This window comes from Osmerus eperlanus, chromosome 1, assembly GCF_963692335.1.
Source record: "Osmerus eperlanus chromosome 1, fOsmEpe2.1, whole genome shotgun sequence".
NCBI classification, from domain to species: Eukaryota; Metazoa; Chordata; class Actinopteri; order Osmeriformes; family Osmeridae; genus Osmerus; species Osmerus eperlanus.
Window position 1 is genome coordinate 4,107,442 of NC_085018.1, and position 60,948 is coordinate 4,168,389.

At 39.6% G+C, this 60,948-nt stretch overlaps 2 protein-coding genes across 8 annotated transcripts; both read left to right on the plus strand.

Annotated features, from left to right (window-relative positions):
• The first annotated feature begins 944 nt into the window (after window positions 1-944).
• On the plus strand, window positions 945-37,179 carry ddhd2 (DDHD domain containing 2). Of its 2 annotated transcripts, none has more exons than XM_062451526.1 (17): window positions 945-1,117; window positions 1,971-2,120; window positions 13,199-13,410; window positions 13,637-13,726; window positions 24,464-24,587; window positions 24,896-24,985; window positions 25,479-25,614; window positions 25,759-25,967; window positions 26,210-26,271; window positions 27,537-27,656; window positions 27,767-27,862; window positions 28,664-28,819; window positions 33,566-33,721; window positions 35,437-35,542; window positions 35,934-36,089; window positions 36,780-36,945; window positions 37,036-37,179. In XM_062451526.1, exons 2-17 carry the CDS (start codon window positions 1,988-1,990, stop codon window positions 37,124-37,126), a joined length of 2,103 nt encoding a protein of 700 aa, XP_062307510.1. In that variant the 5' UTR covers window positions 945-1,117; window positions 1,971-1,987; the 3' UTR covers window positions 37,127-37,179. The 2 variants fall into 2 exon arrangements, with proteins under 2 accessions (XP_062307510.1, XP_062307591.1); XM_062451607.1 differs by having other exon boundaries at window positions 28,667-28,819.
• Window positions 37,180-44,806: 7,627 nt separating this feature from the next.
• tacc1 (transforming, acidic coiled-coil containing protein 1) lies at window positions 44,807-60,722 on the plus strand. Of its 6 annotated transcripts, XM_062451818.1 has the most exons (14): window positions 48,276-48,605; window positions 48,699-49,006; window positions 50,656-50,756; window positions 52,290-53,664; window positions 54,585-54,645; window positions 55,157-55,328; window positions 56,349-56,425; window positions 56,937-57,071; window positions 57,180-57,256; window positions 57,341-57,384; window positions 57,496-57,656; window positions 58,179-58,285; window positions 58,689-58,809; window positions 59,104-60,722. In XM_062451818.1, exons 2-14 carry the CDS (start codon window positions 48,846-48,848, stop codon window positions 59,170-59,172), a joined length of 2,661 nt encoding a protein of 886 aa, XP_062307802.1. In that variant the 5' UTR covers window positions 48,276-48,605; window positions 48,699-48,845; the 3' UTR covers window positions 59,173-60,722. The 6 variants fall into 6 exon arrangements, with proteins under 6 accessions (XP_062307961.1, XP_062308042.1, XP_062308115.1 ...); XM_062451977.1 differs by lacking the exons at window positions 48,276-48,605; window positions 48,699-49,006 and adding an exon at window positions 44,807-45,005; XM_062452058.1 differs by lacking the exons at window positions 48,276-48,605; window positions 48,699-49,006 and adding an exon at window positions 44,807-45,005 and having other exon boundaries at window positions 52,296-53,664.
• Window positions 60,723-60,948: the final 226 nt, after the last annotated feature.

Sequence of the window (60,948 nt, forward strand, 5' to 3'; positions counted from 1 at the left end):
ACATTGACGGCCTTCAAATTCTTCTTCTTAGAAGAACATGTTGTACAATTACAGTATTTTGTTCTGTATTCGGTCAGTCAATTTGTGTCACCTTATATCATTATGACACTGTTGTCAGTTCAGTCTAATACAGTGTAGTGGGGCTGAAGACGTCCATACTCATAATACTTAAGTGAACAAAGTGCCCCAGCACTTTGGACCTCACCTAATCAAATCAAATGTATTTGTATAGCCCTTTTTACAAGCATTGTCACAGAGGGCTTCACATACGTCTATAGAAATGCCCCTCAACCAACCTAAACCCCCCAAGGTTCAGGTTGGTTGGTTGTCTAAGATGGTGCAAAGGACAATAAGAAAGACAAAAAGGGGTAAAGGGGTATCCGTGTACTGAGTCTTTCTTTACATTGTCTATATGACCTGTTAAACATTTATTTAAATTATGTTTGTTGACCAGGGAACTTTGCCCATGAAATCTATGTAGGGTAAGCTATCTTTTAGTGGTTCATGTTGTACAACAGTGTGTTTCAGGATTGCAACACTGTGTGCTAAAGGACAAGAACATTTGTAAGAAAATCTGCCAATTGCCATGCACATTCAATACTGTACATATGGATATAAAATATGTAATAGTTATAAGGCCTACTTAACTTGTAAAACTGTCATAAAATGTTAAATCTTCAGCCTTTCAACCAAAGCTTTTTACAGTAGAATATTGCAGGTTATTGTGGATCCATTTTGCTGGTAGTAGTATAGGTTTTTGCTACACTGCTTTCATTATATATATGTTTTTTGTCTTGTCAAATATCTGTTTGTTATCAAAATCTAATGTCAGTGTTGTTATGTACTGTAGGTATTTCCCCACAACTTTGTGGCTGTGGAAACTGACCGTTGACCCTGATGATGTCATTGGCATGAGACCATAAAATTGAAAACATCACAATGGTTGAGATAAGCTCTTAGCACCATAAATGGAAAGTAACTTGGATGCAATGTCATGAAACTATGTTTCGTTACCATTTCAAGATCCTATTTGAAACATTTTTGGATTAATTCTCTGTCATTTTAACAACTGATTTTGTGACAGGCACACTAATTTTATGCCTAAAGCTGTGTAAAGGTAATTACGTTTCATAAATATATCTGAATCCTACTTCCTACTGAATCTTACATTGTTTGTGCTGTTTAATATACAAAGATACAGCCTACTGTATACTCCCAGTGTCGGTTTGATGCCTCAGCACTAGCAGTATTTTGCTCTTCTTAACACTCTTCTGCTGTTTGGTGAACATGTGCCCAATCTGTTATTCTACCCATGAAAGGTTTTTATTGTCACCCTCTCATTGATACTCTTTAACTGCATCTACCCTGGGACTATGTTCATGAATAAACAGCTTCAACTATACAAAAATGTCTTATTTTTACACAGCAACAGCCACATAATTTGGGCATATAAAGTGGAAAAGAATAGCATATCGTGGAAACAAAAGTAGCCAAATAGTCTGACTCAATTTTCATGAGTTGAATAAATAAAGTTAGCTGTGCTGTCTGAAGGACAATGAAATAGGGCATCACTCAAACATGAACCTTGTTGACGTGTAATCACTTTTGAGGTAATATTTAACAAAAGTAAAGGGGTCCTAAGGAACATCTGAGAGCAACTGATCACTGGGTCGCTCGTGCTGGCAAGTCTCTACAACATCTTCAGAAAGGGTACTGTAGTTAGAAGTTAAGTGAACTACTACCACTACCAACATACTGTATTTCTTAAAAGTACATACTCGTGAGTTGTGAGTCATATTAAGTTCTTTCAGTATGATTCCTTAAAATGCATTATGTCATTAAACGTAGACCGTATGTCATTACCAATGAAGTTCCTTTAGGAAAAATATAACCTTAACCATTCAGATGACTACATCTACAATACTCAACCTAATTCCACTGTAATTCCAACCCTTTCTACCCTTTTCTAGTTTATTGCTTTGTTGCCATGGATGGTGCAGCATTAATCTATGAGCCAGTGCAACACCATTGGTTCTACTGCCAGCAGGCAGACTCTAAGGACTCATGGATACCATTCAGTGTGGTGGACTCCCAGAGACTCGAAGAAGCATTTTGTCACGGTAGGTGCAGGATTCTTGCAATGCATCGTGGTGCACTGTACCTAATTAAGCAGGATAAATGGAAATATATTTACTAATCCCAAAGGTCGCCAACTCCACAATCATGCATTGAAACAGCAGCAACCTCTAAACTCGTTGCCTCATCTGTTGGAATTTGGAATTTGGCACAAGGTGGTTTATTTTGTATTTGAAAATGGATGTAGGGAAGACTTGTCTGGTCACTGGTCTCTACTGTTATTGTGTTAATAGTTTGACAACATCAAAACAATCCTAAAATAAAAAATGGGGAAAGGGGTGGAGTAAAATAAAAGCGATCATATGGAATTTTAAATATAACTACAGAGGATACAATTTCTGGGGGAAAGGTGAGGTGCAGCTGGGGCAGTTTTCTTTCCTTTTTTACTATACCTCCAAACCAATTGTTAAAAACTAATATCAAACATCCAAACATTTTCATGGGTGTACTTAACTGATATTTCTGTATATTTCAAATAAGTACTCATTCTTATGTAGGAAGATTGCATAGATTAAAAAGCATACATTTGTTGCTGCTCATTTACACTTAAAAATACGTTGTCGTCGTCATCTGCCGCTTGTCCGGGGGTTGGGTCGCGGGGGCAGCAACCTAAGCAGGGAGGCCCAGACTTCCCTCTCCCCGGCCACTTAAAAATACTACATTTACATTTATTCATTTAGCAGATGCTTTTATCCAAAGCGACTTCCAAGAGAGCATTACAAAAGTGAATCAAAAAGGTCAATGATCATAAACAATGAGACCCCAAAAACATTGCGGGCAGCCAAAACATGAAGCATACATTGTGAAAACCAAATAAGTCCCAAAGGGAAGAACCATAAGAGCATGTTGTTAAACAAGTTACAATTAAACAACATGAACCTCAAAAAGTGCAATGGTGTACCTGTGGAAAAAAGCAAGCAACAAAAATATATTTCACAGCGAGTACATTAAGTCAGTTACAATTAACCAATAAGAGTTATTGTGATCCAGGAGGAAACATCAGGTCCAGCCAATCATTCCTAAGTAGCGTTGTACTCCCGGAATAAGTGCGTCTTAAGCCTTTTCTTGAAGGTGGGGAGACAGTCAGTGTCTCTGATGGAGGTGGGGAGTTGATTCCACCATTGGAGGGCCAGACAGGAGAAGAGCTTGTGTTGGGACCGGGCGCTCTTGAGTGGTGGGACCACCAGACGGTTGTCAGAAGAAGACCGTAGGTGGCGGGTGGGGGTGTAAGGCTGGAGCATAGACTTGATGTAGTCGGGTGCAGTACTGATCGGAAGGTCAGTACCAGGGTCTTGAATCTGATACGGGCCGTGATGGGAAGCCAGTGGAGGGAGATGAGGAGCGGGGTAACATGGGAGCGTCTGGGTAGATTGAAGACCAGACGGGCTTCTGAATCCTCTGGAGAGGGCGGGTTGTGCATGCTGGGAGACCGGCGAGCAGCGAGTTTCAGTAGTCCAACTTTGAGAGGACAAGTGCTTGGACTAGCAGCTGGGTGGAATGCTCAGACAGGTATCTCCTGATCTTCCGGATGTTGTAGAGGGTGAATCTACACGACCGGGAGACCGCAGCAATGTGGGCTGTGAGGGAGAGCTCATCATCCATGGTCACCCCGAGGTTCCTGGCAGAGGATGAAGGGGTCACCGTCGCAGATCCCAGGGTGATTGAGAGATCATGAGAGATGGAGGGTTTGGCCGGGATGATGAGGAGTTCTGTTTTGGCGAGGTTCAGCTGGAGGTGGTGCTTGGTCATCCAGGCGGAGATGTCTGTGAGGCAGGCCTCGATCCTAGCTGAGATCCCCGGATCAGTCGGGGGGAACGACAGGTAAAGCTGCGTGTCGTCAGCGTAGCAGTGGTAGGAGAAGCCATGGGAGGTGATGATTGGTCCAAGCAAGGTGGTGTACAGGGAGACAGTAAATAATGAATCAAGACTGCCAGTGAAAGAGCCTGACTGAGGCGAATGGCAATACAGTACTGTCCAACTGAGCTCACATTATCAATAAACTATTTCTGCAAGAAATCTGACGATCCTAGACGTTTTTGGTGTAGTATTGAGTGATATTAAATTGTAAAGAGACTGTTAGTAGGGGGGTCATGTGACACTCTCCACATTGGGAAAACCACCTCACGGGTATCCTTCAATTATTCACTGAGTCGGTCTCCACTAACTCACTTATAACTAAAAAAGTAAAATTTTCTGAAGAATATTTGTGTGTTTGCTGAAAGCAGTTGAAACTATTTAGTTTTGATATCTTGAATTCACATACGCCTATAACTTGAAGATTTGCTTCAAATGTAAAGTGCATTACAAATAAAATATATTATTATTAGTAGAAAATAAGGGTGATGAAGAGTAAATGCAATTGACTTCCATTGATTTTAAAGCATGCAACATTTAAAATATAGTTTTACAGCAGTAAACAGATGGACAGCTTGAACATAATTGATGTATGAATGGAATTGGTAGCTTAGAAATGTAGCTTGCAGCAGGTAAGTAAGTACATTTGTGCCTTTAAACCCATTTCCGTTTTTTTTCTCCCAAAAAGCATGTCAGTTTATTCGGGGTGGAACAATATATCGTGGGGTCATGGCGATACTCTTTTAGATATGCCATCCGTTTTATCCTACTGGTTGAGCTACCAACACGTAACCTCTTGCACATGTGTCACACGTGCACAGCACGCAACCTCTTCCACATACGCACGCCGGTAAATCAGGGAATGAACTTGCGCTCCCGGGGGCGGTTCAGCGAAAAGAGGAGGCTAGTTCCGGGCGCAAACATTCCCTGGTGCATGCTTGTCCATAATGTAGCGTGTGCATAACACGGATTCACTTTGCTTCTCTCATCTACACAGACGCAGCAGTTCCCATTTTTGCAAACCATACATAATTACAAGGCCAAATATTACCACATAAGGGAAATCATTGTCATCGTGAAGATGTGAAAAAAAGGCCTAAATCTAGCGTACACTCAGCGGTGTAACAATGACTTGGCGGGCCCGAGTGCAGATCTCACCAACGGGCCCCTTACCGACCTATCGTCAGGCGAAATTATTGAGTGTTGAGCTTAGCGATGCGCAGGGAAATGTACTTATGATGTAGGCTACAATTAAGGGTTGCTACAATATGTTTTAATGACAACACCAATGAACACAGTATTTCATCGATCAAACTTATTTCGGAGAAACAGTATTTAATGAGCAGATAGACAAACACATGGGAAAACATTAATACATCTTCTTCAGGGGGTAATCAAACTAATTGTGAATTACTAACATTTGCATGGATTTATGGGAACAGACACTCGACAGCAGATCCACAGTCAGCGCCTCATCTGCTGCAACCAATAACAAAAAAACTTCCTCCAACAATATTAGGCTTATGCGCAAAGTTACTTATTCTTATTACAATATTGAAGCGAAAAAATACATTTCAAGTAGGCTAGCATTATTCGTATGAAATAAACATAAAATGCCGTTTAGAATGGCATCCTACGAGCCTTGCGTTGAGCAAATTCCTCAATAATTTCAGAAATGTTCAACTCCCTGGCTCGGATGCTTTCGATGGAGAGGGTAGCTAATCCACTCAGTCTCTCCTGCCCCATGCTGCTCCTTAAGTAGGTCTTAATCATCTTTAGTTTAGAAAATGATCTCTCTGCTGTGGCTACGGTCACAGGTACTGTAAGAAACAATACCAGAGCTGTGCACACCTCATTTTTGCTATCTGTTGCCCTGATGACTGCTGAGAGATCGCTACTTTAAAGCAGGACCTGAATGATAGGAGTTGCCCTGGAAACGTGGGCGCAATATCCCTGTCATAGTGGACAGACAAAACTTTTGCCTTTCCAAACAGCTCATCATCTCCTGCGAGTTGAAGGGTACTGGGGTGTAAAGCATCAAAGACATGACAGGTTGCTCGCATACTACTGAATTGTTGGGAAAGCTGGCTGATTATGATGTCAAGATTAGCATTGAAAATGTGCACTCTGAAATATGTTTCTGCATCCGACAAACGCATATCTTCTGAGAGCTCGTCAAAGTGACGCTTCACCTTCTTTATTCGTAAATTTTCAAATATACTGTATCTTTAGCCCCCCATTTGTTTGCGAGTGTCTGTGCTGTAGCCTTGACCTGGTCAAAAGCACCCCGGTAGTCAGATAAGATCTGAATAATATTATCCAGCAATTCCACTGCTTTATGCAAGTCTACATCTGTTTTTTTGAGTACTTTGGACATTTTTTCTGCTAAATGCCTCCAGTCTCTAACCCCCTTCACCCACGTGTTGTTATAATGAGGTGAACTGCGATCCCCAAACAGCCAGCACGGTTCACAGTAGGCACAATCCAATTTTGTTGAGTAGCAAAGCCAACCATGGGGCAGTTTGATACCGGTCTTTGTTGTGATGTGATAAAATGACTCTGAAAAGCAACGATTGAATTGATTCCTAGGGAAAGGACCTTTAGGTTTGCAAGAGCCAGTAGTAAGTATATATCTTTTTAATGGAGCATCCAAGATATTTTCATCAAAACTCCCCCTGTCTGTGGGGTAACAAGACAGTCCTCCTGCTCTTGCTCTGGTCTGATCCTGTTCTGCACTGACTGGCATCTCCTCAACATGGTCCTCCTGATCACTGGCAACTCCTGCTTCGGTTTGACGATCACTGACCACAACTGACTCACTGCAATCCTCTCTGTCCGACTCATTAGGCCTGCAACCGGAAATTGCTAGTGAATACCAAGATAGCACACGTCTTGCCGACGTCGGCTATATATGCTAGCTTACGTTTAGTCTATCTAGCTTTAGCTATTTTGCGACTACATCCTCCTGCACATAGTTTACAATATCTAACCTGGCTGCTGCCTTAGCCTAGGCCTATATGTGCATTTTATGACGTTTAATAGCCATGTCTAAATGCATTCAATTAGGCTATACCAGACAGTAAACAATATGTAATTAGCCTACCCTGGTGGCTGAGTTTCACACTCATTGCTGTTGCCGGACTGGGGGTCAGACGTAGCGTCCTCTTCAACACGCTTCGCCACAAATCCAAATGAGGATAGTTTTGACAGCTTTGCCACCCTTACATTTAGCTCTTTTCGTTCCTGATGCTTTTTGGTTGAAGGGCATGGGTTGCCTACTTCGCTTCAAAACGCAAATGCAACACAACTGTAGTATCCCAACAACAACTGTGGTATTCCAACAACAGGATGGGAACAATCGTGTGTGTCTGGGCGGGAATCTTTGACAACAATATTACCCAGACATTCTTGCTATTTTTCGATGGCAATATTACTTAATAAAAACGAGATTTGTTTAATTCAGAAAATGAGGAAAAATGAATTATTTGCTGTTGTTAAGACTGACTGTTTGTTGGGCACCTGCCCAATGTTTATTAGGCAGGTGATAGTTCATAATTATGAATAACTGACACCATAATTGAGAAATGTTTGCGAATTGATGGGACTGGATCATATGTAGGCTACTACTTACGGTGTTTAGAGCGGAGCAAGGGGCCCGGTCAGGTTGTCTCACTTTTACGATGAGATCGAGGACGGGACCCCTTTCGCCACGGGCCCTAGTGCAGCTGCACTCCCTATAGTTACGCCACTGCGTACACTTTTACCCAAATTATTCAGGCTAATTGCAGTAATGACGGATCAAACCGGTTTGACCAATAGTGGCAAGACACATGTAGGGCCTATATAAGGACAAAGCAAATTTGGGTGGGTTTCTCCCATCCCCATACAATGTCACTTCTCTGTCTTTTACGGCCCTGACGAGTACGTCGGTCTCCTCGGCTGTGAACCACTCATGGCGTGCGCCTGGCAAATTCACCATGGAACAAGCGTGCCTACTTTTAAAGGGAATGTGAGATGACGCCCTGATTGGTTTATTGCACGTTACGCCCAAACCACACCTATGAGTAATGTAGCTACTTCAGACCAACCCATTTTAGATTTGTGTCGGGCGCAAGAGTCATTTGTCCTGCCGGTATAATAGCAACAGCGCCGGAGTTCTACCCACAAAGTTACTTGCGTTTCGCGTTTTATACTTGCGTTTCAGATCGTTTAAATAGGGCCCTTGCGTTTCAGATCGTTTAAATAGGGCCCTAAGTGTTTGACGTTGTGTGTGCCAGAGTTTTTTTATTACAGTAACATTTTAGCGCAAATTTCAATAGAATTCACAAATATGTGGTTTCGAACATTCCAATTGAATATTTTCCGATAGACAAAAACGAATTAATAATTAATTAACTAAAAAATAACTAACACTGTGGGTACTGTTGGAAATATTTAGAACTCACGCAGCTAAAGGTTGAAGTTCTGTCTTCTAATTTCATGTAAAACATCATTTTTGTTGTTCAGTGACAAACAAATTAACACACAAACTTAACAAACAGAAGTAAAAATAAAATCCAGAAATATTGCACATTCTTGAATTTTTGGAGGGGGTTCAACATATCTCGATACGTATCCTATCGTGAACCCAGTATTGTGATATGTATCAAATCGTGAGCTGAGTGAATTGTTACACCCCTACAGTTTATCAATTAAATTAGGGAAGTAATTTTTTGCTTAAACAGTGTGACAGTGTGTAGGTGAGAAAAAGTTATGCAAGTACTTAATGATATGCAATAAGGTTTGAACAGTGTTTATAGGTCTATAGCTTGAAAAGGTTAGACATATGGTGATGAAAAGAAAATCTTTCATTGATCAAGAGTTTGACAGCTGTCAACAGCTGATCAGGTTGAACACATTGATGTTTGAATGGATTTGAGAGCTTAGCTTTTTTTTGCTTAACCAGTGTGAAAGTATGTAGGTGAGAAAAGTGATGAAAGTATTTAAAGGTCCCATGGCATGCTGTTTTTGGATGTTTTAATCTAGAACTTAGTGGTCCCCTAATACTCTATCTGAAGTCTCTTTCCCCAAATTCAGCCTTGGTGCAGAATTACAGCCACTACAAGCAGTCCCACAATGAGCTTTCCTGAGGATGTGCCGTTTCTGTGTCTGTAGCTTTAAATGCTATGAGGAGGAGAGAGACGGGGCTAACTGCCATGCTTCGGTCGTTTGCAAGCCATGATGTCTCTCGAGGAAAAAACTATAGGTGCGTTCAACATCGACTGTGGCTGCATGAAACGACCGGTGAAAGTTGCCGCTTGCAGTCGGGGAGGAGTTAAAAACGGCTCCTGTAATGGAAAATTCTAGCGGTCCTGTGTAATTCGATCAGTCAAGAATGCCGGTGTCAATACAATTTATTTAGTTTGTACAAATATAGAATTAACAAAGTACTTTGTGATCAGTCATTACGAAGGACGTGCTACCTAAGTCACAGATCGTTCGCAAGAGTGATAGAGAAAATCAGATATGTACTGCCTTATATGAACTGAGAACAGATGGTCTTTATTCAGTTTTCAGTCACGTGACATCCGCGGTGACCTGGAGGGCAGAAAGCTGCTGGCTATAGCAGCTCACACCGTTGAGACGCAGCAAAAGCCGGCAAATTTACCTTCCCACGTTTCTTTGGATCACCTCTGCCGTATTTCTGCCCCTAAAAACCGCAAGGTTTTTATATATGACTGTGATATCATTAGCTACTAACTAGCTAACCCCTCTCTCTCTTAAACAACTGCTAACTATTCAAACGGAAAGTCAACTTTTCCTTTAATTTTTACTTATTACAATCTCAATTCCAAAAAAGTTGGGATGGTCTGAAAAACGTAAATAAAAACAAAGGACCAAATGAGTATGAAAAAGGCTTAACACAAGCCTCACACATTGTCTTTGTTTTACATTCAGATGAATATCGGTGTAAAGGGATTTCCAAATCATCTAACTCCAAATGCATTTTGAGTTTAGTTGTGTCTAACACAAAAACCCTATTAACCCTAAAAACCCTAACTATTTAGCTAACTTTAACTCACTACGACCACTGTAGTTGTTCTCCTCGATACACAACAAACTATGTCAAACCATCCGATTACATAAAGATGTGTTTTATGGAAAAAAATACCATAATTCATATACCTGTATATTCTTGTGTTTAACTTTACTTGAGCTTGATGAAGTGTTAGCTGCAAATACGTGTATATTTGGACGGCTGGCATTGTTTGCCCTCCCCGGAGACAGGTAACGTTAGATTTAATGGCACAAATCCACAATCTCCTCCTCTCTGGGTTTTCTTTATCGGACGGAATTCTAAAGAAACACAGCCGAGGCTTGTCTCCTCTTCGATTACTGCATCTGATAGAACAACAACTATCCGGCATTTTGGCAACACAAAAGCAACAGACTCAAAGAAAAGGTATGACTTTATAATGTGTGGCGGGCAGCGGAAAGTCTTTTTTGCCCTCCAAGGGGGCGTGCCCCTTGGAATGTGACGTCAAGTGAAAACTATGAATAGATGGTCAATCCATCAATGCAGTGGTCTCTGTGATTGGCTAGCACTGGTCAGTGACAGTTAAGACAATAGGTGCGTTCGACATCAACTGCGGCTGCATGAAACGACCGTTGAGAGTAGCCGCTTGCAGTCAGGGAGGAATTAAAAACGGCTCTGTGAAGGCGGACATTCCAGCTTCTCGTGGTTGGCAAGCGCTGTTTGCTTACTTTACTTTATTTATAATTAAACTTTGTCTTTCCGTTAGTGAAGAGGCGGACTAAAACCCTTTATTCAACACATTTTTAATTCAATTAAACAGTTTAGTCCGGATTTGAGCATTGGCAAAACTGAAGGTGTCAGAATAATTACAAAACACGCGTCAAAGTTGTAGTGTGTGAGTCTGGCCAATCATGAAATAGCTGTGTCGTCATTAGAACCCGTGCAGTTGCTCTTGAGAAAATGCGCTCGGCTACACAGCCGGCAGTTCTCGAATCGATCTCACGGTACTTTGATGGCTACGTCACAGTGACCTAGCCTCGGGGCCGTCTCAAGTCGGACAAAAAGTCTAACCAGAATTCACTGTTTCAAGTCAGCCGCCTGCAGCCAGCTGCGGCGCTGCATGAAGTCAGTCCATGTCGAACACACCTAATATAACCCCCCAGGCCAAATGACCAATCCTTTGATGTAGCACAACCTCTGTAAGTCAGAAGATAATTAATGAAAAACAAACAGGATGTCTGACTTGGCCATCTCCTTGGCCAAGAGGTCAGGTCAACTGAGCTCACGAGAACGCAACAATCTCCCACAACCCCCAGACCTCTGGCTCTTAGTTAGGTATCATAAAACAACATTGTAAATACCTTAAGACAATCTGCTACATCCATTCTACAGAGTGAACCATTCCACAAAGCCTCAGTTTCCTACATTCACTGTCTATAACAAAGAAACTCATAGATCACTGCTTATAAAACACATACATTGTAACTATATTCCTATAAGTACTAAAATTCTATAACACTCCGTAAAGTCGGACATTCCTACTTCTCGTGGTTTGCTGCGTTGACGTCAGTCATGGCCGATCAAGCGCTGTTTGCTTCCTTTATCGCTAACGAACTGCATGGTCAGGAATTTAATCGTTTTTGCATTAGAACTTGTACGAACCAGTGCACTGAAATATCAGTCATTTTATGTATTGGGTTATGTTAAACTCTCTCTCCAATCTGCAGATTGATAATACAACCAGAACTCAACTAAACGTAATCTTTCTGTTAGTGAAGAGGCGGACTAAAACCCTTTCTTCAACAATAGTAGGCTATCGCAATCTGTCAAAGGCCAATATTTAAGTAAATTGTACTGTTTGTTCCGGATTTGAGCATTGGCGAAACTGAAGGTGTCAAAATAAATACAAAGTTGTCGTGTGTGAGTCTGGCCAGTCATGAAATAGCTGTGTTGTCATTAGAAACCGTGCAGTTGCTCTTAAGAAAATGAGCTCGGCTACACAGCCGGCAGTTCTCGAATCGATCTCACGGTACTTTGATGGATACGTCACAGTGACCTAGCCTCGGCGCCGTCTCAAGTCGGACAAAAAGTCTCACCAGAATTCAAGGCTTCAAGTCAGAAAAAGTAATTAAAGTACTTAATGACAACACAATAGGAAAATATTTTCTAGTCTCAGTATTTGAACATGAACATTCTGAACCATTCCATTATTTTTTGGGGCACTTTGGGCTGCAGCAACATTAAAACTGTTAAGAGTTATCAGTGTCAAAAGTCATAGCACACTAGAGCATGTCAGTCTCTATCAAATAAAGTTTGAACAGTGTTTCTAGCTTAAACGGTGTGAAAGTAGTTAGGTGGAAAAAAAAGTGGACGGAAGAGGAATAATAAAAAGTATGCAGTATAATAGTAGTGTCTTTGCTTTCAGCAAACACACTAATAAATAATAATATATATGAGAGAGAATATAGGTTGTGCCTTACCAAAGAGGCAAGCACACCCAATAATATATATTATAATGACAATTTATAAATAATTAGATTCTAAAATTACACTGACCAACTGTCACCATTGCCATTTTCATTAACATTGGGATATTATATAATGTGGAAAATATGGAAGTGGTTGTAGGACTTTTAAAAAACGTTGTTAAAAAGCTTTTTAATAAAACATTAAAACATTTTGCAACTAAATTGAAGGCAAGTGCTCTAATTTGATCAGTTCTGACTAGCCACTGGATCTAGCAATCCAGTCATACTTCCTGAGCAATCTCCCTTTACCCAAATCTGCGTCTTCTGAGAATTGTAACCAACAGGGGCGTAAGTTTCTTTGTGAAAACTGCAAATTCGACCCACCCACATTATATTGAACGGCAGCATCCTCAGTTATTAAAAAATATGTCCCATCCACATTTGAAAACAAACCTATCCCCTTGGCAAGGTTGGACTCCCAAAACCATATTTTAATCGGATTTGAATGTGTACACCTAGTAAACCAGTAAAGGCTAAGACAAAACATGGCTACTTTACATAGTGCTAACATGTAAAATGTATTTTATGTACTGTTTAACCCTGTAAGAATGAAATACTATCTGATTAAAAAGGGAATCGGTATTTACACGTTATGTCTACAAAAAAAGTTTGTACTGTGTGTTATTAGACCCAGTGTGTTAAAATGACAAATATAATGTTTCAGTTAAGGAGAATAGTGTGGATGAAGGGGAGCAGGAGGAGGTTATTGTAGCCACAGAGGGCAGGCGTTTTGATGTCCGTCTGAAAGAGAGGAGGCGCCACGCGGCCTACTGGGAGCAGCCACCCTTGGAGGTACGACGATGCTCCTGGTTCCATAAGGGCGACAAAGAGACTACCTACGTACCTTACCCAGAGGACATCAGCCTTATCCTGGAGGTACATGTACAAAAAAGTGTTCAAATAGACAGCAATTCATGCACTTGTAGAACATGTTACATGTAGTGTAACTTTAACAAAAAGTAAGTTACTTGTGTGACCCCAGTGTCAGATTCTGCTATCTATAAAAATACAGTTCTCAAAGCTACTGTATGTTGGTAATCACAGACATATTGCAAAAGCACTAGGGATTTTCCAAAATGTCGAAATGTGTCTGTATTGACAGGATGCCTACATGATATCAGCAACATTGAATGACTGGCAGAGAAGATTACAGTTCCCCACTGGAGAAACGGTGGTATTACATGACCCAAAGGTATGGAAAGTTACTATTTACTTGTAAACACCTTAAGTAGTCTAAATTGTGTTTATTGGAGTCCTGCAATGCCCACAGATATCGGATTTATTTCATTTTACTGTCAAACCTTTAGATGTATTGGTTGCTATCAGGATGTGAAGTTTATCTCAGAAAATATGTCAAAAAGTTCTTCTCAACAACATTACCTAGCCTGCCTTTAAACAGCTTTGATACTTGGTCTACTTAATAAACAGACAGCCCCCAATTTCCGTAGATTAATGCAAGAAAAACCTTTCTATTGAGAAACTTTACTCGGATACAGTCAGTTTAGTCAAGGTCAGACTTTTTAGGTAAGATAAACATAAGCGGAAAAAAAGTTTTGAGTAGGGGCCCTTTAATTTGCTTAGATAATATATGAAATATAACACTGTCTGTACATAAAACATAAGACAAAGTATTTTCACAAAAATAAATACAGAAATCAAATTTTTATCAAATGTTAAGAGTGTTTATTCAGTGTTTATTCAGCATAGCCAATGTGACAACGCTGTTTCAGATTAAGTCTGTGGATTGCATGCTACGGTATATGGTGGTTCTTTCAATGTCATATTTGTGGAAGAATTTTTGTGATAATATGTTCTTTGCAACATGACACACCTGTTAGAAGTATCCATGTGATGAAGGTAAACTGTAGCCATGAAGCAACAGTGTTCTGATAAGCAGTGCATTCAAGCGCTGTTCAGTTGATATCTAATCACGAATGGGTAGTGTACCCATAAACAGACTGCTGAGTCTGTAGTGTAAAATTCGGACAGCAACTAGACATCACAAATGTCTTTTTTTTACCACACATCTCTTATGTTATTTTGCTTTCTGTCTAACTCTACTTTTGTGTGTGACATCAATGATTAGCTGTGGGTAATATAGGGTAACATTCCAGCAGCTAGGTAGGAAGGTACTGAGTGTTTTACATCATTCTAATTCCAGGCTTTGAACCGGTTCAAGGAACAATAATTTTATGACATTTTTGTTAGGAACAAAAACAAAACCTTTTAGTGTTTATGTTCTGGAACACAAACATTTATTTGAATAATGGTAACCGGTTAATGACATAATTTGTTATTTTATTTAGTACAAGCAATTAAAATATGTTCTGCTTGCCATAACTTTGGTGAGGAGTTTACTTCCGGTCTTCCTCTAAACTTAAATAACTTATTTGGATAGCGGACTTAAACTTGGCGGCGGCAGGCAGTGATATTGCTAGCAAGTGAAAAGTGGTGTGGTCTCTCAAACCTTCTGCAACTAGATGAGGGGAATGTTAAGCTATGTACCTCAGCCTCATAAAAGTTTGATAGATATGCTCTGATGTAAAGAGAAATTCTTGGAAATAGCTGGCTCCAATTACACAGAAAAACCTAAATACAACTGTAGCATACGAGTTTCGCTTTACGGGTCACAGAGAGGCCTCCATGGTTTTTGTTGTCACTCGAGCATGCATCGGGTAAGGGTCACACAGTTCTGTGACCACAATTGCAAACCAGACTATAGCGTATAAAATATTGCGAGTAAAATATCCATCAGAATAAATGTTTATGGCGTCCAAAAGGTATACTGTCATATCATACAGCCCTACATTGAACATTATTAACCGGTATTTGATTAGGTTCTAACCTTCTCGATTTACATAAAATTAATTAATCAAACCATTGTGCCCAATTTGTAACATGTGTGCAGTCGATAGCACTGATTACGGCAAATTACTCTTTAATGTTGGCCTGGTCAACTGCAATGTCTTATGTAGGCTACCTTGAGGACAGGCGGATCATGTCATCCCACACGTTGGGCATCACACGACTGAGGCAGGCCCTCACCCCTCACTCCCCGTCTTGAGGCAGGTGGATCATGTCATCCCACACGTTGGGCATCACACGACTGAGGCAGGCCCTCACCCCTCACTCCCCGTCTTGAGGCAGGTGGATCATGTCATCCCACACGTTGGGCATCACACGACTGAGGCAGGCCCTCACCCCTCACTCCCCGTCTTGAGGCAGGTGGATCATGTCATCCCACACGTTGGGCATCACACGACTGAGGCAGGCCCTCACCCCTCACTCCCCGTCTTGAGGCAGGTGGATCATGTCATCCCACACGTTGGGCATCACACGACTGAGGCAGGCCCTCACCCCTCACTCCCCGTCTTGAGGCAGGTGGATGTTGCTTGTATTGCATTTCCAATTAGGTACCTGGCTCGTCCAATCTATTTTATTCTATTACTGTAACTCAAGTCAACATATCCAAAACTATCTCCCTCAATATTTTTCTACTCACGAATCTGGCTCATACTACTAGCTTTATTTATAGAATATTTGTTGTTGAGCTAAGTTTGAAACCAATCCCAAATGGGTAAACTAGCACCCCATTTGTTTGCTTATGTCAAGAAATGTTGCCTGGAACTGTGCTCGCGGGTACGAACAAGGTACAAGCACAAAAGGTAACATTAGCTGATCGCTGATTTACCTGGAGCTGAATAAGCACAGGGAGGGGAACAGGGAGAAAGGGCTTGATGATATACAGTTGCCTGCCCTGTATAAAGTTTATTCCCGTTGTTTTAAAGAAGATTTTACAATTGTGTAATGTGACATGACAGTAATTATATCATCATTTGTGACATTGTGGAAGATGTCATTATAGATTGTTGACATGTTCATCTGGATCAAAGACGAAGATTAATAAATTGTCTGATAACCACAATATTGTTATGGTTATGCAACGTTATGTCAGTTAACACCACAATGATGGCATTAATAATAACAGTAAGCTAGTAATAATTAAGCAATGCTCGTCATCATCATAATAGTAACATATATAACTATTTAGCTTGCTTTGCCGGGCGAGAACAACAACGGAGTATGTACAAACGATGTATTCAAGTTTACAGTTTATTTAATTCGATACAATGCGTTGACAACAGGGCCGGAGTGGGGGCACTTTTCAGCCCGGGAGTTTCAGGCCCAAGACCGGCCCTTTTTTTCAGTAGCGGTTAGAACCGAAACTGTACTGTACTGTAGCGAGTGGTACGTGACAGTGGAGCGACTGGCACGTGACAGTGGCTAGTGGTACGTGACAGCGCCTCCACTGGTACATGACAGTTACTGTTCTGTTGATAGTGGTATGCAAGTGTGTTGTGGCAGTTGCATTGGGTGTCTTGCAGCTTTTGTTTACTGTCGTGTAACTGCCCCGCGGCCATGTTAGAATAGGAGAACAGGCTATAAACTTTTATTTAAAAAAATAAGTTAAAATGTTCGTGCTAACAGACTCCAAACCATACTTTTGATGTCTCACTACAAGCTCACCATACAAAGTAGTCGATTTAAACATTATATTGCATTGCAGACTTGTACACACGTAATGAATTAGTAACAAATTATTTTACTCAGAGTAACTGAATTTAAGCGTGCACATGAGCCACCGTTGTAGACTCTCGTCTCTAATGCATCGTTGTGTTGTTATCAGCGCCTCTTAGTGGCGTATATCATTAATTGTAATAACTGAAGTCAATATAGGTAGCCTACATTTGCATTTCGATACTCTGAGTAAATATAGTTGTTAATAATAGTTCATTATTTTCATATGAAGAACCTTGTCAATTAATGACACCCTATACATACCCTATACAACTACAAACTCTCCTGGATACAAATCTGTTTAAATCACTCAGATATCTTTATCACAACTGAAGTTACATCATTTTAAAGTCGACCTGTGTCAAAAAGTGATATGGGAGAAAATCCTTTTGTTCGTAATGACGTTGTGAATGTAAATGTCAGTTTAAGTATAGGCTACATTAATAACTTCTCAGCAAGTTATTTCATTGATCACTTGTTATGGGCTGCTGCAGCACTCAAAAGAGCAGGCAAACTAAGCATTTGATTTGACATGGCTTGAAAATCTTGCTAGCTGACATGTCCAAAAACCGTTGAAATTATTAGTTTTTCATAAGTAATCACATACTTTTTGTACATTACAATGAAGTTTAGGGTGTTAACGATACAAAACATGAAAAATCTCAATTTTGACAGAAAACGATTTTCGATCTTTTATGGCTTATAGCCAACAATGAGCGGCCGCGACATCCACGGGTTTCCGCAGGCCGCCACACATACTTAAACAATTCTATTCTAAAATGGCTGCGGGGCAGTTAGGCTACATGACAGTAAACAAAAGCTGCAAGACACCCAATGCAACTGCCACAAGACACTTGCATACCACTATCAACAGAACAGTAACTGTCATGTACCAGTGGAGGCGCTGTCACGTACCACTAGCTCCACTGGCACGTACCATTAGGTGCCAGTAGAGGCACTGGCATGTACCACTAGCTACTGTCACGTACCAGTGGAGGCACTGGCACATACCACTAGCCACTGTCACGTGCCAGTGGAGGCAATGGCATGTACCACTAGCTACTGTCACGTACCACTAGCTACTGTCACGTACCACTCGCTCCACTGGCATGTACCACTAGCCACTGTCACGTACCACTCGCTCCACTGGCACGTACCACTAGCTACAGTACAGTACAGTTTCGGTTCTAACTGCCTCTCCTTTTTTTTGTATACCAAACAGGGCCGGATGCAGCCTGCTTTGACTGGGGGTGCAGTGAACTTTTCTGGGGGGTATCATGATTACAGAAAGGGATCGTATTATTTTTTATATTGATACAATTTTTGAGACTGCTTAACGATCCGAGTGTTAATCAGGCACGGAGCCAGACGTTGTAAACATTCGGAGCCCCAATTTAGGACGTATGGGTTTGATGTGATGCAAGATATGGACTTCTACACTTAATCCGAACGCGCATTGCGCGCACGCGAAAGTTTTGGGCCATTATTTGAGCGCAAAATAGTTTTTTGAGCTTTATGTAAAATAAACAGACGTTTTTCAATTGGTAAAACCTTGTCTAGTGATGCCATCACTACGGCCATGCTCCCATCCATCCTCCCTGACGCGTATCGTTACGGTAGGGCCGCCCGTCCCAGCTATCGGTAGCCGATCTGAGAAAACTTTTTGGAAAAGTCGGGCTATGGACCCAACTCTATTTGGGAGGGGAGAACTCCCTCACATGGTACAACCCATGCAGAGGCTGAGGTGTCAGAATGCGGAACGTGCGTAGCCTACTTTAAGAGAAGATAGACTAACGTGACAAATGTCAACAACAAAAAAAATCCTCGACCGTTCCAAAAGTGAAGCGGCCCACCGGGAAACACTCCCGATTCTCCCGATTACCCACCCCGGCCCTGGTTGACAATCATACTCAAATCACAAAGAATAAAAAACAACTTATTTGGTGAGTTCCATCTAGAATATGCCTATATGTCTAAAAACCAAGTGAAAGGAATACTATACAGTGATAGCATAGTTTTTCGTATTTCGTATTTTTGTCCGCGTCATGTATCTGCTTCTTAATCAGACTTGTACCCCATTCTGACAGTTTTCTGACTCTACTGCAAGGCCTTACACGCTCGCGACTGGTTGTATGACATGTACAGCTGGTTGTGAGCTTGCACGAGCCTCAGAGCTAGGAGCATGTCAAGCCACTGTTCTGCGCAAGACTGGACAAGCCAGGAACTTGAAAGATGGCGCAGTCCATTTTTCGCTCTCGCTTGCCTCACTGTGCCACTGAGCGCTTTCCATAGAAATGAACAGGGATGGGGTGTAGGTAAACCTTGCCTAGAGCACGAAATGTGCTAGGACCGGCACTGGTTTAGAATACTTACTTGACTAAAGACTGCAAGTCTTCAAGGTTCTAAAGTAGCACCATTTTCCTAACCCTAACCCGAGCGAACCATTTTCCTATCGATAGGAAAATCATAGAAGGAACATCTGCTATAAAGAACCTGTTATGGCAATCTGATTACAATTAATTCTGTCTTGATCAGACACAGTCTGGTCTGGAATGATATATCTCAACTATAGCTGTTGGTAGTTGCATGTCTGTTGCTACAGTGTAGCAAGTTAGCGATAGCTAGTCTACAGATAGCTACAGTAACAGTTACTTACATTGATTATCAGTAATTGCATAATCCTATGCACAATTTCATTGCCAGTTCAATGATAAGCAGTGCTAAATGAAATATTTGGCACAGTTGTAAGAATATTGCAGTAAAGGCTCAGGGAAATATTATGGCTAGAGAACTAGCAGCAAGACATCCTGGAAACTTTTTATGCCAGTAGTGACACAAAATCTGACCAGCTTGCATAGGATTATGCAGTTACTAATATCTAGTGTGATGTGGGAGCAGGGGCGCCATATAGGGGGGAAAAGTTAGGACGATTCTAAGGGCCCCTGACTGACAGGGGCCCCAAAAAATAGGCAAAAAGTAATATAAAACTAGAGAGGGTACAATTTCTGGAGAAATTGTAGGGTGTGCTTGCTTGCGTCGGTTGCACAGGGGTCTGTTTTTGAATGACATTTTTACAACTGATATTTCTGTATATTTTATATAAAAATGCATACTTATTATTTATAAAGATGACATAGATTTAAAAGCATTTTTTTTTTGCTGCTCATTTACAACTGAAAATACGAGTGAAGTGTAGAATGAAATAGATGTCTTCTCATTTCCCCTGCAAGAGGCAGCCTCATCGTTGAATCAAAACGAATACATTTGGCAGACCGGTGTAAAAATTGACCTAATCTCTATGACTTAAACGTCATTTTAAGTTTTTCCCTTCTCATTATATTTTCAGGCATTTAGCCTACTCATTGCATTCATTCATTAATAAAGAACCCCCTTTGAAGATTATTCTACGACGTTGCCCGGCAGTAGAAGATGGAATCGCGATTCAAACAGTACCATCTGCTAACTGAAAATATGCCCCCCAAAACATAAATAAGCTTGACATTTATTTAGTGGAAAATCGCTCATTCATAAAAAGCTCACTGGTAGCAACCATTGTCAGTAACAACGCAAAATGCGATATAGCCGTGTGTGGAGAAGCTGCCCCGGTAAATTGTACTACTACGGTACAGTACTAGTAGACTACTGCTGTGTTCGTCTTGGTAGCGATTGCGTTGGTTGAATTGGATTTAACGTTCCGTTGTATGGTTTAGGCTGAAATTTATTATTTTCATGAACAGATTGACAACGTTTAGGCTGTGGCAATGAAGTTCAGGTTAGTAGTTAGATAGACTTTTGATTTAAGTAAGGAGAGTGCCGAACATGTTCTGTCGCCGTTTGACTTCCTAAATAGCTGTGTACTGTAGATGTTTTTGTAGTGTGTCTCGCGTAAGCTACAGCGTTGCAGTTAGCTACACTGGTTTGAAACCACAGGTAATGGTAATTTCACCAACAAATCGTTTACTAATGTCAGAATAAATCCTACAACGAAAATGTATATGTGAGGAATGTGTACTTTAACGATTGAAAACAGATACATTATAGACCACTGTAGTATGTGTTGCCCGGGCAACACAGGCTATAATGTCATGATGCTAATACTTCAGTGAAATAGTAGACTACTGTTTCCGAAAGTAGATGTAGTTCCTTAATAATATCAGCTTATATTGTAGTTACATTACACATCACAATTGTGTGTCATGTCACAAAGTAAAATGAGTAAATAGTTATCACCCTGGCCTCTTTGCTTGTGGCGTTTCTGCAGCTGCCTTGCAGTAAAGCTATAGTTAGCCTAGCTATCCCTGAACAGATGCGAAACGAATGTTCTGCCAAAGGTAGTCACGCGTGTTTTCGTGACGTTAGTGACGTTAGTAACGTCAGTGACTGTGGCTAGCAAATTAGCTGCCTTGCAGTAAAGCTATAGTTAGCCTAGCTATCCCCCAAGTTAACAGATACGAAACGAATGTTCTGCCAAAGGTAGTCACGCGTGTTTTCGTGACGTTAGTGACGTAGTGACGTTAGTAACGTCAGTGACTGTGGCTAGCAAATTAGCCACCGTTAGCTTCACTTTTTGCCACAAAAACTTAACTTCAGCCTAAACCATGCAACGGAACGTAAATCCCAATAGAAGCAACTCAATCGCTACCAAGACGAAACTTTTGACACCTAGGTTGTCTAGGTAGGCCAAATATTGACTGAGTTTTAAGGGGGCAAAAAGAAATAAAAAAAATAAAAATAATAATAACTAGAGAGGGTACAATTTCTGGGGAAATTGTAGGGTGTGCTTGCTTGCGTCGGTTGCACAGGGGTCCGTTTTTGAATGACATTTTTACAACTGATATTTCTGTATATTTTATATAAAAATGCATACTTATTATTTATAAAGATGACATAGATTTAAAAGCATTTTTTTTTTGCTGCTCATTTACAACTGAAAATACGAGTGAAGTGTAGAATGAAATAGATGTCTTCTCATTTCCCCTGCAAGAGGCAGCCTCATCGTTGAAACAAAACTAATAAATTGGGCAGACCGGTGTAAAAATTGACCTAATCTCTATGACTTAAACGTCATTTTAAGTTTTTCCCTTCTCATTATATTTTCAGGCATTTAGCCTACTCATTGCATTCATTCATTAATAAAGAACCCCCTTTGAAGATTATTCTACGACGTTGCCCGGCAGTAGAAGATGGAATCGCGATTCAAACAGTACCATCTGCTAACGGAAAATATGCCCCCCAAAACGTAAATAAGCTTGACATTTATTTAGTGGAAAATCGCTCATTCATAAAAAGCTCACTGGTAGCGATCATTGTCAGTAACAACGCAAAATGTGATATAGCCCTGTGTGGAGAAGCTGCCCCGGTAAATTGTACTACTACGGCACAGTACTAGACTACTGCTGTGTTCGTCTTGGTAGCGATTGCGTTGGTTGAATTGGATTTAACGTTCCGTTGTACGGTTTAAACTGAAATTAATTATTTTCATGAACAGATTGACAACGTTTAGGCTGTGGCAATGAAGTTCAGGTTAGTAGTTAGATAGACTTTTGATTTAAGTAAGGGGAGTGCCGAACATGTTCTGTCGCCGTTTGACTTCCTACAGCTGTGTAGATGTTTTTGTAGTGTCTCGCGTAGGCTACAGCGTTGCAGTGAGCAACACTGTAGTGGTAATTTCACCAACAAATCGTTTACTAATCAGAATAAATCCTACAACGAAAATGTATATGTGAGGAATGTTTATTTTAACGATTGAAAACAGATAACGCTACATCATAGACCACTGTAGTATGTGTTGCCCGGGCAACACAGGCTAATGTCATGATGCTAATACTTCAGTGAAATAGTAGACTACTGTTTCCGAAAGTAGATGTACTTCCTTAATAATATCATCTTATATTGTACATTACACATCACAATTGTGTGTCATATCACAAAGTAAAATTAGTAAATAGTTATCACCTGGCCTCTTTGCTTGTGGCGTTTCTGCAGCTGCCTTGCAGTAAATCTATAGTTAGCCTAGCTATCTCCCAGAAGTTAACGAGCTGCTAAACTAATATTCTGCTAGAGGTAGTCACGCGAGTTTTCCTGACGTTAGTGACGTAAGTAGCGTCATTGACTGTGGTTAGCAAGTTAGCCACCGTTAGCTTCACTTTTCGACACAAAAACGTCATTTCTACTTAAACCGTGCAACGGAACGTAAATCCCAATACAAGCAACTCAATCGGTACCAGGACGAAACGTTTGACACCTAGGTTGTCTATGTAGGCCAAATATTGACTGAGTTTTAGGGGGGCAAAAAGAATAATAATAATATATATGTGAGAGAACAAAGGTTGTGCCCTTGCCGAAGGCAAAGCACACCCAATAATAATATATATGTGAGAAAACAAAGGTTGTGCTCTCGCCGAAGGCTTGAGCACACCCAATTATATTATATTATATAAACCATCATTGAGTATATAATACATTTAAAATATAATAATACAATGAATGATCTCTTTATATTTACTTGTGTTTGGCAATAAAGGTTAAATATCCCTATTGACCAAAAAGTAAACATCCATATTGACCGACCATCCCCCTGTATCTGCATGAAATGGTTTGATCCTGCCTTAGCGCACTTATCGGTGACGGTGTTTAGTTGCAGTCAGTAGATGCGCTAGTCGCTAGAATGTCGGGCCGTAAACACAAATCAGGGTTTCGGAAAGATCTGAGAAAAAAGAGAGGATAGACAAAAGAGAGGGTTTCAATCAGTAACCCAGTTTTTTACCAAGAAAGGTGGGTAGCCAATCTGTGAGTGGTATTAACCTGTTGGTTTAATGTCCATATAAGCTATCTAGCTACCCAGCTAACAAGGGACGTCCTGGGGACGTCATTTTGTTAGCTGGGTACAGTGTTAGCCTACATTTCATCAACATTTAATCAGTGCAGGGAAACATTTAGCAAGATATTCAGCTTAAATTATTGTCCCGAATCCCTGCCCCTTTTAACAGACTTAACAACAGATGAGTCAGCAGCACCCCAGTCTCCCCATTACTATCGAACTCCAAGAAGCAATCCATTAATTAACCCTCCCGCGCTACCAGCAGAGGGCGCCAACCGCGACACGTCATATGTCCGATTTGCGCCACGGGGTGGGGGGGGGGGGGGCCCACTTGGAATTTTTGCCATGGGGCCCGAAATTCCTGGCAGTGCCCCTGTGTGGGAGCATTGTGATGATAAAGATTGAAATATTGCATGGCATTGGTTTGTTGTCTCATACTTGTTAAATCTACATCATTAAAAGGTCAAACCAGGTTTGCCCATCCATGTAAAAAATAAATGAACCAAGTGTCTAAATGCTTTTTAACCCTAGCAAATGACACATCACCCACCTGACTTGACCAAGTCTGGCCGTACATCTCTCTCGTCCTCTGATCAACCCCGGCCTAGGACAGTTAAAAGGGGTCTTGAGAATGTAGCAGTTGATATACCCGCAGGTGAGTCTCCAAACAGCCTTTTGTCTCTAGCATTACCGTGAGATATTCACTTCAGTACCACATTGTCATCAAACAAACTATTACAATGCTTGTCACACTTTCTTGCTTTCTTTTTAAGAGAAGCCTAACAAAAAAGTTTATGGTGTTAGTTTTGTATGTAGGATGTACGTAGCTACAGTACATATCTTTGGTAAACAGTTAACTGTGCAGTATAAGTCACTGATGATATGTCCATTTATTAGTTTTTCATGCAAATAGTAAGAAAACATTTCCAGCATCCATGTAATTGATGTGCTGTTGTCACCCAGGTGAACCTGACAAAGTGGATCACCTGGTTATGATGGTTCATGGAATTGGGGCAACATGTGACCTTCAGATGCGTGGAATTGTTCAGTGTGGTATGACAACCTTTCACTTGCTTAAAACTTTATATTACCTTCAGATGTTGACACCAGCGCATACCAGTGTAGATGCAAATGGCAAAAACATGGTGTTATGATCTTCATATGGCCAAAAATATACAGACACTTACTTGTTGAACATCTCATCCCAAAATCATAGGTTGTAATATCGAGTTCCCACTTTGCTACAATAAATGCCTCCACTCTTCTGGGAAGGCTTTTAAATGGAAGCTGGAGCATTGATATAGAATTGACTGACATTCTGCCACAAGGGCATTAGTGAAGTTGGGCACGGATGTTGAGTGATTCGACCTGGCTGGTAGATGGTGTTAAAATTCATCCCAAAGGTGTTTGATGGGGTTGAGGTCAAGCTTTTCCACACTGAACCATTTCTGGCTGGACATCTTATCTAATGCTTAAGCAAAACACACAGTGCTGAACATACAGTGCAAGTAATTTGTTGAAATTGATCATTCTCTCTCTCCTGTAGTGAATGACTTCCGGAGTATCTCTCTTAATTTACTGAGCACTCACTTCAAGGAGACAGGACAAGACATTGGCCGGGTAGAGTTTTTGCCAATAAACTGGCATAAAGTGTTACATGGAGATGCAACTGGAGTGGACACGTATGGGGCTTGATTTAATAGAGGATTTACTTTGATCTGTTTTTTAAGTAGACTTTGAATATAATTTCACCTGAATGTTTCATTTTGAACATAAAAATGATCTGTATGTATACATGTATAATTACTCTTCCATACTCTCAACAGGGATATCCAGAGAATTACCCTGCCCAGTATCAGTCGCCTACGTCAATTCAGCAATAGCACAGTGTTGGACCTCTTCTTTTACAACAGCCCCACCTACTGCCAGACCATTGCAAACACCGTTGCCTCTGAGATCAATCGCCTCCATCGCCTCTTTCTCCAGCGCCACCCACAATTCATTGGGGCTGTGTCACTGGCTGGACACAGTCTGGGTTTGTATTAATTGATAACATCACACTCACAAAAGCATTTTACTGCTGGTGCAACTTTGGCCATATTTGGACAAAACTCATGTTTATAGGGGACGTAAGTTGAGTAATACTTATCACCCAGAAATGAAATGTGTTATTTGAGACATAAGACTAAAATGCACAGACTTCCCAGCTGATTCTGAGTTTAAGATTAGGTTTAAAGCAGTGACCTCCACTTGAATTCCTTCTGTCTATTCTTCTAGGTTCTCTGATCTTATTTGACCTTCTTACAAATCAAAAGAAATATTACACAGATGAAGCAACAGTAAGTATGATGAAATAATAGTAGTAATGATAAAAAGTAAAAGTTAAGTGTTTATGCTCAGCAGAAGGACATCCTAGTCCTTATAGTTTTTCAAATGGGATGTTGGTTATCATGCATCTACTGTAAATTATATGAATACACAGTAGCATGCAACTGAGCGTGTGCAGTACTGAGCATGCAACAAAAACATGTAAATTATGGCTAACATACTTTAATAATAATAATAAGACTTTTTATATAGCACATTTCATACAAGAATTGCAGCTCAATGTGCTTTACATAAAATCCCAAAATAATAATACAAGTGATAAAAGTAATAACAATTAAAAAATTAAAATGTAACTCAACAAAATACAGGCCGCAGTCTTTGCGGGAATCCAATACACATAAGCCGCAGTCTTTGCGGTATCTCGAGCCACAGTCTTTGTGGTTTCCCAATATATATAAATAAAAATAAAAACATACAACAAACCAGACTAGCCGCAATCTATCTGCGGTCTCTCAAATCCGTCTTAGACTCGAGCTGCCTTTGCAGTTTCCAAAACATATAACAACCCAGACTAGCCGCAATCTATCTGCGGTCTCTCGAATCTATCTTAGACTCAAGCTGCCTTTGCAGTTTCCAAAACATACAACAAACCAGACTAGCCACAATCTATCTGCGATACTTTGTGTTACCAGTATTTGCCTATTTATAGTACTTTGCAAGAATAATATATCCATAAAGATAACACCTCAACAGCATCTCTTGTAGGCCTTGAAGGAGCCAAAAGTGTAATAACTACCAATAACCAAACAACTCTCGTTAATAAATTTAGCAATTTTGCAACTCATCATTACATTGATAATTATTTAACTTAACATCCAAATTAATCACTTACTCATTACATTGCTGTTTTACCACAGCTAAAATGTCTCAACTACACATTACAGTGCTGTTTAATTCACACCTAAAATGTGTCAACTAGAAATTACATTGCTGTTTTACCACACCTAAAATAGGCAAATATACTTATTTGCTGTCCTCTATTGAAGGGACAATTCATCAGGATCTTCAAACAAATTGACATTTTATTGTATTTTGTAGTATCAGTAGTATCTTGCCACCCAGTCTAGATCCACTCCTGCAATTAATACATTAGTTATTGCATTAAGTTTAGTACCTCTTTTATTATTATTATTATAGGTTTATCCTGATTCTCTGCTGTCTGTCGGTGCATTTATTTTTTACATATTATACCTGTAAATCTTGGGAATGTCCTTAGAAACAGAGCCCTGTCAAAAGTACTATCCACTCTGAGAGCTTTGAAGACATTCTTAGGAATGAAGGACTGGGCGAGTATGCCAATACGATTAAAGAGAAGCAGATGGATGTGGAATCACTGGTAAGGAACAATAGTAAAATCACTGAACACTTGTTAACATTGTGTATTATAATTTTTTGGAAGCCTTTATCAATGTGTGTATTTGTGGGGTGTGTGTATTTTGTTACTAGGCACTGTGTTCGGAGACTGACTTCAAAGAATTAGGAATACCTTTGGGTCCTCGCAAGAAGATCCTGTACTTGATGGGAAAATTGCAAGTCACAGAGGTATGAACCTTTAAAAAAAAAGCGAAACAATATTTTTCTCATGAATCACAGTTGAAATCTAATTTGCCTCTATATCCTACCACTGGAATAACTGTTACTGATGTCAAGTGAATATAATATATGAGCCACATGAGCCATGAACTGTTTGTTAAGTAAATCAGGGGCACAGATAACACACACTGAGAACATTTGCTGCATTCAAAATACAAATAAATTGTTGCTATTCTGTTGAATCAAAGTAGATGTTTCTCTCAGTGTTACACAGTCAACAGAGATCTAGGGCCAACAGCAGATTTAACATGCTGAAACTGACAATTTGACAATTTGAATGCCGGGGAGAAATGTGAAATAAGAGCTTTCCCTGCCTTGAGAATCAACTTTTTCTCTTTTAGCTTCAATTTGCTTGGTTCAAACAGTACCTCAGTCTTTTTTACTGTGTCCATGGCTAAATTACTGCTGCTGTATCTGAAGATGGGGCATTTCATTTTTATTTGTGCATAGTGCAGAACATAGTTACCCTGGGACTACTAATAACAACATGCCTATAAGGACCAATAATACCGAATTCCTACAAGATAATTTACTACTACAAACAATTCAGTAGAGTGCTAGAGTGCTGCTATGTGGCAATTCAGATTTCTTGACCAGACATTCTAGAAGACTTCTGCATTGTAAAGCTATACTATAGTATCTATCCTAATACAACCTAAATACTGTTGGTGCAAAGCTAAAACAAAAACAGTCCAACCATCCATATTGTTTGGATTCCTAATCGAACTATTCTTTCTTACTTTCTCTCAGCAGGAATCCAGGACAGGAATTGTACTCCCAGTTTCTGCTGCATTGTTGTGCCAAGAGGAAGCAGTTTCCCAAGCCGAAGCCCTTGAAATAATACAGCCTCAAGTATCCTCCACCAGCACTGTGGATTACAAGTATTGTGATGTTGGTATTGGACAGGTAAAAAAACACAGTAGACAGTCTGGAAGAACAGTCTTCTTCCAGCCACAACAACAGTGTTATTGTAAAATCAAAATCCCCCCCAAAATCTGCAATCAATATAATCATTAGCCATTCCTGTCACACCCCTGGTAGTAAGTAAGTAAGACTTTATTTATATAGCACATTTCATACAAGAATTGCAGCTCAAGGTGCTTTACATAAAATCAATAAAAACAATAATACAAGTGATAAACAATAAAAATAAAAATCCCAATAAGATCTCTGTTCAAGAGAGAAACCAACTTTAAACATGCATCTTAAAAGTAACAATAATATAATTAATAAAAGTAGGAAAACCCTTTTGAGATAAAATTACTTAAATGCTTCGGTAAAAAGGTAGGTTTTAAGCTGTCTTTTAAAAATGTCTAGAGTGTTTGCTTCCCTAATATTTATGGGTAATTTGTTCCATAGTTTTGGGGCGTAATTGACAAAGGCCGAATCACCAATCTTCTTATGACTGCTTCTGGTGACCTCTAATAGGCCTGCATTTGATGATCGCAGTGTTCTAGCTGGTGTGTAGTTTATAAAGGAGTTAGCAATGTAGCTAGGTCCTTGTCCGTGTAGAGCTTTGTATGTGAGGAAAAGGACCTTAAAGTCAATTCTGAAGGTAACAGGGAGCCAGTGTAAAGTAGCTAGGACAGGACTAATGTGTTCTCTCCTTTTAGTTTTGGTTAATAATCTAGCTGCAGAATTTTGAATGAGCTGTAGTCTTTCAGTGGTTTTCTTGGGAATACCAGTGAAAAGTGCGTTACAGTAGTCCAGCCGGCTGGATATAAAAGCATGAATTAACTTCTCTGCATCATTTTGGTTTATGAATGGTCGTACCTTTGCTATATTCCTCAGGTGAAAGAAAGCTGTTTTGGTCACTTTATTAATGTGAGAGTTGAAATTCAAATCTGAGTCCAGGATTACACCGAGACTCGTCACCTCTGGTTTAAGACAGGGGGTTAAACCTCCAAGATTCTTAATAAGCATCTCTCTTTTGGATTTGGGGCCACATAGTAGGACTTCGGTTTTGTCTTCATTTAATTTAAGAAAGTTAGCGTTCATCCATTTGTTTATTGCCAACAGGCAGTTGGTAATGGAATTGATGGCCGTTGCATCGTTGGGTTCAGTGGATATATATAGTTGTGTGTCATCCGCATAGCTATGGAAATCTATGTTATGTTCTCTGATTATGTCGCCGAGTGGTAACATATAAAGAGAAAAAAGTAATGGACCTAAGCAGCTTCCTTGAGCAACCCCGTAGCAGTTCTCATGTTTCTTGGACCTATGGTCACCTAAACTAACATAAAACTTCCTTCCTGTGATATATGATTTCATCCAGTTCAATACACTATCCGTGAACCCAATAAGCTTTTCCAGTCTATTGATTAGGATGTCGTGATCAATTGTATCAAATGCTGCACTGAGATCTAACAGGATAAGGATAGAGACTTTATTTGCATCAGAGTTTAGTCTGAGGTCGCTAATTATTTTGGTGAGAGCAGTTTCAGTACTGTGATATTTCCTGAAACCTGACTGTGAGACTTCCAGGATGTTATTTTCTTCAAGAAAAGAATTTAATTGGACTAAAACTATCTTTTCCAGTACTTTACTAATAAATGGAAGGTTTGATATTGGTCTGTAATTTGCAAGTAGACTGTTATCCAATTTGGGTTTCTTTAATAGGGGCTTTACAACAGCTGTTTTGAAGGCATCTGGGAAAACGCCAGTTCTAAGGGATGTGTTTATAATCTCTAGCACCGGACCTGAGACACTATCAAACACTCGCTTAAAGAATGTTGTGGGTATAGGATCAATATCTGAGGTTGTGGAGTTAGATTCGCTGACAATTTTGGAAAGTTCTCTAAGTGTGATACAGGTAAATGTGCTCATGGTTATGTTGCAGAATCTACTGATGTCAGTTTCGACCCCACTATTAATAATACTAGCTCTGATCAAAGTTATTTTGTTCTTGAAGAACAAAGCAAGCTCTTCACATTTAACTACTGAGGATGGAGGTGGAGCAGGGACAGTGTTTAGCAGCTGGTCAATGGTGGAGAAAAGAACTCTGGAATTTCTGGCATTTTCTGTAATAATGTTGGAGAAATATTCTCTCCTTGCTAGACGGATGGTTTTGTTATAGGTGGTTAGTGTATCTTTGTAGATATTGTAGTGGATAGTGATCTTTGTTTTCCTCCATTTTCTCTCTGCTGCACGGCATTTTCTTTTTGTTTCACTAACATTTTTATTTCTCAGCCATGGGGAGGTTCTGCTTGTGCACTTCTTTTTGGTTTTCAGTGGTGCAACAGAGTCTAACACAGATAATAGTGCATCATTGAGGTTCTCTACCATTTCATTCAGAGAGCAATCATGGTTAGTCGGCTCATATAGAGCAAATTGTTCAGAAAATGTCATCATAGCTGTATCGTCTAAATATCTTCTATGGACTAAGAATTCTTTTTTGTTTTTTGTTAGGATAATTTCCACATTAAAAAGTATATAATGATGGTCTGAGAGGGGTAGATCAGTTATTGAAATATTATTGATATTTAGTCCAGTTGTTATCACTAGATCTAGTGTGTTTCCGTGTCGGTGTGTTGGGTCTGTTATGTGTTGAGTTAGATTGAAACTGTCAAGGAGATTTAAGAGCTCAATAGTTCTTGGGTCTGCTTTTTTATTTACTTGGATATTTAAGTCTCCGTTTAAAACTACTTTGTCATATCTAGTGACACATAGTGATAATAGTTCAGAGAATTCTTGTATGAATATTGGCGAGTGCTTGGGTGGCCGATATATAATAACAAAAAGTATTGATTCGGTTTTGAGCTCTATAGCAAGATATTCATATGATGTGAATTCACCTAGCTCAGTGATTTTGAACAACAGTTTAGAGGAGAAAATAGCTGCGATTCCTCCACCTTTTTTTGATGTCCTAGAAACTTGGTGAAAGCTGTAATCGGGCGGACACGCTTCTATCAAAGTTGCTGTTGCCGTGTCATTGTTTAGCCAGGTTTCTGTTAGACAGATGCAGTCTAAGTTGTTTTCTTTGACCAGATCATTAACTAGAAATGTTTTGTTATTTAGTGATCTAACATTTAGAAGGGCCAGTTTCATCTGTGGGGTATTAACAGATAAAACAGGGGTAGATAAATCTGTTGGAAGAATATGGATAGTTCTGTGACTTCTAACACTAGTTTCAGGTTTGTAACCATGCATTTTACCATGCCATTTTCTGTTTGTGATGATGACCGGTATGTCCAATGAAATAGCATGGTGGCTGTCCTAGCGTAGCTTTTCTTTGGGAAAGTCTCTGTCACTGAGCTGTTCCATCACAAGGGAATTCATCCGGGGGGTGCAGATCTGTGCAGGGCCCATGTCCTTGCAGGAGGCTGTTTGAATGTTCTGTTCTGTTCCATGGGAGGTTGTTTGGGATGCGTCAGTCAGCTTAGACACAACAGGGATAGGGTAGAACTATGAATTGTTTTTGTTAATTTCATTTTTATATAGTAGTTTAAGAGTCTACAGAGAACATAGCATTTGCAGCATCGACCTGCAACTGGAAAGACACAGACACACTCACCCATTCTCTCTTAAATTTGAACAAGAAGCCTAGTCCCTGTTGATGCGAAGCATCTCCAAAGCATGATGCTTCCACCACCATACTTTACTGTAGGGATGGTGTGTCTTGAGGTATTTTTGGCCAAAACTCAAACTTTATCTTGTTCTCATCTGACCACATAGCCACATGGCAGCTGGGTCACTTATGCATTCTGACTCCTAAGAAATTGCTTTTTTCTTGCCACCCTTCATAGAGGCCAGTGTTATGCAGTGCTTTTGATAGATTGACTGGTGGTCAGTATTTACACTGAGGAGTGAATTCAACCAATTCAACTCGATTGCAAGTGCAACAACAACATCTCGACTACAGTGGCTAACTAATACAATTTAGATTGGGTGTAACCTTTCCCTAATTAGAATCAGAATCTGAAAGGGTTTTATTCGCCATGAAAGTTTGCACAGACAAGGAATTTACTTTGGCAGGAAGGTGCATACATTATACATATAGGAATCCTCAAACTTAAATATGTGGTCTAACTATACTAAAGGTACAAGCTACCTAATACTAATAAGAAATATAAAATAAAATATAAAGTAGCCAAATAATTAACAATATAAAAATATCGAAAATACAAATAGTACAAGAGATACAAATAGTACAAAATATACAAATAGTGTAATATAGTGCAATTTCAATGTGGCAAGGTGTCATTGTGCAGATTGTGAATTAAGTCAGTGCGAGCTCTTGGCCTTGTTGAAGAGGCCAACAGCGGATAGGAAGAAACTGTCAATGCATTATAATTGAAGACATTTAAATGAATACTTCTCAACTAATTTTCTGATATATTTATGTTAAAAAATATTATGTTTAATATAACCAACATAAAACCATTGTGTCTTACAAAAGAGTTTGTGTTTTCTAATAAATTGTCATATAGAACAAAAATGTATTGTACCTTTGTACAAGTAGAGAGAAATTATAAGGGGTTTAACTACTTTGAAAGGCACTGAATATTTTAATTCTAATATGTTAGTGTGGCTTGAATATAAAATGTAAATTACCCAGTGTTACAAATGTTACATTGTTAGAATTTTTTTTTACTAAGATAATCTGATAAATAAGAATTCTGAATGAACATTGTACTGTGACTGCACATGTAGGTGTCCATCAACTACCCTGAGCTGGCCTTTGAACCTCAAGCCTTCTTTGCCTTGGGATCGCCTATTGGGATGTTTCTTACTGTGCGCGGCCTTAAAAGGATTGATCCTAACTACAGCCTCCCTACGTGCAAGAGCTTCTACAACATCTTTCATCCAGTAAGTTCAATTAGTATGTTCAGTATTTTATTTAATCTACGGCAATACTAGGATGAAACTCCTAGTGATCAAAAATAGTTCCTGACATTAAACTATAGTACAAGTCCCAAGACTATAGTCCAAATGTATCTGCAGAGGGCATTCTATTGTACCTTGAAGATTAGATAGTATCCAATTGCTGTGAAAGTACCAAGTCAATGAATTGAATAGCTAAGTACAAGTTCAAGACAAAATCAATGTATTTATTACACATATGTAAGGTGCAGGTGTCTGATACACTCAATTTGAATATCACTGAAGACTGTTCAATGAATACAGGAAATCAAGGGAGTTAAATATGACTAAATGTAAATAGTATCACAATATGGGAGGATACGAGACGATTAGCATAGCCTTCACAAGCACAGAAAAAGGACACTGCATGCTAGATAGCTTTTGTTTAGGTCTTTAGATAAGGTTCCTAGAAATGGCCTTGACGTTCCTTCTATTTTCCTCGTTCAAAGTTGCATGGTGTTATACACTTTGGTAACATTGTGACCTCTGACCTACACTAGTGTCCAGGCCTTTCCTAGTCACACCTTACAAAAAACTAACTTATGGCTATGCAGGCATAAGAAAACAGCATAATGACAGTTTATCAATGATACAAGAAACCTAATTCATAGATAGGCATATGTCTCTCTTTGAGAGACATATCTTTAATTATTGTTAACTGATCAGTGTTTTAAGGACAAACCTCTTCAACCTGCTTATGTACTTTGAAACCCAACTCCCATCGCAGCCTTGAAATGAGGGATTGGGGTTTACAATGCATACCTAATATCTAGCAATCATGGACAAATTGGAGAATCAACCATGTCCAACCCTGAATGCTAGCGGAATTGATCAGCTTTGTAGGACAGCCTATGGGAATTAAAAGACAGTGGACTTGATAATTGGGGCAGGGAATTCAGGTTTTGTTGAAATAAGAAGATACATTATGCAGGCATGGAAACTCCTTACCTTTAGGTGGGTCACCTACGTGGTGCAGATCCGATGAGAAAATATTGGGGGGCCGTGCTTCGCAACTTTACAACTGTCTCTGGAACGAATCGTCACTCTTAATGCCTAAACCTCACAGCCAATCAGGGGCAGAGTGGGGAGAGGTTTTCTACATTGATCTAGCCTTTTAATTTTGCTCTCAAAGTGCACTAGATTGATGCGTTTAACTTTAAAATTTAAGAAATCTTCCGGGGGTGCATGCCACCGGACCCCCCTAGAGGGCCGGGGGTTCATCGTATCGTTCTCACCTTTTTTACCCCTGACCTGTTTGCATGCCTGATTATGTGTTTAAAGTTTTTAGAACATAGTTTGCCTAAATTGTAATAAAGCTATGTGGAATATTAATATGTTTGTGTGGAAAAATGTATAGTTTATTGTGGGGTTTATAAGTTCATAGGTATGGACAGTCAAAAAGTCTAGTTATAATTCATAACTTACTCATGGTTGCAGTACAGTATGAACATTTGCGTAACATTTTCCAGCAAAACATAAGCCTTTTATGCCCAAACTTGACCAGTCCCAAAATGTTAGTAAATTGCAATAGCCTGCTATCAGACAGTGATCTGGCTTAGTATGTTTTATTGGGTGTTCTTGCCTTTGGCAATGGCCCAGTGTGGACTAGTGTTAAATGCAAAGAAAACAGATTTTTTATGAAGTTGCATGTGTCCATACAGTTTGACCCTGTGGCCTACAGGATTGAGCCCATGGTGCTCAGTCCAGGGCAGGAACTACCTCCCATGTTGATTCCACATCACAAAGGCAGGAAAAGGATGCATCTAGGTGAGATGTCATGCATGCAAAAAGATATTAGACTTTTAAGAATATTTCAGAGGGTAATTTTTCAACTGAAGTAAGCATACAGTTGCAATACATGTAGTAGCACAGTGTTTTGTAAATATAGCATTTACAAAAGTATTTAGTAGTACTCTTTCTATGACTAGTACCTCAATTTATTCGATATTCTAACTACAGGTCTTGACTTGGATGTTTCTCTTTAAATATAATCTTTCATTACTAATATCATATTTTATTACTAATGCTGTGGGAGAATAATTTTGATGGAATTATGATGTGAAGATGATGCTTGCTTACACATTTATTTACTCAAATATTCGATTCATTTTGTTTAGTCTCTTATTCACCTAAATTCTGAAAATATCTATTTCCACAGAGATGAAAGACAACTTGACAAGAGTGAGTTCAGACCTTCTTGCATCATTTGGAGCTCTTCGTAGTGTGTGGCAAACTCTCACTCAAGTGCCCAGTACCTTACTGCAACTGGAACAGGAGGAAAAAACTGTGTCAGGGCCTCTTGATGATTCTGAAGGTGAGACACGGCTCCAAGCCTTTTAGTACACATAGAAGAAAACAGAATACAACATTTCTGTTTATGAATCTCTAAACCACAAGTTATTTTTAGTAACAGATTTTGTGCCCTGACTTTAGGAAACATGATTCAATTGAAATTCTCAGATTACTAGGTATCCCATAAAACAGACCCCCACCTAACCATGTTGATCCTAATTATCTTACACTCATATTTACATATGTATAGATGTTATGATCTTAATTTGATCATCACATAGAAGTTTCTTGGCTCAACATGGCATGAAGAGTTAAGTAATGCTTCTTTTTTTTCTTAACATAATTATTTGGGGGTGAATTTTGCCAACACAACCACCGGCAGAAATTGTGTAGACCTAGCAGCCAGAATGTTACAGTTCAGAGTCAGACCATGAACAGTGAATACTGTTCTGCTGGGTTCCCACAGGCCTTAGTGAAATCTAAAATGATAAAAGAAAAGTTTCAATTCTGACATGTTTTTGATTTTGCCTGCCCATCAAGCTTCCGTACTTATCTTCTTGTTGAAATTGTACTTTCCAGCTGGTTTCAATCATGCTGTGGGTGTTCAAACTCAGGACAAACTGTAAATGAGGTGTGAATTTACTGTTAAAGTATTTATGCGGTGTGAACATATAACAATCATTATTGTATTCTGATACTGTTTCTATTCTAGATGCAAGGGCAGACTCACCAGTCTCTTTTACAGACAAAAACGAAACAAGGAACACTAATGTTGGAATGTTGAATGGCGGACGCCGATATGATTATGTCCTTCAGGAGAAACCCTTTGAGAGCTTCAATGAGTACCTATTCGCCATTCAAAGTCATCTATGCTACTGGTAAAAAAATAAGTTGGTGTGGGTTGGCATTGCTTAATCAAAGTTTTAAAAAATTACTAAGTGTTTAAACCTGTTGTGGTATTTTCCCAGGGAATCCCATGACACAGCTCTGCTTGTTTTGAGGGAAATTTATGAAGGGACTCAGAAGAATCAGCTCAATGAACGTAACTCATCCCTCTAAAGCTGACTTGAATGACACAACTCATCACTTAAAAGCAGTCTTGAATGATGAAGTGTTTTAAATAAAATAATGTATGCACGAATGGGAGTTGGGTTCATGTCAATATGTTTATATGTTTGTCACTTTTTACCACTGGCTCAGTGTCAAAAAGGGAGTCAACACGGGGGGTTTCAAAGAGGTAAAACAAATGTATTTGTATTTCAATGGCTAACTAAGATTCAAACGTGGTATGTCCATAGTAGAATCAGTCGTGTTAGAAGTGTGTGAGTCAAACACATGAAGTGTTTGGTGTGTTGGAAGGTGCAACAAACAAAGTTCTAGCAACCAAAATCCCCCAGAAGCCTCTGTGAACAGGTCTAGTGCAGAGAAGGTTAGCAAGAGAATGAGTGGACTCTCAAAAAGGGTACAGAGCAATACTGCTATAGAAGGATGTCACACACTGGACATAAATAAAGGGACACATGCTAATATGGCCAATCCCTAACAACCTTGTTGAGAAGTGAACTGTAACACTGGTATTTCTTTCTATTAAAGGCAGGATAGGCAAGTTTTGCGAACCCATACATTTTTTACTTGAATTTGAAAGGATTCAAAACAAAATATCCCTATCCTCCCTTAAAAGCCACTCCTCCATGACACAACTCCTGACTACTGCCGGGAGGCAGACAGACAAATAGTCCGTCCAATCATCGCATTTGGTCCGAATGCCATCCAATCATTAGTGCCAATTCAACCTTAATGATTGGTCGTGTTTATTACATTCCTGCAATGCCCACAGATACCGGAATTATTTTACTGTCAAACCTTTAGATGTATTGGTTGCTATCAGGATGTGATGTTTATTTCAGCAAATATGTCAAAAAGTGCTACTCAACAAGTTACAACATTGCCTACCCTGCCTTTAACTATGTAGTATTTTGTCTTTCATATTTATTCTGAGTACACCAAACATTTCCAATTCAACAGCTGCCCTGCTTCCGGTGTGCCCCCACCTGACCAGAGTGTGTAATGGTCGCTGCCCATGGTGTTGACCTCGTGGGCACAACTCAAACCAAAGAAGAAAAACATCACAGATTTAACAAAGGTGATGGTGCACAGTGAGGATATTATAATAATACAAAATACATAAAAAGAAAACCTGTGTGGGAAAAGTGAACGTTCAATTCAATCAATTCAATTCAATATATTTATTTGTCATTGTCATAGAAAACAACGAAATTCTGTTTAGAGCACTCAAAACACTGCATAGTTTGACATAAAAAGTGCAATACAAAGTGCAATATCCCTCCAATAAACTTCCCATAAATAACCCCTGTGTAAACCTTAGCACAATCAATACACGTAACAGTAACAATAATAATATTCAGTATTAGCAGCATCGTGAAGGGCTTTTAACAACATGGACGACCTAACAGAAACATAACAAGGGCGGAACAGTCAAGATATGTGGAGTATTTTGTTATTTGTGCAACAATGCAAAGTCCAGTTCATTTTTATTGTAATTGGTGGGTGTGGTTACTGTCCATGAGAGGGAGGCAGAAGGGGGGGGGTGGGCACTGTTCAGAAGCCTCACAGCCTGTGGGTACAGACTGTTGGTCAGTCTGGATGTTCTGGCCCGTATGGACCTGTACCTTCTACCTGAGGGCAGCAGGTGGAACAGATGGTGAGCTGGGTGGTGACGGTCCCGCAGGATGTTGTGCACTCTCCTCAGACAGCGGGTGGCGTAGACGGTACTGATCTCAGGGAGAGTCGTCCCAATGATTCTCCCCGCAGTTTTTACCACCCGTTGGAGTGCCTGCTGTTCAGCCTTAGTGCAGCTGGAAAACCACACTAAGAAACCCTACGTTAAAACGCTGCTGATGGCACAGTTGTAGAAGTTTGCCATCAGTGGTTTTGGGATTTTGGCGCTCCTGAGTTTCCTCAGAGAGTAGAGGCGTTGTTGGGCCTTTCCCACACCTAAGGCAATGTGAGTACCCCAGGACAGGTCTTCAGTCATGGTCACCCCCAGGAACTTAAAGTTGGGCACCCTCTCTACCTCCTCTGTGCCAATAGAGAGTGTCTGATGGTTATTTTGTCCGCATTTGCGGAAATCTACAATGATCTCCTTGGTCTTCTTGATGTTCAAGACCAGGTTATTGCAGTGGCACCATGACGCCAGATGTTGCACCTCATCCCTGTAGGCAGTCTCATTGTTGTTGTTAATGAGACCGAGCACTGTGGTGTCATCGGCAAATTTGACAATGAGATAGGAGGAGGAGGCAAGGCAGTCATGCGTGTACAGAGTATAGAGCAGGGGGCTCAGCACTCACCCTTGGGGGGCCCCGGTGTTAATGAAAAGGGTGGAGGAGGTGTTCTTGTCCACTCTGACCCTCTGCGTGCGATTAGTTAAAAAGTCAGCAATCCCGTTGCACAGTGTGGTGTCTAATCCAAGATAATTTAACTTGGTCCGGAGTTTGAATGGCCGGATGGTGTTAAAAGCCGAAGAGTAGTCCACAAAGAGGAGCCTTGCATAGGTGTTCTTCTGCTCAAGGTGCTCCAGTAGTGTGTGGAGCACAATGGCATCCTCAGTTGATCTGTTCTCCCTGTATGCAAATTGATATGGATCAAGTGATGGTGAGATAGCTGCTTTCATATGTTTGATGACTAGTCTCTCTAGGCATTTTGCAGGAATGGAGGTGAGTGCCACAGGTCTGTAGTCATTTAGACATGTGACCTTAGACTATTTGGGTATGGGGACTATTATAGCAGCCTTGAAGCAGGCTGGGAGCCATGATGTAGCCAGCGACATGTTGTATATGCCGGAAAAGACGTCCGCCAGCTCCGCTGCACAGTCTCTTAGCACTTAGCACAAGCTTTCCTGATGTTGATGCTGCGGATGACACATCTCACCTCATGTGTGCTCAGGACCGGGGCGGAGTCCGTGGGGGGTAGGGGGGGCAGGACAGGGTCTGTGTTTTCCCTGTCAAAACGGGCATAAAAGAGGTTTAGGTCCTCAGCTAAGGTGGGACAGTCAGCTGAGGGAGGTGGAGTTTTCCTCTTATAGTCCGTGATGGCCCTGATACCCTCCCAGACCTGCCTAGGATTTGTGGCAGTGTGGAATCTGGCTTCAATACGCCTCTTGTGTTGTTCTTTGACAGTACTGATGCCCCTCCTTAAAGCAGTCCTGGCTGCACTGTACGCCTCCGGGTCACCAGAGCTAAAAGCACTATTCCTAGCCCGTATTAGTTGTTGCACTCCGTTTGTCATCCAAGGTTGTCTGTTTGGGAACACACGGAATTGTCTCCAGCATGTTACATTGTCCACACAGAAGGAGATGTAATCCAAGACAGCGGAGGTGTGGTTATCCAAGGTGTCACGAGTGTCCGTGCCCTTTCAATACATCCCAGTCTGTGTGGTGGAAACAGTCTTTGAGCCTAGGGATAGCGTCCTCTGGCCATGTTCTCACTGTTCTGACTGTAGTCCCCGTACTCCTGATCCTGGGTGTATAACGTGGGTGTAGCAGAAGAGAGAGGTGGTCTGATAGACCTAGATGGGGGTAGGCCTGGGCTCTATATGCGTCTGCTACATTAGTATACACCTGATCCAGGGTTTTATCTCCTCTAGTCGCACACTTCACGTTTCAATGTAATTTGTGAAGAACTGATTTTAAATCAGCGTGATTGAAGTCTCCAGCTGCTATAAAGACATTGTCCGGGTGTGCTACTAGGCTGTTGTTTATGCTGTTGTAAACCTGTGCCAGCGCTAGCTTAGCGTTAGTATCTGGTGGAATATACACAGCACAGATGTAAACAGCAGTGAATTCCCTGGGGAGATAAAACGGCCGACACTTTAGCAGCATGAGTTCCACCTCTGGACTACACAGCTTATCCATTACCGTGACGTTGGTGCACCATGAGTTGTTTATGTAGATGCATAGCCCCCCGCCGGTCTTCTTACCAGAGTCCGCAGTCCGGTCGGCTCTGTAGGCGGTGCGGCCTGCTAGCTCTATAGCCGCCTCTGGGATAGAGCTGTCAAGCCAAGTCTCGAGTGAACATTCCTTCCTTGGACTAAGAGAGAATACGACAGACAGTGGAATCATTGAGCAAAATCAGAAATGTATTGATAAAATACAATCAAATTACGAAATGTCTTTGTTTTTTTTGTATCAAAGCAAACATAATTAGCTACAAAACAAAACAATGCTACAGTATGTGAACATGTACTGCATTCTTCCACACCTGGCTCAAAAAGCAAACAAACAAAGCAAAAGAAAGGATTGATTACGCTCCTACATTTCCATCAACCCTTTCTTGTGGATTTGCCCACAAGTTTTCATCCACATCGCAATAGATGTTTTCATTTGACAAACATCACTGAAAGAATCTCCAGGCATGGCGAATCCAGGTCTGACACTGGTCTGCCATGATTTAATTGTATCAGTCATCCATGGCCTGGAGAAGAGCAACTTGTTCATGAGGGTGCCTATCGTACACCTCCATGTGAAGAACAATTCCTCAATAGGGTTGAGGAAGGGAGAGTATGGGGTGCAAGTACAAGTACAACTTTGCATTAAGAGTAATGCAACAGTTACTTATCATTTTGAGCAGTAGTATCAAATGACAGTTAGATCATTGTAATGTCAGGAAATGACAGACATTTCAGATGTTATGGGTGAATTTCATTTTAAAATGGTGATACTTTGATGTTTAGTTGTGTCATTTTGAACAGATGAATATAGTTCAATGAACAAATGATCTAAGGTGAATGTGTATTGTATCCAAGCAATTGAAAATTGTGTTAGCGTTTTGAAAAGTTTGCATTTTGATCATAATGTGAGTTTTGTGTCTAGAGTTTTGAAAAAGGACATCAAGGTTCTGAAATTAGTGTCAAAAAAATGTAATACAGAGTTTTTACATAAATTGCCTGTGATTCAACACATGACCTTTTAGGCCTTTTTATTTTTCGCGAACGCCAACAGCTCGTGCCCAGTTCGTGAAATAATCGCCACTAAAGCACTGAAAACCCTGCTTCCATTTCCAACATCAAGCGGGATTTTCTGCCGTGACAGCAATCAAACAAAATTATGGAATAGGCCTGAACTGGATATAAGGAACGCACTTCGGGTGTCACTGTCGTAGCTTATAGTCACACACAACAGTGGGACTTATCGAAAGCTAGATAGTAACAATATAACGATGGAAAACCAGGCTAAGAAACTTAAAGATGGGTCAATTGAAAAAAACGGCTGTTTATTTTACATAAAACTCCAAAAACAATTTTTTGCTCAAATCAGCTAAAATATTTTTCTCGCGCGCTCCGCGCGCTCGCATTAGGTGTGGAAGTCACTAACTAGGATCAAACCCAGAATGTACATGCATTAGCAGCGCAGCTGTCCAGGGCCTATCTTTCCTCCCAGTCCGTTCTGCCGGTCCGTGAAAATATGTCTTACATGAAAGCGGTCCGTGGCGCAAAAAAGGTTGGGGACCGCTGCTTTAGAGGACGCATCACAGACCATGGCGCTCCCTCAAATTGTGCAAACACTGTTAGAATTAGCTGAACAGGTAGAATCTAATAATATATCTGAGTCTGATGCCCGTGACCGAGTAGAACAAGTCATAGAGAGCTTGGCTGCATACTCTGCCGTCACAGATTTACACATTAATAGTAGCTCTGCCACTGTTTTAGTCATTGTTTGACATCAAGTTGCTCAGTCTGTGATGCGTCCTCTAAAGACCCGGCAATTCAATCAATTTCCCGGCACATTTGCAATGTAATTGCAATGCAGATGTGCACACCGCTCCCTACCGAACAAGATGGGTAGCTCGGTCAGCAGGGAGCTGAAGAAGAGCGGCTACTGACGTCACTCTGCTGCGCCGCTCAGAATGCTTTTTCGTTCATTTTGCATTTCTGCAAATGCATTTGAATTTGAATTGTGGTCACGATTTTACAGCCACGTTCTTAAAATGAAAATGCATTTCTGGAAATGCATTTGAATTTGAATTGTGGTCACGATTTTGCAGCCACGTTCTTAAAATGAAAATGCATTTCTGGAAATGCATTTGAATTTGAATTGTGGTCACGATTTTGCAGCCACGTTCTTGAAAATGAAAATGCATTTCTGGAAATGCATTTGAATTTGAATTGTGGTCAGGATTTTGCAGCCACATTCTTAAAATGAAAATGCATTTCTGGAAATGCATTTTAATTTTCAAATTTTACATTTCAAATTGAATTTTGGTATCTATTTGCTGGGGCATGTTTTGAAAATTAAATCTCAAATGTCTATTTCTTTTTCATTTTAATTAAGTGAAAGATTGAGCACTCTTGAAGAAGAAAATTAAAATGCAAATAGGATGATTGATTACTAATTTCATTTATGAGTCAAATAATGCAGCCACATTCTTAAAATGCAAATGCATTTCTGGAAATGCATTTGCATTTGAATTTTGGTAACGATTTGCTTCCATAGAGAGACTCCTGAAAGTTTTGATAATCATCATACTGCAATGCCAAGAATCTATCTGCGTGTGTGTGGGTGTGTGTAGCTTGATTATCTCGCAAACCATGCTACAGGTGTATTGCTCAGGACCGAAGGATGTGCAGTAAAGTTCATGAAGTTGTTTGTACGCAACAAATACACTATATTTTAGGATAAAAGGTGCAGCTTTTGAACAGACAATTCAGGCCACTGCCTGTTAGGTGGTCCCCAAGAGCTGACATCGGGCGTTTTAACATTTATTATTTAAGTTTGACAAACTTGAAAAGTTTGAAATGACAGTCAATAAAGGAAAATGAAGGTGAGTTGATAAGTAGGGCAGATAATGACAATTATCTTTTCTAATCTTAATCTTAAAAAGATGGCAGTGGAGCAGAAAATGACACTAGACTAACTTGTTAGCTAGCAGGCTAAAAGAAAGTGAATACAAATGTATTTATTTTGCTATATTAAAGTGATATAAAATTAATCATATATTAAGTAAAACACATGCTTCTGTTAATCATATTAGTCTGGAACGAATGTATAGCTACACTGTTAATGAGGTTGAAAGCACAACCACACAATCTTTTAAATAAAATATTTATGCAAATGTTTAATGAGTGGGTATGTGGAGGACCAACTGAAACTAATTATTGTTGACCAAGAGCGCCACCTACTGGTCTGAAAAATTATTTGAAGCTGGAGACAACATTTAAAAAGTGGGCAATGCATTTATATATATGTAAGCCTCTTTATTTTTCCCAAACGCAAACAGCACATCCAAGCAACATCACACGCAGCACTGCACATCCGTGGGTCCGGAGCAAGACACCTGCCGACTTCCAATTTAATACTATTCTCGGTTCTCAAAAAAATCCAGACACACACAGACACACAAGATTCCTGGAATTATAGTTAGATGTAAAACTGGACTTGAAAGTAATAGAGTTCGACAGAAGTATCGGTCAACCTGGAAGCTATAGTTATACTGCAAAAAGAAAACAAAACATTGCTGATGTCACAAATGGTTAATCCTATCCAGGATTCACACTGCCCTATCTAGTTTTACTGCTATACAATACCCACCTTTGAATGTTTACAAGTCTATTTCTTTTGTGGGTGTGTGTATGTTTACTGAGGATGAAAAGGAGGGGCAAAGAGTTGGGTAGGAGGCAGTCCAAGTATGACAAACAGAAACATAGAGGGAGAGGAGTGGAGGGAGGGACAGGAGTGGAGGTTTGTTGTATCAGTGTAAAAAATGGAACATTCACTAGTCTTGGAAGCACACCTGATACTGACAACATAACCGAAACCGGTTTCAGGCCCCTTTGGAAGGGAGACTGATATCATGGGTGGTTCTCACAGCCAACAGAAAAGGACCAGCAGGGATTCCAACTCGTCACAACAGAAAATAAATAGAATGTAAGTAAATCAACCTGGAGTTATTTATTCCTGCATGTACAGCAGTTAAATTGATGGTGTTCAATGAGATTAAATGTGTGGGAACTTTGAATTATGTATTTTAAACGTAGGTAATAACCAAACCAAACCATTTAAATAAAGTGCAATACTCTTGGGTGTTTTTTGTCGAGGTCAACTTTTTGTTTCTACACATTTGTATTTGTTAATATGGAAAGGCTGGTTAAAATTAATGTTCAAAATAGAATAGTATTGGTTTGGATGATATTGTCCGATCTTTTTCGACAGTCTGTTTTCATCCATATTGGTTTCATGCTTAAGTGTGAATGGAGAGACTCCAAAAGGGTCCAAAAGTCAACTTGCACACTTGTGAAAATATTCACATGCTCGCAACATTCAGCAACTGTTTGGGCACTCTGTTCAGAAACAAAATTGTGTCCCAGGTCTTAAACAAGTTTAAATTCTAGGCTTTAAACTATTTCCTTAGATTCTTCTTTCCTCCCCCTATGAAAATATGAATCCTGTTATGTTCTATGTATGATTAATAAGAATAATATTTCCATGCAGCAATTTCTTTTCACCTTAAATTCTTTCCCATCATGGCTTAACCAGTCATTAAATTCACTTTGCTTAGTATATCTTATCCTAGATTTTGATTGGTTGGAAGGGTAGTCTAAACCTTTGAGTTGAGAAGTGAGCAGATTAACAGTCTTATCATTATGTGTACACTGTGATGAATACATATTTACATTTAGTCATTTAGCAGATGCTCTTATCCAGAGCGACTTACAGTAAGTACAGGGACAATCTCCCTGAGGCAAGTAGGGTGAATTGCCTTGCCCAAGGACACAACGTCATTTTGTCACGGCCAGGAATCGAACCAACAACCTTCTGATTAATAGCCCGACTCCCTAACCACTCAGCCATCTGACCCCCCATATTTAAATTATTACATCTCATGCCAAATTACTAAATTATCTTGGAAACACTTTGCTCTTGTGCTTACAAGGACCTGCCTCTTGGCTTGTTTAAAGGTAGTGGGCCCACTTGCTTGACCAGGTTGATGTTACTCATTTATATTTGAATGTTACTGACATACATGATGACACACTTGGATTTGGGGCTGCTTACATAATAGTGATGTTAGCTATTAGTGATTGTTTTCATCAATATAAAATTATCCGTGGGGTAGGGGATTGTTGTAAAAGGTTTACTCATGGTTAAAAAAAAGTAATTGAAAACTACATCTGCAACACCACTGATGTATTTCACTGATAAGCAATTATTTCAACATGGATTTAATAAGTCTCATAGGAAATCCAAAGTGTAGGACGTTTTTCACCGACTAATTATACATGTAATACCGACATTAAAAGCATTTACTGAATAGTAAATGATTTATGATAATACATTCCATTAATATTGATTCATTAAATGACTTCCATACTTCATATCATTCACATGTTTGTTAAATTACCCATTGTGTAATACAGTAGGTCAAAGACTAAAGTAATTTTTGATCAGCATTGATATATTCTGTAGTGTACGTTTTTTCCCAACATGGCATATAGACAACAATAAATAAAAAATAAGCACAAGGTGCATGTATCTTATAAATGAAGTATGTAAGTAAAAAAGACAAAGCTGTTTAATTATTCTTTTAATAGTTTCTTATCACTGAATCATCACAATATTTGTAAATTACTTTTCAACCATAATTTAACCAGTTAAAAACCTTGTCAAGTAACACTCAATGTCAAGTGTTACCCAAGTGCAAGTGTTTCGGTACATCTGAGCCTCTAGATACAGTTTATTGAAGTGATGCTGATTTTCCTTTGGTCAGGTTTTGCATGAATTACTTGAATGAACCTGGAAAAAAACACCTCATTACAGCCAAAGATTTATGAGAGCAATTTTAATTGGGTGAAATTTGTTGTGTTCAAAGTAGTATTTGCATTGAAAATTTAGATCATCAACAAATAAATCAAAATTTCTTTATACTGTCCCCAATTGTAAAGGTTTGTAGTGAAGTTCACAAAACCCTCATTTTCCAAGCCCAAGAGTCTGTGTCACTGGCGTAACATTATACACACCGACACAGAGCATCCAGTCAGGTGCCTGAGTTTGCTGGCCTTTACCAAAATCTATTTTGCTGTCATGACTGATGGTCAAATTTAAGTGTTCTGTTCTGTTTGACATACAGAAAAATCACAGCCGTGTCTGTTTTCCAGTGTGGTCTATACTTCCCTAAGCTCATTGTAAATTAAAGTTAGTCATTGATACTTCTCATCTTTCAGACCCCATTTCAAAATGTTTTATAATGTGTTCAATTAGCTGACACTTTTATCCATAGCAACTTACAGAGGGATGTGAACCTGCAACCTCTTGATCTTCAGTCAAATGTTTCAATTCAGCTTTGTCTGTATCTCATTGGTGTAACGAGCCACACAACAGTGAGTAGATCCAAGAGCAGAGTTTATTGAAACAAGGTATCAAACAAGGCAACAGAGGGTAATCCAAGAGAATTGCTTGGTCTGTTCTTAACATTAGACACAACAAGACTTTGCAAAGACCATGGAGAAATGAGTGGTATAAGTACTAACACATATGGAGGTGCACAGTAATCAATCAAATAAGACAGTCAATAATCTGGAGAGCTAGAGCACTGCTATCTACCCGGCTGTTGACTGTGAGGGGCAATTGGGAACTATACTGAACATTAGCATGTATTTTCACTTTAATATGCCTTTAGCAAAGCAAGATAAGACATGTACTCTTTGGCCCTGCTACACTGCAGATACGTTTTTTACTTTGGTAGAATGCTGCATGGCCTGTTTGCTGCTGTTGTGTATTAATTCTTATTTTATTCTTAAGCACTAGTTTTATACATCTTTTAAGCAGCTATAGCAAGTCTATGTGACTGACAGTCAATGTCACATGGGCTAGATTACTATGGGTGGAAATGGCTAATGAAATAAAGCATTGTACAGTTTTACAGTAAGTAATTAGCCTTTTTATTCTGCTGGTGATAATTTACCTGTATGGGTGCTGGGGGGGGGGGGGTGCCTTCTGCACCTATTGAAGCTCTTCTGTTGTTTATGTCACAGAACAGGTTTGTTTACTGATCATATCTTGAACTGAGCAAGGAGGGTGACAGTTAAACGGTTGAACCAAAATATCTTGGGCGGGCAGTATGAAGCTGTGCTTCTACATTCCATAACCCTATGTGCTGTGAAACAGGGAGCTCTTCCAGATGGCTTCGATCCTCCCCTGTCTGGGTTTGCTTTCCTCTCTTCTCCCTTCAGCATGAAGGTGGTAGGACTCTACCATTCACTGGGGCTGAAATAGGGGCTGAAAAATGAGCTGGCTCAGAGAGCCTTTGAAGCTGCAAGTTGCTGTCTCCCCCTGTGTTTCCTCACAATGGAATGGTCGTGAAGTTGAGGTTGGTGGGGGAGGCAGAGTCAGAGCAAGCAGTTCTAGAAACCAGCTGATCACTTCTGTGGTATTCAGCCAGAGAGTGAGAGCGTGACAGAAAGCGAAAAAAAGAAAGCAATTCGGTAGAGAAAAAAGGACGAGGAAATAAGCTCGACAAAGAGAAAGCAGGTTGTAGCATTTATATTTGGTCAAGGTTAAAGGTTAATCAGGTTAAATACATGTTTCTTATCTATTAATGAATTTGGTGGCTACTATGTGAAGAAGTAAACAATCTGGAGGTGGCACATGAAGATATGTAACCTGCAACAGGTCACCGTTTACATTTTTAATCAGTCATAAACTAATCTACCAATTGTCAAACTGGAATAGTTATTTATTGCTTGGAAAAACATATTCAAACTGAAGAGGATGTCTTGGTTGTCACCCGCCTCATGGGCCAAGTGGACTTGGACTACAGTGCGAGGAGCAGAGGAGGGTCAGGAGGATGAAGAGGGCCAGAAGGCCAGGGAGGAGGAAGGACTGCGCAGGGAGGATTTGGAGGAGGACGAAGAGAGGTCTCAAGGCTTCAGGCGAGTGTGTTGTGAACAGCAGAGTCTAGAGATTAGAGCAGATTGTGAGGGAGACGAGGAGGTAGAGTACAATGTGTGTATGTTATAAAGGGAATGAGAAGGGGGAGAAGATGAAAGCAGCAGTTTTTCTACCTGTGGCAGCCACTGGTCAGCTGGAGGACAGATTCTTTCTCTGGGCTCCACGGCAGGTGATTTTGCTTGTTGCATTTTAACACCATTACATACATAATTACACAAGATGGTGTTTTGGTTTAAATGAGAATAGCTATAATTATTTTTGGTACCTTAGTAATGTATGGCTGAGAAAAGCACGTGCAGACAGGTACAAATGTAATCGCATAAGCCACACACTGTATCTCTTGTCTGTCCTGTTTCTGATAGCATTATCACTTGAGGCACTGTTGACCTCAAAAGGAAAGTGATCTTTGAGTTAATAAGCATTGTACTGTACGTAGCAGAGCTTTAGAGTTTGTAAACATGAGTTATGTCCCAGTGGGTTGGGAATAGGCATGTGGCCGAAAAGGGAGATTGAGAAAGACAATGAAAATGCTACTAATGAGGAGGAAACATACACAACCCTCGGAACCAAACAAGGAGGATTTAGTAGAAAAATGGAATCCAGCTGTGGTCACTGATATAGCAAGCTCATACTGTACATGAGACTGCAACAACACTCAAAAACAATGTGTCCTAGTGATAAGGAGAAAGCATTATTGCATCTTATTGATATTAGCAACCACAAGTTGAGCTGATGTGCATGTACTCATATACATCCAACTACAAGCATGAATACCAACACCTGTCTGTACAATGTGTCCTAGATATAAGGCCTGTTACTTGTCAAAACATATTTGTACTAATATGAGGAAAACGTCATAGGCTTTAACTCGTTTTTTGTTTGTTTTACTATACATATGACATTTAGAAAGATAACATGAACAGTACCCAGTACCTCAGAGTGCTGGAATGGGGTTGCATAATGGTAGAAAAAAAACACCAAAACAATTACCCAACCACATGTATTTCATACATGTACTGTATGATAAACAACTCTTCCTTTCCCTTTGTGTACCTTGACTTTGAATTGGAAGACATCAGAACGATCTATGCCTCTAATACATTATTACTCAAGTTTGTTTTTACTTTGTAAGACGAAAGAAGGAATGTTTATTTGTCTGTCAGCATGACACACATGCACACAGGGAATGGTGACACCCAGAACACACACACGCATACAGGGAGTGTCCGCCGTAGAAACGTATTCTCTGCTTTTCCACATCCTGCTGTCCTTCCACCGAAGGCAGCCAGGAGCAGTGATCAGCCACATCAAGGCGACCGGGGACAGAGTCCAAGTGCTCGCCTCATGCCTGGCCAGGAATATTGGGCAGGAGAGCAATCTGATCTGTGTGTTTTTATTGGGGTTATTTGCAAAGGAAGCCCTTGTGAGCAATGGGAGAAGACTGTGCCCCAAGGGGGAATCAAACCCAGGGCCTTCTAACTGTGAGGCGACAGTACAAAGGCACTGTACCACTTTGTGTTATCATTAACTGTCATTTTGCTTTTATTGTAACACAGGACTATAAAAATAAAGGTACTGTCAAAATAACCAAGCTAATCTCTCGCCTTCTACTTGTCTCTCTCACTTACAGCTCTGACTCTGAGAGCCATTTTGAGACCCCTGAGGCAGAAACCCCGGTGCACTCTCTGCTAACAGTGCCAGAAGACCTGGAGTTAGCCCTGACTATAGCAGGTGAGACTCAATTGTAGATGTAGGGGCATCCGGTAGAGAGTAAAGGTGTTTATCTGTGTGTGACAGAGCTCACCCAAACAAAATTATATTATACTTATTAAAGTATTCTTACAAAGTGCAAACATACTTGTGATCATACAAAATCTGTACTTTTTAAGACCCCTTCCAATTGTGTAATAAAATGTAAATATTATGATAATATATTGTCATAATATATAATTAAGAAATAATATTGTGTACTCTCATTTAATACATTTAAATGTGATTTAAATGAACAATTATTCTGCTTGGGCATGGCTTTGATTTATTTTTAGCCTTTGCAAAACACTTGTCACCTGGCAAAAATACACGCACAAACACACACACACACACACATTCCATCTCTCTCTCTATTACACACACACAATACACCATGTTCAATTGATGTAATGGAAAGACCATTTGTTGGCTTATTTTTTATAGAAAAAACATGACAACAATGTAACAAAGCTTTGCCACTGTACATAACTAAACTAGACCTTCCCTTGTCTCCTAGCAACATACTGTTGCATGAATGTTATGTGGATGACAGACATGGTCTGCTATTGCTGTTCCCTTGCCCAGGGCAGACTTGCAAAATCAACAATAGCAGCATCCCCACCATATGGTTGTCTGACTTCTCAACACAGTTTTCAACTAGGATTAACTTTTAAACTGCATTTAAATTATTGATTATATGTCTGTTACACTATTCTTGTAACTACACATCCAAATTTTAGTCTTAGCCCAAAATGCTTCAATTAATTATGTTACTCCTACTATGTGTAACCCACGGTCTGCGCCTACAGTCTACAATATAAATGTTATGGCTTCCTCAAAGATTCTTAAACAAAGCATATATCACAAATCGTATGGGTCGATGGCCAAGATTTACACACGACAGCAGGATGTCAGCTACATAACACATGCTAGGAAGAGAAGATTGCTTATTGGATAAGTTCTCTACCAATAGTCAGTTCCAGCAGACAGGAAGACTTAGTTTAACATGTATGTTGACTGAGTAGCCTACAGACACTACTCCTTGGTAGTTCTGCTTCATAACGGCTCTGAACGAGAGAACGAAGTGGAGACTTTGTCTCAACATCAGTTGTGTAGAACTACAAAATCCATAATTCCCCCCTGACAGACACAGCACATACAAAACCTAGGGTAGAGACTGAGATGGTGGTGTTAACACACATCATTATCATAAATCAAATGTATCTTGTTGAAAGTATGGGTTGCTGAATGCATTTGTGGTACTTGCAATACTGTAAATATTGAGAACATGTTTCATAACCTTCACAGATATTTGTTATGTTTTCCAGCAAAGTTAAATTGATAACATCTCAGTTGCCACTAGGTTTAGTTTCAAAACACAGGCTTTTAACAATGTAGTTACATATAAAGTGGAGACTTCCTTTCTCATGCAATGTTTGATCTTCTTGTGTTTGAGTTGTATTTGAACTCTTAACTTTTCTCTTTTATTCCATTTGTCTCCAATGGCTTTGCCAGATCAAGGCCATGAAGAAGATGAACAATTAATGATTGAAAGTTCTGTTGGAGCTCTTGGTGTCCCTAAAAATCCAGCCATGGTTCAGCTCAAAAACGTTCTGGGCCCCATGAAGAACCCAGTGGACCAAAATGGGCCTGTGACATCACATCCCACAGCACAAGCACCAGAGTGTCAGCACCCTGCTGTGACATCACATCCCACAACACAAGCACCAGAGTGTCAGCACCCTGCTGTGACATCACATCCCACAACACAAGCACCAGAGTGTCAGCACCCTGCTGTGACATCACATCCCACAACACAAGCACCAGAGTGTCAGCACCCTGCTGTGACATCACATCCCACAACACAAGCACCAGAGTGTCAGCACCCTGCTGTGACATCACATCCCACAACACAAGCACCAGAGTGTCAGCACCCTGCTGTGACATCACATCCCACAACACAAGCACCAGAGTGTCAGCACCCTGAAGGAGACAGAGATCAAGCTACTACTGCACCAATCAGCATGGCAACAGACTTTCAAGAGGACCGCCTTCTGGCTCACACAAATTCAGAGACACTTAATAGTGGACAACCTAATCAAACCTCTTTTACACTGAAAGTAAAACCTACAAAAGTGAACTCACCTTTACCAAAGATAAAAGGGGACCTAAATGAGGCTCCACATGAAGTCAAGGACCATGATAAACTAGTCCCTGAGGTTATCAACCTTCACCAGCTTGATGACAGCTTCAACCTCTTCACTAGTGGCGATTCCAAGATCCAAAACTCCCCTCCATCTTGCTTTGCCAGTTCCCTGTCCAAATTAGAGTGTCCACTTAGCTCCCTGCCAACATGTGAGGCTAGTGTTGTTCCTGGAATAGATGTGGAGGTCAAACCATGTAGTGAGGTTGAGCTCAACCCTGTTATCAGTGAGAATGGGCTTGGCAATGATGGAGCCAGTAAACCACTGCCAAAGAGGTTCGGTAAAAAGCCACTGAGCAAGCTCCCATCAAAGAAACAGATGACCCAAACCTCAAAACCAACATCAGAATCTATTACAGTGCAGGTTTCGGAGTTGTCCGTGTCTCAAAGTTTGAACGATATTCCTATTCAGAAGTCCAGCTATAATTGTGACCCCAGTCAGTGGGATGACCCTAATTTTAATCCATTTGGAGGAAGCAATAAAGTGAACAGCTCCCCAATGCCACCCAAGGGGTCTTACAGCTTTGATCCAGAAAGGTTTGATGAATCTATAGACCCATTTAAGCCATCGAAGACCTTAGATAATGAAGTCTCCTCCAAGGCCCCCCATTCACAAGAGAAGCCTGTGATCCACCCCCCAGAAGAGATTAAAGCATGCCCAAAGAAACGCAAGGACAAGATTACTTCGTAAGTCAACAAATAATCACAGATGGACTATCAATTGATTCAAAAGTAACAAACATAACTACTGTGTAGGCACATCAATCACTTAACATACATATTACACTTTTTTACTTTAATGCTGTGATACCAATAGAAAGTCTACATCTTTTTTCACACATGGCATATCACCAATGTACCATGGCTCTTAGCCAATCAGATTTTGAGGTCGGTAGTATAGGTTGGTCTATATCAGTGTTTCTCAACTGGGCTAACCTCAGGATCCACATTTTGCCCTTGGTCATTGAGTCACGACCGGGGGGGAGGGGTTCTGATTGGCTGGTAGGTGGCATGTAACTGTATAACCCGAGACGGCTATCAACTCGGTGTCTCACAGTGAATGCGTGAGACTTGAGCACCTTTCAAAATAAAAGCACATCATTGGAAGTTCGGTAATTTATATTAAGTTCTATTTTTTATTTTATGAGCCAAAGCACATGACCCTCTCCACATCAGCTCGCAACCACCAGTTGAGAAACACTGCTCTATATAATAATACAATTCAACATCGTTTGACATCAATACCATTCAACCAAAATCATTATGAACAAATATGTCAGGGTTAAATTTCAACACCTAGAAGTAAAAAAAAATAAAAATTACACTCCAAGCTCCAAGCCCCTTTCTAAGTTAAAAATCGCGATATGCTCAGTACACCCACTGTAAAAGTGACCTTTGGTTAGGAACAGCCACCAAATTTGCCACATGGTAGATCCCTGTGGCTAATGAACTGAAGGGAAGATATAAAATTGGAAATGGAAACTTCCTGTCCTGCAGTCAGTCAGTCAGTCCAAACAGTCTTTGTATACAGTAGACTGTGCAACCTGACTGTACACATTTTGATCTTTGTTTGTCCTAACATGCAATCTTCTTATGCTTCCCTGTAGAAAATTTAGAAATACTAAGAAGCATGAAAAACAATCCTTGGTTCTGGACATCTGCAGTCAGGTATGCAATGGTGTCATATGCAGAATCTTTCCTCATGTGGAGATGTGCATTACTGTCTTCTCTTCCCAGCCTTGCAGAGATACAATGATTCATCAATTGGCATCCATCACACTAAGGTCATCATCAAGTATACCCCCAAAAAATCATAAAACCAACTATATTATATTTCATTACTATAAAGAAATCCCACTACTGAGTTTGTCTTTACCTCAAAATGCTTTACAAAAATCCTTGTTTTCTAACCCTAACCATTAATTATTTATGTTATTCTTTATATTAATTCTTTATTTAACTGTTACTGTATGAGATGTACTTACTGTACTATACATCAATTTTGATTCAAATGAAAAACATTTGCTGAATTAATAACTGTCAGTAACACCAAAGAAAATAATTTGCTGTTTCATGACAGATATTCCTCTAGGTGTGTGGTTTGGTTAGTGTAAGTGTTAGGGTAATACTGGCAGTAGTGCTTGAGAGTAGAGCTCATAGCTTGTTTGTTTGTTTATAGGAAAAGGATGGTGTGGTATCCCAGGTCCCAGAGATCACCCACCATGTGCAATATGCCACAGATGAGGAAAAGCTGGCATCCAATGATATCATGACCCAGCAAGCCGAGTCAAAGGAAGAGAAACATGTCTCAGAGTGTTCTACAGGATTATCTAAAAGCAAAACAAATGCAGGTATGCTATATCAACAGGGTGTAATGAAATGTGACATCATGTGCTAGAAATTACTATGACAATGCTACTATTCCATTATTACTATAAATTGCACGGACACAGGCACACACTGTATGCATTGACATAAACATTGCTAACACATTGTAAAAACATTTGACTTTTGGGGCCAGATAAAAACTAATATAGTTGAGTGGATGAGAGCATTTGTTGCTAATCATTTTATATATACATCTCTGGAAAAAATGTAGAGACCACTGAACCTCTTTTGAGTAAGGAACAGAAGGGTAAAATTTGCAGTGGCCTCTTCGTACCCTTCTGTTCCTCAATCAAGATTGTCCTTCTCAACTTTTCTTTTTTTATGAAACAAAAATGTGCAGTGGGCTCTCATTTTTTTCAGAGCTGTACATTTAATTACTTTAAATATGTAGCAGTCAACTGACTGCCTTTGTTAGCGTTTTGTTTTTTCATAAACATGTTGACTTACATTTACATTTAGCAGACGCTCTTATCCAGAGCGACTTACAGTAAGTACGGGGACATTCCCCCGAGGCAAGTAGGGTGAAGTGCCTTGCCCAAGGACACAACGTCAGTTGGCATGACCGGGAATCGAACTAGCAACCTTCGGATTACTAGCCCGATTCCCTCACCGCTCAGCCAACTGACTCCCTTCGACTTAAAATGTTTATGTTCTAGACTTAAATAAAGATAACATAGATAAAGGTTCACGAACAGGAGAATATGTACAATATAGACACGTTTTGGATCGTGCAAAGCACACACTTTTGTTCAACAAGGCCCTGCCATTCATAAACAACACAACACTACATGAAATGTAAACCTCACACCAAAGCCTATTTGAAATAATATAGCTTTCTATCACATTTATCCCAATCTGCACAGCCTTTTTCAAACACAACTTAGTTTAAAGTATTGTAAAGCACATGCAGAATTTCTTGTAAATTAGATAAGTTTATTATTTTGGTCACATTCTAATATAGTTGGTATTAAATCATTTTCTAGGTATTCTGGATGAAGTTGTTCTATCTCCTGCAATGCCTTGGATACAAGATTCACTGGAGGAGGATACTTGCAGTCTAGTAAGTACAAAGTACAGTAGAGTAATTACACATTAATACAAGTTGTATAGCCTAAATCGGTCAAGGTTATGGATTTCTGGATATAAGGTTCTAGTAAAATATATTATTTAGTTATGATACAATAATTGTTACAATATTAATTGTAGTCTTCTGCTCCATGTTAGATCCTCTTCCCCTAAATAATATATTAAGACCCACCTATTCTCCATAGTTTATGAAACTATGTATGTACAGTAATGTTATCCTATGTGTGCATTGTGATAAATGTCAGTGATTTTGGTGCCTTATTTAGCCTTAGCTAATTGTACAGCACTTTGGCTAAGTCTGGTTGTTTTCAAATCTGCCATAGAAATGAATGTGACTTTGACTTTACACACATGTAATAGGAGAGGACCTTATATTCTGATATAATAGCTAGCTATTACATAGCATGACAATCTCTTGCCTGCCAACCATCGTTGGCAACATGTTGCCCAACCAGGCTTTTCAAGATCTGCTTCTGTCTTTTTAGAATAAAGAACTATCAGTTAGCCAAGCTTCTAAGGGATTGGGAAGCAAGGACCCAGACAAAGGAAGTCTCTCCCTGGACAGCATGCCGCTCAGTGAAATGGACAAAGCAGCTGAGCTAAGCCAGATCAGAGAGGAGGTATCTGACTGTCTTTGTAACTTTATAACAAATGTCCGATAAAACACACATCAAGTAAAAAATGATCAGACTGTTATTCAGATTTTTTACCTGTTTACTTACAAACAGATTATCATTAAAGAGATAGAAGCCAATCAGTGGAAGAGAAAATATGAGGAAAGCCGAATGGAAGTTATGGAGATGAGGTATTATATTTCAGTCATTGTTGTACCATAAATGTCAACAAGATTATGGGGCTAGAGGACTGACATTGTTTTATTTATTTATAGAAAAATTGTTGCAGAGTATGAAAAAACCATTGCACTAATGATTGGTAAGTTCTTGCTACGATAATGATAATATTTTCTCAATCTGGCCTTGTGTCTAGTTACGATGGAGAAAAATTAACGTTTTTGTTGTTTCTATGGCTATGCAAAACTTCCAGAGGATGAACAGCACAAAACCATGGACTCCCACAAGAGTGTGCAGCAGTTGATACTGGATAGAGACCAGGCCATGGCAGACCTCAACTCTGTGGAGAGCTCCCTTTCGGATATGTTCAGGAGATATGAGAACATGAAGAAGGTCCTGGAGGGCTTCAAAAAGGTCAGTGGCACCAAACAAACATTGGGACATCATTTATTGGGTGCGAGCAAGGAACCACATAGGAACAGCAGTACAAGCTAAGGCACTGGATTAATGCTTGCAAAATTACACAATATGGGTGGAATAATTGCATAATTGAGTAGGTGGCTAGTGTATCAGTTCATTTCTAATTGGTACAAATAAATTATAATAAATAAGTCTATGATAAAAAGGCATGTTCGAATGAGGAGCAGCACTGCTTTAATGCCCCGCTCTTCGTCCCGACACACCCTAAACTTTTAATGCCTACTTTCTGTCATTTTTTACAGAATGTAAACAAATGCACGTTGGGTGGCATGAAAAATATCAAATGCTCGGAGCATGACTATTTTAAGAAACTGCGATAGACTACATTTTGCTTCTGAAAGTGTCTGTGTTCATGTGGCTGAGACTGTCTGGGATTAAGTGTACAATATCATGAGTTTACCAGTTGTTTCGGTCAGAATTCCACTATTCTAAGACCTTTCTGTGTTTTTCATTCAGAATGAAGAGGTTTTGAAAAAGTGTGCCCAAGAATACCTGGTCAGGGTAAGACAAGAGGAGCAGCGGTACCACACACTCAAGATCCACGCAGAAGAAAAACTGGACAAGTAAGCGTATTGTGCCTGGCGATCTATTATGAATAAAAACCTACAGTAAAGATTTTATAGATTTTAACATTTGTAAAAAAAAAACAAAAAAAAAAAAAAAACATTATATTCAACATTACATTACTTTAACATTAAACATCACATTTGTAAAAATAAAATACAGTCAGGGTGTCATTTTACAACTATTGGGTGTCTTGTGAATATCTAACCTTTTAGTATATATATTCAATCATATATATATGAGAGACTCACCTGATGAAATAGATGTAAAAAATTAACATGGTTTCCGTGAATGAGATGCTTTATATTTAACACTTCTTGCAATATACTATTTCTTTCATTCTCTCAGGTTTATGCTGTTTCTTATATTTGACCTACTTCTTCTCTTGTTTACCTTTTGCAGGGCAAATGCAGACATTGCCCAGGTGCGCTCCAAGGCAAACGCAGAGAGTATTGCTCTAAATGCCAGTCTTAGAAAGGAGCAGATGAAGGCAGAGTCCATGGAGAGAGCCTTGAATCAAAAGGTAACACGAAGCAACATTTAATATTTGTGTTTAATGTTTATGTTTATGTGTATGACAGTCAGCATACCTACATGACAAGTGTACAGACATAAGGTAATGACAAGTATCAATAGGAATGATAATGCAGTAACTATAGTTGTGCAGGGTTCTTGCAAATATTGAGACAAATAAAACAACTGTAATAAATAGTACATACCGTTTATAGTTTAGGACTGTAATGGTATTGAATGTATAATCAAATTAGTCATATTCTTTGATTTGATAATATCTCTTTTCTTTTAAAATTCTTCATAGAATCAAGAAATCGAGGAGCTTACCAAAATATGCGATGAACTTATTGCAAAGTTTGGAACATCAGACTGAACACTTCTGTATACTGTTCCTTTTACATTCTCCCTAAGCTTTGTGTAAAAGCAGTGTTTCCCAATTTCACCAAAGCTTACAGACTGTATTGTTGTACATATGAATCATTGCTATCTACAGTTTCTACAAAATATTTGAACTGTAATTTGGACTGTAATGTTAATGTCCCTCCCCACCCTGTGACGTTGCACTCTACCCTAAATTTTAAGTAAACGGTAAAAGGTGTAGAAATGCACCCTTCTTGTCGAAATGTTAAGAATCTGTTGAAAATGTGTTGAAGGCCTCAGACAAGTATATCCTACAAAACTTACATTTTCCAATTGTTTAAGAAAAGACAATCAAGAAGACAGCTAAAGTACATGGTGTTTAATTCTACCTTCAACTGTGTTGAAGGTAGAAGGTAATAGTTGCATTTCACAGTGGAAAACTCAATACATTTAATACTGTAACACACTGTTTATCTTTTGCCACAAGCAAAGAAACATCTTGCTTGTCATTTGTGTGCCAAAGATTAAATATCATGCAAATTAATGTAATTTTATTTCCCACTATACAATACTGTACTCATGTTATGTGTCTGTGCTGTTTTGGTATTCTTTTGTAATATCAATGATGTGAATCAACAGCAATGTCTTTCATTTATAAATGAGTTGCAAGACCGTTGAAATATTTGGTTCAAGTGGATACAGTGAAAGCACAATGTGCTTTTCCTCTATTATTCTTGGATTTTGCTTGACTTGAAAATCTCTTTACAAATGCATAGCTATGTGATAACAGTTTAATGTACTTAAAAAAAATGATGACTTCATGCAAGGGTTCTCAAACCTTATCACCTTCAAGCCCCACAACTACTCCAAACCCAATAACTACTCCAAACGTTTGCAGAAGTGAGCTGCTGTATACTGTACACCATTTAGCAGACGCTTTTATCCAAAGCGACTACCAAGAGAGAGCTTTACAAAAGAGCATAGGTCACTGATCATAACAACGTTGCGAGCAGCCAAAACATGAAGCATACATTGTGAAAAACCAAATAAGTGCCAAAGGGAAGAACCATAAGAGCATGCAGTTAAACAAGTTACAATTAAACAACATGTAACAATCCTAGGGAAAAAAACTCATAAAATGTTTGATTGTGCACAGTTTAGTTCATATGATTAAAAAATGTACTTGATGCTTTTATAACTGGTGTATCACATCAATATTCAAAATGTTTTTTTTTTTGACTCAACCAACTTGGGTGCTTGCATACAAAGTAGCACAGGGTGGGGGGAACCTGATCATGTTTGATTAACTGACAAATGTTATGATTGAGTCAAATTAAAAGGTTTTCAAAAGACAGCATTCACAAAAATGTGTATGATGTGGGCAAATGTATTGCTATGTAAGGGTACATTTTATACCATATTAAAGTATTTTCTTTTTTTTATGTTCATATTTGTAGAGTGGAAGAAAGAAACATGCCCAGATCCAATTCTGTTTGCTAATACACAATACTGTATATGCATTTTGGGGAAATTAATCACCCAAAATAAAGTTATTGCAGCAGGTCTTTGTGCTTTGAGTTTTAAGGAATGTGTTTACATACTGATGAACAGACTGCAAATGTCTCACAGTAATTCATAATGTTCAGTAACCTTAAAAATAATATGACTTCAAAGCATTATTGTATTATTATTTTTTTTACGTTACCATCAACTAGGCAAGTAATGATAATTCTAGAACCAATCATGTATTATTGTGTCTTGGATACAGAAGAACTTTCCAAATTTGGAG

Excerpts from the sequence above, each read along its gene's own strand:
- ddhd2 (XM_062451526.1), top strand. The coding sequence starts at position 1,988 with ATGGATGGTGCAGCATTAATCTATGAGCCAGTGCAACACCATTGGTTC. Across the intron at positions 13,727-24,463 it reads TGGTATTACATGACCCAAAG|CAAATGACACATCACCCACC; the intron begins GTATGGAAAGTT and ends TTTTAACCCTAG. Across the intron at positions 36,090-36,779 it reads GCCTCTTGATGATTCTGAAG|ATGCAAGGGCAGACTCACCA; the intron begins GTGAGACACGGC and ends TTTCTATTCTAG.
- tacc1 (XM_062451727.1), top strand. The coding sequence starts at position 48,846 with ATGTCTTGGTTGTCACCCGCCTCATGGGCCAAGTGGACTTGGACTACA. Across the intron at positions 53,665-54,584 it reads CGCAAGGACAAGATTACTTC|AAAATTTAGAAATACTAAGA; the intron begins GTAAGTCAACAA and ends GCTTCCCTGTAG. Across the intron at positions 57,385-57,495 it reads AACCATTGCACTAATGATTG|AGGATGAACAGCACAAAACC; the intron begins GTAAGTTCTTGC and ends CAAAACTTCCAG.